The sequence below is a fragment of the Mobula hypostoma genome, chromosome 15 (genome assembly GCF_963921235.1).
Source record: "Mobula hypostoma chromosome 15, sMobHyp1.1, whole genome shotgun sequence".
NCBI classification, from domain to species: Eukaryota; Metazoa; Chordata; class Chondrichthyes; order Myliobatiformes; family Myliobatidae; genus Mobula; species Mobula hypostoma.
In genome coordinates this window covers 76,995,692-77,067,780 of record NC_086111.1, presented here as the reverse complement: position 1 = coordinate 77,067,780, position 72,089 = coordinate 76,995,692, and the positions used below count along the sequence as shown (strand labels likewise).

Genomic DNA, 72,089 nt, shown 5'->3' with positions numbered 1-72,089 from the left:
ACATCGACTGAGTTGGGGATGCTGGCGTAGACGTGACCGTAGAACAGCAAACCGGAGGAATCTTGACAAGGAGACGGCAACTACAGGGACTATCTTGAAACTAGAGCAGAACTTGGAACTAAACTTAGAACTAACGGTTCTAAGCGGACGAGACAACGAAGTATCACACAAGAATAGACCAACAAACTGGCAACCTGTTTAGTGAGGCCATCGTACTTATTTCATAGTCTCTGATGCAAACGAGGTGTACCGTAATTAAGTAAACTAGCAGCAATTGGAAATCTAATGGCTGAAATTAGGGCATAATCAGGGAGAAAGGAGCATTAAAGGGGAACAGCCAAACAGAACCATGACAGATACAACTGTAGCTGATGAGAAGGCAAAGCCAACATAAAAACCAAAGAGAGGGCATATAACAGATCAAACAATGGTGGGAAGTTAGGGGATTAGGAACCTTTTAAAAAGCAACAAAAGGGAACAAAGGAAGTAATTAAGAGAATACGAAGTTAAAGTAGCTAGTAACATTAACGAGGATACCAAATGTTTCTTCCGATACATAAAGTGTAAAAGAGAGGCGAGAATGGATATCGGACCACTGGAAAACGAGGCTGGAGGTGTGTTAATGAGAGACAAGGAGCTGGAGGATGAACTGAATAAGTATTCTGCACCAGTCTTCACTATAGATGACACTAGCAATGGAAGTCCAGGTGTCAGTGGTCAGAAGTGTGTAAAGTTACATCACTTGGGAGAAGGTTCTTGGGAAACAGAAAGGTCTGAAGGTAAATAAGTCACCTGGACCAGATGGTGTACACCCCTGAGGTCTGAAATGGGTGGCTGAAGAGATTGTAGAGGGGTTAGTAATGATGTTTCAAGAATCAAGAGACTCTGGTATGGTTCTGGAAGTCTGGAAATTTGGAAATATCACGCCACTCTTCAAGAAGGGAAAGAAGTGGAAGAACAGAAATTTTAGGCCAGTTTGTCTGACCCCACTGATTGGGAAGATATCGGAGTCGGCATTTGGGGATGTGTTTTCAGGATATTTCGAGGCACATGATAAAATTAGCCTGTCACAATGGGGCATTGGGAACGCACCCAAATGCAAGACACAGACACTGAAGTACAAGGAACAGGACTAGACTAGAGTAGGGACGTGACAGGATTCAGGCAAGGAGCAGGGACAAGAACGCAGACTTGGGCTAGGGAAAGCAGGACCAGGACCAGAAACCATGGACTAGGAGACAAGGCATCGACTCTGAGCCCAAGACTGGACAAGGACCCAGAACGTGGGTCTTGCCTCGGGCTCGGACCCCAAAACCAGGCAAGGGCATGACATGGCTTCAGGACAGGACGTGGCTGGGGCCTAGAGGCCTGAGCTTGGAGGCCGGCTGGGGCCTTGGGCAGGAGCGGCGCTAAGGGGGTGCTAGCTACAGCCCCAGCAGAAATTGCAATAGCACCAGCGTAGCACCACCAAGAAATTAACTGCAGCTGCTTTGCTTTCTCTGTATAGTTTTGAATACAGCTTATTTCTCCAGTTGATCTAGTGAAACAGCGTCCCCAATTACCATATCACCCACGCAGCAATAAAGTTATAAACTCTGTCAGATCCACTCTACACTTCAGCTTATTCGTTCGTTGTCAATGACTTGCCGTTGCTGTCCTCAGATCTGTTAAACTGATCTAAGATCACTTAAGGTAGTGACGTCACTCACTCTCACTCACGCGGGAGATTGACAGTATACATCCGGGCGCCGATCCGTGGTCTCGCGAGACTAACGGATGCCCTGCACGCACGTTGTGCTTTTACAAGCGAGCGTGGGCCTGGCACGTGTATTATTTTGGCTGGAGTGAAAAACGGATCGATTTTTAGTCAGAAAATGACCTCATCCAGAGGAATCAGTGGTGTCTCGGCCTGAGCCTGTCTTAATTGAAAGTGACATGCAGAAAGTAGTAAGTGGGGATGAGGACGACGGCGGTTTATCGAAGGAGTGTGAGGGCGAAGTAGAGGAACAAGAAATGGAGCGGGATTCGGAAGAGGACGTGGATGAAGCTGCTCTTAGTGCGAGTGGGAATACACCTAGCGATGATAGCTAGCAGCCTGAGGAAGGACCCCATCGGCCAGCATTGAAAAAGTTCCCTTCGCAACAGTTTGGCAATCAGCAAAGGAGTTTTATTCGTGGCTGGTTTGACCTGTACTCCTGCCTGGATGCTACATTCTGCTTCACATGCAGGCATTTCCTGTGTGGAGGACATGGGTTCCATTTGGAGTCTACCGTCACTGTCACCGGTTACCGCAACTGGCGGAAAGCTACAACAGCTTTCAAAACCCACCATGTAAGTGCAGCTCATAAGTTTGCGATGGAGGCGCGGGCCGAATTCAGATTGAGAAAACAAGACGGTTCAAGATTGGGAAATATGCTTGATAAAAGACATGCAAAGATTGTCCAAGAAAATCGTGGGTATATGAGAGCAGTGGTTGAGTCTCTACGTTATACTGCGTGCCGAGGCATTGCCCAGCGAGGACACCGGGAGAATGATGGATCTGGCAATACGGGAAACTTTGTTGAGTTGCTCAGTGTAATTGGGAAGTTTCATAAGACTAGCTAAAAAAAAAAGAGGACAATCCTGGAAATGCAAAAAACACCCATCTTGATATCCAAAATGAAATTGTGGGTATTATGGCAGATATGGTCAGACGTCGAATAAGTGCAGAAATCAAGGAGGATGGATATTTTGCCATCAAGGTGGGTGAAAGTAAAGACTGAGTAAAAAGGAACAAATATTAGTGGTGGTGCGGTATTTGAATAACGAAACAGTGCTTGAGGAATTCTTGCACTTCAATCTAGCAAAAGAGTTGGACGCAGAGTCGCTTCTTAAAAGCATTGAACATACACTCGCCCAGTGTGTTATTGATACGAACGCGTGTATAGGTCAGTGTTATGACGGGGCGGCAGTGATGCCCGGGTGCAATAACGGGATACAAGAGAGGTTCAGGAAAGAGGTCCCGCAGGCATTATATATACACTGCCATGCTCACAGGCTAAACCTTGTTTTAGTGGATGTTGTGAGCAATGTACCACAAGCGGGTGAGTTTTTTGAAACTGTGCAGCTGCTTTACAACTTCTTTTCAAACTCTGTTGCCCACGATCTTTTCATGAAGAAACAGAGATGTCACGGACCCCATGACGGGGATAAAGGAACCAACAGAGATGGAAAACACTTTGGATTCTCGTATTGCTATAAACTACTAATGTTTATTAGTAACTACGCAATACGGTAATATAAATGTAGATAAACAGGTTAGCAATGATTATATATAAAACTACGTAAATCAATGTGGATATATATGTATGAAAAATCAAGCTTCTTTAAGTCTAGGGGTAAAAAGATAGTCTTACGATGTTGAGTAAAGTTCAGTTCGTGGTATTTAGTTGAGTAGTGATGGAGAGAGAGATAGAGAGGGAGAGTGAGTTGAGTCTTCAAGTGAGCTGATGCCGTCGATCTTCTCGTCGTCCTCCGAAATCCTTTACAAGTCACCGACTGTGACTTTAACCAGGGGGACCGGTCTTCCTGTGGTGGAGCTATCATCCCGGCAAGGGTGGACACATAGACAACTCCCCACCAGTCAACCCCTTCTTCACCGCTGGAATAGCAATTTGGATCGATCCGCTTGATCGATCCTCCAAAACCCACTTTCCCTGCGGGCACAACAATGCTCATTTAGTGTCCAGATCATGTGTCTGAGGTCTGTATCATCTGACCTCCCATTTATTTCACCAGGCTGAGCATCACTTGTCATTCAAGGAGTCCCTCCTTCCTTTGTCTGCAAAGAAATGCTAGCAGGCAACAAGTCCTTGAAAGTAACATCAATAATGGCCTGTTGGTCACCATAGCAACCTTAGAGCTGCTCAGTTTTTATCTCCAAAGTAAAACTCCAGAGTTAACTCCCATGTCAGTCCAACCGTCAATCTTGGTCTCTCTCCTTTCCAAACAAACCATCAATGATAAATGTCTCTCTCTCTGTCTCTCTTCAACCAGTTAATAGGGGCACTCCTGGATCCCCTCACAGAGAGAACTGGAATCAACTGCACAACCCGTGGAGTTGAAGAAATTGTCAGATACACGCTGGGCATAGCAGTATATAGCTTTGTGGACTATAAGGAAATCACTCCCTGCCATTCTAGCTACACTACAGGATATTATGGGTCAACCAAATGCACGGAGGAAAACGGAGGCAAGAGCTGTAAATGGACCGATTGACGAGCAGTTTGCTTTACTTCTCATTCTGTTTGAAGATTTATTCCCGGTCACCAAGTTCATGTCAGACCAGCTACAATCTCCCAGTTTGGAGCTTTCATCCGCTGTGGACTTGGCTCAGTCTGTTATCTTTGCACTCTCAGCAAAACGGGGAGAAGAATCATGGAGTGAAATTCAGACAAGAGCTAGGGACCTGTGCGTCAAGGCCGGTATACAGAGCAGACCACATGAAAGGAGACAGGCCCAACCACCTCGCTGCCTACATGATTTTGTTGTTGAGGCCCAAACTGAACGCACACCTGTCACATCCTCTGATGACCTTCGCAACCAGTACTTCTATCCAGTTATAGACAGACTTCTGACTGAAATGAGAAGACGGTTCTCAGTTGAGACTGGGGGTGTTCTGACTGGAGTCTCAGCATTGAGTCCCAAACACAAGTTCTTCCTAGTCAAGAGCTGTCTTTGGCCAATGGCCCAATACTATGGAGTGACTGAAGTGAACCTGACTGCAGAGCTACATCAGGTTCGGCGTCTGCTGGAAACAAAACAGAAGCAAGGACAGACAGTGAATGACACAGTGGAATTTCTAGCTCTAATGAGACCCTACCGCAATGCATTTATAGATTTATACAAACTAATCTGCATGTCGCTGACTCTGCCTGTTACATGTGCCTCATGCGAACGGAGTTTCTCTTGCCTCAGACGCGTCAGAAACTACTTAAGGAATAGCAGTGGCGATGCTCGGACAGCAACTTGGCTCTGTTGACCACAAACAGCCGGAAGACCAAAGCACTTGACATCCAGAAAATCATTGATGCTTTCGCCACCAATCACAACAACAGACGGATTGTGCTTTTCTGAAAACATCAATGGTGAGTGCAGTTGATTTTTTAAAAATTTGGGCCAAGACTAATGCTGATTATTATTATTTTGTGGCGGATACCCCATAGTCCTTATGTTTCCTGCAAATCCTAAAATATTACATGTACTGCTATTAAGCCTACTGGTTCTTGCTTAGACTTCCAAGCGGTGATCCTGTGATTTTTGTTTTAAATTCAATAGCCAAATTAATTGAGGTATTGCGTGGTCAGAGTACGATTTGTCCAACTCCTGGTAAGTCCTTGCATCAGTCGTTTGCCTTATTTGACTTTAATAACGGTGTATCTTTTGGCATTGCTGTCTATGTAATGCGAATAGCACGTGGGTTCGTGTTGTGTTTTTCAGTTGAAAAGCACGCATTTGACGCTGATTGCGGGATTGGTGCGTGATTCACGTTGTCCGCTGTTGCTTGGATGCTCTGTTTGTTTTTTTTTGTTTATGCTCCGTGTAGCCCAGGTTGTATCCGATGCCGTTGATACTGCAACAGTTCACTTCTATATTAGATCTATCAATTGCTGTTGCTTATGAATCAACAGAGGCATTTATAGTAGGCACATAATGCTTGAAACTGACTTTTTAACGCCTCGCGTCTGGCCTTGCGAATACATATTACCATGCAGTGCATTCCTCAGCACCATCACTGAATAATTCACCCCCTCCGTAGCGCCAGCAAGAAAAAATCTCTGGCGCCGCCACTGGTCTTGGGTCTTGGGTCCTGAGCTTGGCCGCGGGATCCTCGAGGCTTGGGTTCGTCGAGCTCGGCCGCGGGACCTTCATCTAGAAATGCGGAGGCTGATAACTCGGAGGCTGGAGCTGAGAGACCGACTGGGAACTGAACATCAACATAGAGCCGGGACTTATCCTTCGACAAGCCGGGACTCATCTTTAACACGACACTAACGTGAGATAGGACAGAACATAGACATAGAGCCGGAACTTACCCGAAGACAAGCCGGGACTCAACTTCATCTCCACACCAAGGTGGGACAGGTCCCTCCGTCAGGTAACGGCAGAACGGCCGGAATTACCCAACAGAGGCGAGGACAAGACAAGACAGCTACCCCCGCAGAGCAACGGCGGAACGGCCTGACTTACCCCATGGAGGCGAGAACAAGACAAGACTGATCCCCCCGCAGGGCAACGGCAAAACAGCTTGACTCACCACACGGAGGCGAGGACAAGAAGAGACAAACACCAAAGAATGACAAACAGCTCCATCTCTGCTCCGGGGTAGCTACGATTCTCAGTTCGGCCAGCAACCTCAGCTGGTTATGGAAACAGCCGGAGTGGCTGGCAGCCACTCAGCTGGCCCGGGAAACAGCCGAATCCATACCACAATGACTACTCCGATGAGTGGCAACAAGGCTCCATGAAGCGGTGGTCCTCCAACCAGGCCTAAAAATCACAAATGGTTTCACTAGCCTTCCATCAGCAGTTTGCTCCAAGGGAGACTAATAAGACAAACCAGCAGCCCACACTCGACCCCAAAGCCACTTACATTCCAAGCCCCAAGATGGGAATCAGGTGCCTATGATTAACTCAACCAAACGAGGGACAGCTGGAAGACCCGGAGTCCTGAGGCCACGGACCGGACCGTGAACCAGAATGCGGACTTCACAGACCGGACCGTGACACAGCCATTCTCAGCATGTAGTCTTCAAGGGAAAATCCTGTCTGACAAGTATGTTGAAATTCTTTGAATTCATTGAAGTAGTAAGAAGTAAGATAGACAAAGGAGAATAGGTTGATGATGTGCTTTCAAAACTGGATTTTCAGAAGGTCCTTGACAAGGTGCCTCCCATGGGTCTGCTTTACAAGTTATGACAGGAAATGACAGGAAAGATTCTTGCATGGATAATGAAGTGCCTGATTGGCACGAGGCAAAGAATAATAATAAGGGGAACCTTTCCTGGTTGGCTGCCAGTGACTTGTGGTGTTCCACAGGGATCTGTGTTGGAACCGATTCTTTTTATGTTATATGGTAATGAGTTAGATGACAGAATTGATAGCCCTGTTGCAAAGTTTGCCAATGATACCAAGATAGGTCAAGGGGCAGATAGTTTTAAGGAAGAAGAGAGGCTACCAAAGGACTTCGACAGACTACAGGAATGGGCAAAGAGATAGTAGATGGAATACAGTGTAGAGAACTGTATAGTCACGCACTTTGGGAAAAGAAATAAAAGTGGTAGATGAAATACAGTGTAGGGACTGCGGGTCTACAGTCAAGTACTTGGGTTCCCTCAACATAATATTACACGAACATTATTAGCAAAGCTCTCCGATACAACACGGGTTTCATTTTGTTGCAGACAAAAATGCCATTTTGTAACTGGAAGTAAAGTACATTCCCACAGTGGTAGGGAAACGGTCAAACACCCCTCACCATCTCTGAAAACCCTTCGGAGCCCTATAGCAGTCTCCATTTCTGTAAACCCCTCTGACCACTACAACACTCGCCATCTCTGCAAAACCCTCCACCATCTACTCTGGTACATTCAGCTGGCCCGAGAAAGACCCTGCCTGTGAATGATGGCAGGGTTTATATAATACCCTTATGCTTTAAAGAAAACCTACCGATTTGCATGGCTATATTGACTAAACCTCTTCCCACCTTTGTCATGGTCTGGTCCATGAAGTCTGCATTCCGGTTCACGGTCCGGTCCGTGGCCTCATGACTCCGGGTCTTCCAGCTGTCCCTTGTTTTGTTTCAGTTAATCATAGGCACCTAATTCCTATCTTGTGGCTTGGAATATAAGTAGCCTTGGGGTTGAGTGTGAGCTGCTGGTTTGTCTTGTCAAGATCCCCTGGGAGCAACCTGCCGGTGGAAGGCTAGTGTGGCCACTTGCCATCTTTAGGCCGCGTTGGAGAACCATTGCTGTCGGTAGTCAGCTGTCTTTGCGGTATGGATTCGGTTGTTTCCCGGGTCTGAGAGCTAGGTAGGGATCCGACTGTTTCCGTAGCCAGCAGAGGTTGCTGGCTGTAACTGCGACTCGGAGCAACCCCGAAGCAGAGATGGAACTGTCTGTTGTTCTTTGGTGTTTGTCTCTTCTTACCCTCACCCCGTGGGGTAAGTCAGGCCGTTCTGGCGTTGCCCTGCGGGGGAATCTGTCTTGTCTTGTCCTCGCCTCCGTGGGGTAAGTCAGGCCGTTCTGCCATTGCCCTGCGGGGGGACTGGTCTTGTCTTTGCCTCTGTTAGGTAGTCCAGCTGTTCTGCCATTACTCAACAGGTGGACCTGTCCCACCTTGGTGTGGAGATAAAGTTGAATACCGGCTCTTTGTCTATGTACTGTTCTGTCTCATGTTGGTGTTGTGATGAGTCCCGGCTTTTCGAAGGATAAGTCCGGGATCTTTGTTGATGTACGGTTCCCACTCTGTCTCCGAGCTCCAGCCTCCGAGTTATCAGCTTCCGCATTCCAAGAGCCGAGACCCCAGCCTGTCTCCAAGCTCAAGAGCCTAGACCCCAGCCATGTCCAGTCCTGTAGTCATGTCATGTCCTTGCCTGGTTCTGGGGCCCGAGCCCGAGGCAAGACGCAGGTTCTGGGTCCTTGTCCAGTCTCTGGCTCGGAGCTCAAGCTCAGGCTCCTAGTTCATAGTTCCTAGTCCGGGTTCGCTGTCTAGTCCATGTCCTGGCCCGGGTCTGTGTTCTTCTCCCTGCTCCTCGTCTGTATCTTTTCACGTCCCTACTCTAGTCAAGTCCCATTCCTTGTACTTCAGGGTCTGTGTCTTGCATTTGGGTCCGCCACCAACACCCCCTTTGTGACAGCCTTGTCTCCTGTAAAAAAAGAAAAGCTGTTTCTTTTTCTCAGTTCCTTCCTCTCCTCCACATTTCTTGACAGGATGAGATTTTCTTTTCCAGATCGTCAGAGATGTCCTCCTTCTTCAAAGAATGCAGTTTCCTTTCCACCACCATTGATGCCGATCTCACAGCCAATTGCTCTATTTCCTGAAAATCCACATTCACTCCATATTCCAGTCACTTACACAACTTCTTTTATCTCCAACCATCAAACACATCTTCTTCTACACCCCGCCAAAACTCTCTGCTTTCCATAGGGATTTCCTTGTCCTTTCGTCTCCCCCCACTGATCTATTTCCAGGAATGTATCCTTGAAAAGCGAGGGAAGTGCTACACATTCCGATTTACCTCCTCCCTCGGCTCCATTCATGATTACAAACAGTCTGTCCGGGTAAGGCAACACTTCACCTGCGGGTCTGCCAGCTTCATCTACTGTATCCAGCGCTCCCAGTGCGGCCTTCTGTACCTCAGTGAGACCCGATGTAGATTGGAAAACCTCCTTGGCAAGCACACTTGTTCCGTCTGCAATAAAACGTATTTCCCAGTGGCCAATCCACTCTCCGTTCCCATTGCAACATGCCGGATGATTGTTGGACTAACGCGATGACAGCACTCCCAGGTTAGAGGAACAGCACCTCGTAATACATCCGTGTAACTTCCAACCTGACGGCATGAACATCGATATGTTTAACTTCTACCTGCACTTTCTTTCCCACTCACACTCCGCCCTCTCGCTTCTCTCTCCCCTCTTACTTTCTCTATTGCCCACTGCCGATCATCTCCCTCTGATGCCTCTTTTCCATCATTTTCTCCCAAGGTCCGCTCTCGTCTCCTCTCAGATTCCTTATTTTCAGACCTTTGCATTTTCCGCCTACCACCTCACTCCTTCTCTCTTCATCTCCCCCTCCCCTACTCACTCACCTTCACTCTTATCTGGCTTCACCTATCATCTGCCTGCTTGTACTCCTTCTCTTCCGCCCACCATCTTATTCCGCACACCCCCACCCACTTCTATTTCCGAGGAAGTGTCTTAGGAAGAAATGGCTGTTATTCTTCCCTCCTCCCTCTATAGATGCTGCCTGACCTCCTGAGTTCCTTCAAGATTTTTGCGTATGCTTCTCTGCATCTGAAACATCTGTAGAATCTCATCGGGACAGAGTGCAGAATGCAGAGACTACATCCGGTCTCATTAATGTAGAGGAGGCCACACCTGGAAAACTGGAAACAGTAGATGACTCCAACAGGCACTGAAGAGTTACCCTCCATACCGCTGTGAATCTCTCCCTATTGTGGACAATACTTCCACTTGGTGGTGATTTGCCACGATAACAGGTATCCGTTAGTCTTGAGAGACCATGGATCTGCACCTGGAAAGTCTTCACTCTCTAGGACGCAGGCCTGGGCAAGGTTGCATGGAAGACCAGCAGTTGCCCATGCTGCAAGTCTCCCTTCTCCACGACACCAATATTGTCCAAGGGAAGGGCATTAGGACCCATACAGCTTGGCACCAGTGTCGTCGCAGAGCAATGTGTGATTAAGTGCCTTGCTCAAGGACACAACACACGTTGCCTCGGCTGGGACTCGAACTCACGACCTTCAGGTCGCTGGTCCAATGCCTTAACCACTTGTCCACGTGCCCACAATAACAGGACCCCCTGATTAATCGTGAGAGGGAGAAATGTGATCCTGCAGCCTGCTAGTTATGTTTATTCAAGGTTGTTTAATGTCATTGCCAGCAAACAAGTGTAAATGAGATGAAAATAATTATTACTCCGGCTCCGGAGCAGGAAAATAAAACACAATAATAACAATGTATATCCACGGTTTATACCCTGCACATGGATTCTGTCCATAAAGCGACACAAGGCACAGCATGTCTGTCCATAAGATGACCGACAGGAAATGATAAACGAGCTGTGCTTAGCGATGTGGAAGAGTGTGTTAGTGGGTGGAGTTGTTGATCAGCCTTATCGCTTGGGGAAATGAGCTGTTTCGGATTTGGTAATCCTTGTGTGCATGCTATGTAGTCTCCTCCCTGATGGTCGTGGGCCAAGCTGTCCATGAGCTGGGAGGGTGGACGGAGATTGTGAAAATCTGGCTGGTGCTTGTTCTCAAGAGAGGGAATTTGGAGAATACCAATTAGATGGCTTTTTAGAACAGCTTGTGGTTGTGCCACTATGGAAAATATAATTCTGGATTGGGTGTTGTGCAAAGTAATCAAATTTGATTTGGAAGGTCAAGGGGAGGGAATGCTGAGGAGTCAGTAATCATGATATGATAGAATTCACTCTGCAGTTTGAGAGGCAAAGCTGCAAAAAGATTCATCATGATTAGTGGAGTGAGATGAACTGCAGGTTCACGAGAGGGGAGCTCACCAAAGTTGATTCGAAGGAGACACTAGCAGGGATGGTGGTAGAACAGCAATGGCTTCCTTACGCCAACACTTCCCTTTTCCCTCCCCACTCTGGCCTTTCACCTTTAAGGTTATGTAAATGTGATGTTAGCATTCATTACGAGAGGACTAGAAGGCAGGATGTAATACTAAGGCTTAAAAAGGCATTGGTTAGACCACACTTGGTGTTTATGAGTTTGGTGATGTGGTCCCTTTATCTCAGAAAAGATGTGCTGGAATTGAAGAGAGTCCAGAGGGCGTTCATGAGAATGATTCCAGGACTGACAGGGTTAAAGCACGAGGAGCATCTGATGTCTCTGGGCCGCTTCCTGCTGGAGTTTAATGAGGCGGGGTGGGTGGGTGTGTTTTCGAATACTGAAAAGCCGAGATATAATGGATGTGGAGAGGGTGGTTCCTATGGTGGGGGAGTCTAGGACCAGAGGACACAGATAGAGTGGATGTGAAGAGAATGTTTCCTATAGTTGGGGAGCCTAGGACCAGAGGACTCAGATAGAGTGTACGTGGAGAGGATGTTTCCTATCGTGCAGAGTCCAGGATCAGGGGGACCACCTTCAGAATAGAGGGACTTCAATTTGGGACAAAAATGAGGAGGAATTCTCCTGTTGTATCTTATGATCGTGGCTGTTCTATTCTCCAGTGCCCATTCCCCTTGCTACCTTAAATGATTATCTATCTCCCCCTCAAATATATCCAGCCAACCGGCCTTCACACCCAGGGCAACGAACCTCAAAGAGTGTACACTCATTAGATAGATAGATCGACAAGTTATAAGTTATATGGATGATGTACAATTCCTGTAATTTCCATCCATCTCCAGTTAAAATGAGCGGCCCTTATTGATTCCTGGGGTGGCTCTCTTCCCAGGAGACATATCAAACCTCTTTCCCTCGTTTGTCTCCCCTGTCCCCATCCCGGGTTTCTATCGCAGTTTAACTCCCCCGTCTCTCTCCCTCCACTATTCCTTCCCCCTTCGCTCCTCCGTTACTCTCTTTCTCCCATGCCTCTTTTTCCCCGTCTCTTGCTCCCCGTTCATTTCTCACTCACGTCCATCTCATTTCCCGCTATTCTCTTCCCTCCCTGTCGCCGTGCCTCTCTCCTATCCCTGTTTCTCGCCTCAGCCTCTCCACTCCCATCTCTCCTCAGTCTGTGCCACTGACCTAGTCGCTCTCTCCCTCTTTTTTGCTCTCTCTCCAAGTCTCTCTCTCCCTCCCCAGTCTCCCAATCTTTCTCTACCACCACTCATCCTGTCTCTCTGTGTTCCGCTGTCATCTCTCTATACTCCTCTCTCCCCCTCCCTAAGGATATATTTTCATCAACGAAAACGGCAATCAACACTCAGTGTGGCCATGTAGTACTCTGTTGAGAAATACACACCACTGAACAGAAATGAAAGTTCAGTCCTGAAATATGAAAAAAAAAATCACCATTAAGCAGTGATTCGCATCGTGAGCGGTTACGTGTCACAAGGGGGCTTTAGGGGCAAATAAGAGTGGTCGGGGGCGTTCAAGATTCTTTACAGGAAGAATGTGGTTACAATAGAGAGAGTATAGAGGAGACTTACAAGGTTGTTGCCTTGATTGGAGAGCGTGCCTAATAAAACTAGTTTTAGTGAACTTGGCCTTTTCTCTTTGGAGCGGCAGAGGATGAGAGGTGACCTGGTAGAGGTGTATAAGATGATGAGAGGTATTGACCGCGTGGATAGTCAGAGGCATTTTCCCAGGGCTGAAATGGCTAACCTGCGGGGGCATAGTTGTAAGGTACTTGAAAATAGGTATCGAGGGGTTGTCAGGGGTATGTTTGTCATGCAGAGAGTGGTGGGTGCGTGTACTACACTACCGGCGACGGTGGTGGACGCCGATACGATAGGGTCTTTAAGAGCCTCTTAGATAGGTGCATACAACTTAGAAAAATAGAGGGCTGTGCTCCAGGGAAATTCCAGGCAGTTTCTAGAGTAAGCCACATGGGCGGCACAACATTGTTAGCCGAAGGGCCTGTAATATGGTGTAAATTTCAATGTTCTATAACCTGAGGCACCAGACCTTACCGACCGTTAGTAGAGCAGGCCCTGGAACACAGAAAGAACCATAGCTCCGCAGGCAGCGAGCGCTCGTCGTCACAACAATCTGAAACTCGGCAACCTCTTCCCAACTTACCAGCCTAACAGACAATATTGGGGAAGCATAAATTAGCAACCACAGTGCTCAACAATTCCCCTTGACTCGCGGCACGGAACGAGTTAATGCAATTTAACAGCCTAGCCACGATAATGATGGATTAATACGTACGGCAGGATCTCTGTGACTCTGAACGCGATGAGGACTTCAATTCTAATTCTGCTAAGAATCAGAAACTACAAAAAAATGCGTCTTTATGTACCTGGAGTATGGTTTTATTCTATTTCCGTCAGATCTGCGACGGCCCATATGTCTTATTCGTAATATTGTACTGTCTGATGAAACACTGAAACCATCAAGATTGCAGGGACAATTCCGTAGAACACACTCTGAAAAGGCTACCTGTGGTATTACTCAGTTCCAGAAGATGAAAGCAGCATTTGAAAGGCGTTGCACACTCGAGTCATTTGCCAGGAAAGTTTAAAACGACTTTGATCGTGGCCTTATTGCTTCTCATAACATTTCCAAATTGATAACAAAGTGTGAAAATTCTCATACAGTTAGTGAAAGATTATTAATGCCTGTTGTATCAGAAGAGCTCACCACTGTTCTGTAAATAGATACCAGTATTTTAAAATCAATTCCCCTGAGTAATAACTCTGTATCTCGCCGTATTCATGATATGAGTACCACATTAAGTATCACTATGCACAGTACTACAAAAAAAACATAATTTTGGAGCCAACTGAATGAGTCAACTGTGCGAGACAATGAAGCATTGCTAATGGCACATGTACGGTTGATCAAAAATGGAAAGTTGATGAAGAGATTCTCTACTGTAAAAAGCTGAAAACAGATATTAACGGGGAATCAATCTACGAGACCTCAAAATGTATAATGATGACGGAATTATTCTGATTAGGAACATGATTTCTTGTGCAATGGATGGAGAACCAGATAGGGCAGGTCGCCGTGCTGGTTTAGTGGAATTTATGAAAATTAAATTGCAAGTCTGTGCTGTCATTCATTGTCAACATCCCGCAGCTACTGTGTAGGGCACAGGTACTGTGAAAACGAGGTTTAAAGATAAATCAAACGTTAAAGCAGAATATTTTTTTTTCATTTTAGTAATTGGTAGCCATGCTTTTACACTATGGGAGCGCTGGAAAGTATATTCGGTCTAAGAGGGGCGAGTATGGCTAGTATGAAGGGCTTCAGGAGGGCGTTGTCAAGTACGTGGGCGTTGGGTTGGTAAACACTGCTATGGAAGAAAGAGTTTGCCAATGGATGAGCATAACCGTCCATGGATGAGATCGCCAGGATCTGAGCAGACTAGGTGTCAACGAGAACGTGTCCGACGACAGGCTCAAAGCTGGAGACGTCTTCCCAGAAACTGCATGTTTCCTTGTGGCAATACGGGTCCAGGTGGTTAAAACAAAAACATCAAAAATGCACGTTAAAAAGGCTAACAAGTTCAAGATGATAAAAGCAGAATATGCTATGTGAAACTAGAAAATATCCCACACATTACAGTATCCTGCAACAGTTTAGTTCAATCTGATTACTCACACAGGCACCATCAAGTAACAAACGTCTTTCACCAAACTATTGCTTTAAGGTACAAAATCATGAAACATACCATACATTATTATAAATACCATCCTGGTCCAATTTTAGAGTCAGGACCCTACAATTATATTACGACCGATCCATTATTAGAGATGGGATAATACCTGGTACCCGCCCGAATATAACATTACAGGATAAATATGCAATAACAATTTATGTAATGGGTATGGTCATTCTGAACACACACAACGCACGGAAATCAGTAAGTGTAAAACACCAGAAATATGCTGATGAAAGAGGAAAATGAAAGACTATAGTACATGAAGAGGATATACATGTCATGGTCCGGTCCGAGAAGTCTGTATTCCGGTTCACGGTCTGGTCCATCGATCCTTGCTGCAGGTTTTCCTGTCTACCCTGTTTCTGTTCTTGTTGAGCTAATTGAGGCAGCTGATGCTCGGTGGGGCTGGCTGCATAAATACCTTCAGAGACCCAGGCGTGGTTGCTGGATTGTTCTTGTCCTTACTCCTTGTATCCCTTCCTCTGCCTTCTGTTTCCTCCCCTGAAGCCTTGCCTTGTCTTGCCGGTAACTCTCGCCTCACCTGAAGTTCTCGTCTTCGCCTTGCATTGCCTGAAGTCTTGCCTTGTCTTGCCGGTAACTCTCGCCTCGTCTCGTCTGCAGTCTTATCCTGGAGCCACCCTGAACCTAGCTCCCTTCCTGTCCTTTGCCTCCGCCCAGGTAAGCCAGGCCGTTTTGCCGTTACCTGGGATTGGTTCTGCCCCTTCCTGTCCCTTGCCTCCGCCCAGGTAAGCCAGGCCGTCTTGCCGTTACCTGCGGTTGGTTCTGTCCCTTCCTGTCCCATGCCTCCATCGGGTAGTGATCCGCGCTCTGCCCAGGAGGAGCCTGCCTAGCCTCAAGCCTGAAGACTCCAGCCTCCTGCCCAGCCTCAAGCCTGAAGACTCCAGCCTCCTGCCCAGCCTCAAGCCACAAGCCTGAAGAAACCAGCCTCCTGCCTTGCTTCTAGCCTCAAGCCTGAAGACTCCAGCCTCCTGCCTCCCGCCAAGCCTCGCCTCTAAGTCTCTAGCCTGAAGACTCCAGCCTCCTGCCAAGCCTCAAGCCTGAAGACTCCAGCCTCCTGCCAAGCCTCAAGCCTAAAGACTCCAGCCTCCTGCCTCCTGCCAAGCCTCGCCTCAAGTCTCTAGCTTTCTGCCTCGTCTCAAGTCTCCTGCCAAGCCTCGTCTCAAGTCTCCTGCCTCCTACCAAGCCTCGCCTCAAGTCTCTAAGACTCCAGCCTCGTCCTGCCTGCCAGCCAAGCCTCGTCCTTGCCTAGTTCTGGGGTCAGAGCCAGAGGCAAGACCTAGGTACTGGGTCCTTGTCCTGTCTCTGGCTCGGAGTCCAAGCCCGGGCTCCTAGCTCTCTTGTCCAGTCCTGTTCCAGGTTCCTGGTTTCTTCCTGTCCATGTCCTTGCCCTCAGCCTATATCCTAGTCGTGTCCCTAGTACTTCAGTGTCTGTGTCTTGCACTTGACTCCGTTCCCAGCCACCGCCTTATGACAATACATTGTCCCATTTGTAATATATACGACTGGTATCATCCCAAAATCACTACACAATAGCACTAAACATTTCGACCTGCACGTTATGCAAATCTCCAGAAAGGTACAACACTAAAAAGCACTGCAATAGTCCAAAAGTTCCAAGCGATTTAGAAATAAGTGTGCTTGTCTGTGTCCATAACGCAATTTTTATCAGTTTTACCTGAGATAAAAAATAAAAATAATAATAAACAAGCGATTCTACTGGAGTGAATGTAAAGGAGCGTGAACACGTAATTTGATGGGATGGATATTTATTAGAAATCAGGAAATGAGATGATATTATTTTCCTTGAAGCAGAGTAGGCACCGGAGGTTTCTGTAAAAATTTGCGCAATTATGCATGAGTTCTGTATCGTTAAACATTCTTCCGTAACGTTTTTGTCTAATGCGACGGACAAGTGCAAGGGTTGCTCTTGTAGACTGTGACTTTTTTTTTCATTTCATTCTTCTGCAAAAGACTAAAGCAACAAATGAGTTGCATTTTTTGCCGATTTGGTCTTGAATGTCCCCGGAACCTTTTCTTTTTCTCAGACCGAAATCGGTCTGGCGGTGACGAGCGTGGGAATATGGTGGAAAACTGAAAATAAAAGGTAGGATGAGTTTAATGATCGGTAGGAGTGGAGGTCGCGGGGTGCGGGTGTCGGAGAGTCTGTTCCTGTGCTGTGTTTCTCTCAGGTTCTAAACCAGATTTACTCTCCCCGCTGCCACGTTCTCCGATGATCGCCGGTTCTGTAGAGTCAAGATCGAGAACATTGCGACCGCCTCCGAGAAGAGCTTAGATATGTTGTTTATTAAACACAAAACAATCTGCAGATGCTGGGGTCAAAGCAACACTCAAAACAAGCTGGAGGAACTCAGCAGGTCGGGCAGCATCCGTGGAAACGATCAGTCAACGTTTTGGGCCGGAACCCTTCGTCAGTCTGAACGCCGGTTGTTGTCAGAACCACAGCCGCAGTTTTCCCGGTGCAATACTTTGCTTTCCACTTCTGGCAACAAATTGCGACAACCCGACCAAAGGTTAAAAAGGTTAAAGGTTACTGATATCAAAGATAAGTGACAGTGAACCAGACAGAAGTTTCTGTGGCTGTCTCTCCAGGGGCAGAGATCACACTGCACACGGGGGTGATGTCCAGGAAAGTCCCGGGGAAGTAACAATAACTGAGCCGCCACAATATCACCGCAAACACGATGGTCAGTAGATCCGCCGCTGCCGTAGCCACCAGGTAGCGTGTGGTGCGAGTGGAGAGGCCGCACTTTCCCCGGGACAGGATCACCATCGCCACTGAATTCACTGGGAAACAACAGAAAGAGCGAGTGAGTTACTGTCTGTCCGCTCGGTGGGTCTCAGGGCAGAGAGATGCTGGAAATGGAGAACAGCTCATTTCCTGAGGTTTAAACCGGGGAAGGCGGGACGCCGGGAGAAACGTTACGGTCGGGGGCGCTGCACGGGGAGCAGGGTTCGGGAAGGAGGCCGGGAATGCTTTGGAAAATCAATGTAAATCTCTGTGCATCAGGTTTCTGACTGATATACAAAGCCGGGAAAGCCTCGGCAACTTTCTCAGCGATAGTGATTCCCGCGATCCGGTCACATCTGTTCACACTGTCCGGTACCGCTCAGCCGCGCTGTCTCCGACTTTGTCCGTGGACAGTTTCCAAAGCTCGTTACAGATTTACTTCCCCGGTTCGCAGGCATCGATCTCCTCCTCGGCTTCCGCCCACACGGGCCCTGCTCGGCTCGCTTATTTTAAATTCCGCAACTACTCTTGGCCGCGGCTCCTTCACACTCTGTCGGGATCGGATCAGAAAGTTCGCATGTTGGTTTTATTTAATATTCTCTCTGACCCGCTCCGAATTACTGCGGCGTTATTCTAAATGCTCCGGCCCTGAATGACCCGGAGCGGAGTGTCGCCTGTAACTTGCCCCGTCTGACCTGTATCGGACCCCGCTGTATCGGCTCTGAACTCCATGAATATCAGGGCTCCGGGCACAGGTCCCTACAACACCGACTGGGACATCCTACAGGCCCGGGAAAGGTCTGGTTATTCCTTGTATTTAAACACACTGACGCCAGGAACAGGAGCAGGCCACTCGGCCCCTCTAGCACGTCCTGTCATTCAATAAGGCCCGTGTCCCCAACACCACTCCAGTCCCCACTTTGCCCGGACCATTGGCCCCGCTTGCAGGGCAACAGTCTGCCGGTGTTTGCCGCCCAATGTGGTGAATCCCTCTGCTCGCCACCACCGTGGGCTCAGACATTTCCACAGATGAGCCCCTCCTATCCCCACCGGGACAAACATCCTGTCCGCCCCCTCTCTCACCATCTTCATCCTTTCAATAAAATATCACTCCTCCCACCCCGGGGAACCGGCATCAAACCGACTGGCCAAGTGGTCTCCTCCTACCTCTCAGCGATACATCAGACTCCGGTCGCAGGAGACGTTTCACAAACACCCCCAACTTCCCTCGGAGGGAAATGGAAATAAATCAGAAAGCGGAGCATTTACTTTGGGGTTTGTTCCGCTTTGTCGGGGCTTTAATGGGAGGAGTCATCGGGGTAACGCCCTCTCGGCTGGTCCGCCTCCGCTATTGGGCGTAATCAGTGATTGACTTCGCCTCGGACCAATGACTATAGCGTAGCGGAGGTGGGCGGGGTGGAGGGGTCTCGTGCTCGGTAGCTCAGCCGTTAAACTGTCTCAGCTCGAGCACAGCAGCCCGTGTGTGACGTCAGGTACGCGCGAGGGGAAACCATGTGTGACGTCAGGCGCTTGGGGGAGCGCTTGTATTTAAAAACAGCTTGATGGACGTTTCTTATGATTTGGGTGAGAGTGTGAGTGAGTGTTTGTACCGAGCCCTGCTGCTCGCCCATCAGCCCCGGCAGGAGTCGGGGAAAAGGGGGCCGAATCGAATGAGTGTGAGGTGGAGAATATTTTGATAGAAAAACGAAGTGTCAGAAATACTCTAGACGTCTGGTCAGTTTGTGCTCCTCTCTGTCGAAGAGGGAGTAGCTTCTTAGCTTGTGTCGACAGTCATAGTCATACTTTATTGATCCCGGGGGAAATTGGTTTTCGTTACAGTTGCACCCTAAATAATTACATAGTAATAATAAAACCATAAATAGTTAAATAGTAATATGTAGATTATGCCAGTAAATTATGAAATAAGTCCAGGACCAGCCTATTGGCTCAGGGTGTCTGACCCTCCAACGGAGGAGTTGTGAGGTTTGATGGCCACAGGTAGGAATGACTTCCTAAGACGCTCTGTGTTGCATCTCGGTGGAATGAGTCTCTGGCTGAATGTACTCCTGTGCCCAACCAGTACATTATGCAGTGGATGGGAGACATTGCCCAAGATGGTATGCAACTTGGACAGCATTCTCTTTTCAGACACCACCGTCAGAGAGTCCAGTATTGTTTGAACGGGGGGGGGCGGTTTGAAAGTCTGCTGTGTTGGGAACCAAAAAGGAAAAGAGAGTGGGGAGGGAGCGGGAATTGCTAGTAGGGGGTCGCTGGCGTGGGTCCGGTAATGGCGGACAAGGTGAAGGGAGGGGTGTTGAGGGAAAGGGAGCGGAGAAGGAGCGGTATAGGGATTTGGGATCAGAGGTAGGCAGCTGGGGAGAAGTGAATTACTGTGAAGGGAGAAATAAAGGAAATGAGGAGATAGTGAGGGGACAGATGAATGAAAACCAAGACAAAGGGAATAAAAGAATAAGAAATGACAGAGGAAAGAGTTCTGAAAGTGAGGAAGATGAACAAGTTCAGAGACAAAGTGTTGTCATAATTAGGTTCAATGAGAAGGCTCAAGGAAACAGTGAGAGTAGGAATGTGATGAGGTGGAGGATAAATGCGTGGCTGAGGGATTGGAGCAGGGGGCAGGGATTCAAGTTTTTGGATCATTGGGACCTCTTTTGGTGCAGGCGTGACCTGTACAAAAAGGACGGGTTACACTTGAATCCTAGGGGGACCAATATCCTGGCAGGGAGATTAGCGGGGGCTACTGAGGTGACTTTAAACTAGAATGGTTGGGGGGTGGGAATCAAATTAAAGAGGCTAGGCGTGAGGAGGTTAGTTCACAACAGAGGGATGGGAACCAGTGCAGAGAGACAGAGGGGTGTAAAGTGAGCGTAGAAGCAAAAAGTACAAAGGAGAAAAGTAAAAGTGGCAGGCTGACAAATCCAGGGCAAACATTAAAAAGGGCCACTTTTCAACATAATTGTACAAGGGCTAAGAGAGTTGTAAAAGAGCGCCTGAAGGCTTTATGTGTCAATGCAAGGAGCATTCATAATAAGGTGGATGAATTGAAAGTGCAGATTGTTATTAATGATTATGATATAGTTGGGATCACAGAGACATGGCTCCAGGGTGACCAGGGATGGGAGCTCAACGTTCAGGGATATTCAATATTCAGGAGGGATAGACATGAAGGAAGGGGAGGTGGGGTGGCATTGCTGGTTAAAAAAGAGATTAACGCAATAGAAAGAAAGGACATAAGCCGGGAAGATGTGGAATCGATATGGGTAGAGCTGCGTAACACTAAGGGGCAGAAGACGCTGGTGGGAGTTGTGTACAGGCCACCTAACAGTAGTAGTGAGGTCGGAGATGGCAGAGAACATAAAAACGGACTGTAAAAGCTTTTATAGATATGTAAAAAGGAAAAGACTGGTAAAGACAAATGTAGGTCCCCTGCAGACAGAAACAAGTGAATCGATTATGGGGAGCAAGGACATGGCAGACCAATTGAATAATTACTTTGGTTCTGTCTTCACTAAGGAGGACATAAATAATCTTCCAGAAATAGTAAGGGACAGAGGGTCCAGTGAGATGGAGGAACTGAGTGAAATACATGTTAGTAGGGAAGGGGTGTTAGGTAAATTGAAGGGATTGAAGGCAGATAAATCCCCAGGGCCAGATGGTCTGCGTCCTAGAGTGCTTAAGGAAGTAGCCCAAGAAATAGTGGATGCATTAGTGATAATTTTTCAAAACTCGTTAGATTCTGGACTAGTTCCTGAGGATTGGAAGGTGGCTAATGTAACCCCACTTTTTAAAAAAGGAGGGAGAGAGAAACCGGGGAATTATAGGCCGGTTAGCCTAACGTCGGTGGTGGGGAAACTGCTGGGTCAGTTATCAAGGATGTGATAACAGCACATCTGGAAAGCGGTGAAATGATCGGACAAAGTCAGCATGGATTTGTGAAAGGAAAATCATGTCTGACGAATCTCATAGAATTTTTTGAGGATGTAACTAGTAGAGTGGATAGGGGAGGACCAGTGGATGTGGTATATTTGGATTTTCAAAAGGCTTTTGACAAGGTCCCACACAGGAGATCAGTGTGCAAACTTAAAGCACATGGTATTGGGGGTAAGGTATTGGTGTGGGTGGAGAATTGGTTAGCAGACAGGAAGCAAAGAGTGGGAATAAACGGGACCTTTTCAGAATGGCAGGCGGTAACTAGTGGGGTACCGCAAGGCTCAGTGCTGGGACCCCAGTTGTTTACAATATATATTAATGACTTGGATGAGGGAATTAAATGCAGCATCTCCAAGTTTGCGGATGACACGAAGCTGGGTGGCAGTGTTAGCAGTGAGGAGGATGCTAAGAGGATGCAGGGTGACTTGGATAGGTTGGGTGAGTGGGCAAACTCATGGCAGATGCAATTTAATGTGGATAAATGTGAAGTTATCCACTTTGGTGGCAAAAATAGGAAAACAGATTATTATCTGAATGGTGGCCGATTAGGAAAAGGGGAGGTGCAACGAGACCTGGGTGTCATTATACACCAGTCATTGAAAGTGGGCATGCAGGTACAGCAGGCGGTGAAAAAGGCGAACGGTATGCTGGCATTTATAGCGAGAGGATTTGAGTACAGGAGCAGGGAGGTACTACTGCAGTTGTACAAGGCCTTGGTGAGACCACACCTGGAGTATTGTGTGCAGTTTTGGTCCCCTAATCTGAGGAAAGACATCTTTGCCATAGAGGGAGTACAAAGAAGGTTCACCAGATTGATTCCTGGGATGGCAGGTCTTTCATATGAAGAAAGACTGGATGAACTGGGCTTGTACTCGTTGGAATTTAGAAGATTGAGGGGGGATCTGATTGAAACGTGTAAGATCCAAGGGATTGGACAGGCTAGATGCGGGAAGATTGTTCCCGATGTTGGGGAGGTCCGGAACGAGGGGTCACAGTTTGAGGATAGAGGGGAAGCCTTTTAGGACCGAGATTAGGAAAAACTTCTTCACACAGAGAGTGGTGAATCTGTGGAATTCTCTGCCACAGCAAACTGTTGAGGCCAGTTCATTGGCTATGTTTAAGAGGGAGTTAGATATGGCCCTTGTGGCTACAGGGGTCAGGGGGTATGGAGGGAAGGCTGGGGCGGGGTTCTGAGTTGGATGATCAGCCATGATCATAATAAATGGCAGTGCAGGCTCGAAGGGCCGAATGGCCTACTCCTGCACCTATTTTCTATGTTTCTATGTTTCTATGAAACATGAAGAAAATTAACCCGTTTGTGCTAACAACAACTCTGGCAAATAAGATAGGGGAAATAATATTTGCAGAAGTCCTTAATGATGGCAACCTATTGGTAAAATGTGCGAATGAGGAACAACTTGAGAAAGCACTCAAGCTAAAAGAGATAGGAAAATGCAAGGTGGAATACTCAAGGAGGGTGGGGGCAGAAAATGGCGGTGGATGTAAAGGAGTGATTACGGGGGTACCAATAAGTACAAATATGGAGGAGTTAAAGAGGAATATCAAAGGAGGAAAAGTAATGAATGTTCAAAGACTGAAAACAACAAAGGAGGGAATGAAAAAGGAAATTGAAACGGTATGGATTGAATTTGAAGAAGAAAGAGTGCCAAGAAAAGTGTTCCTGGGTTTCATGAGTTACCCAGTAAGGGTGTATGTGCCAAAGCCATTGAGATGCTATAATTGTCAAAGGTTTGAACACATTGCTAAAAACTGTAAACGGCAGAGGAGATGCGCTAGATGTGGGGGTGATCATGAATATGGAAAGTGCGGAACAGGAGTGCAAGCAAAATGCTGCAATTATGGAGGAGCTCATAATGTGGCATAGAATGGGTGTGAGGTTATGAGACAGGAGAATAAAATTCAAAAAATAAATGTGAAAAGAAAGATCACTTATGCAGAAGCTGTAAAAATGTCAAGAGGACAGAATAATGCTCCTACTGAACAGGGAGCAATAGGGATGCGAGAGTTGCAACAAAGAGCAAATGACGGGATCAGTCTAGTAATTCTAAAACTAAGTCTAAGTCTAAAACTCTAGTAACATTCATTGCAGGAGTGATTAATAGTACGGCTGAGGTAAAGTCAACAAGTGATATAATTCAGCTGGTGGTCAAAGCAGCAGTGAACCATTTAGGGTTAGTTTAACTGACGTGGGAAGAAACGAGGGAGAACCTCACTAATCAGTCAAGCCAGGAAGTGTCATGTGTTGGTTAATACTAATTATGGTGATTCTTTTGCAATGGAATGCAAGGAGCTTACTGGCCAATAGCCAGAAATTCAAGCACTTTATTAAAGAAATGGTTGTAAAACCAGATGTAGTATGTATTCAGGAAACTTGGTTGAAACCAACTTTAGACTTTGTGGTGTATGGGTATACAATGATAAGGAAAGATAGAAATCTAGGGGGAGGAGGGGGTTGTGCTATGTTAATCAAACAAGGGATACCATATAGGATATTGGAAAAAGGAGATGATCAGGAATACATAGTGGTGGAAGTGTGGGAGAGAGGGGAGGGAGTGGTTATAATTAACTACTACAATCCATGTAAAAGGTTGGATTTGGACAGCCTATTAAGGATACAAGGACAAAACAGTATTGTGTGCAGATCTCAATGCTCATAGCACAATATGGGGGGGATCCAATTACAGATTCAAATGGAATGGTAATTGAAGATTTGATGGAAGAAAGGGATTTGGTGTGTATGAATGATGGTAGAGGAACAAGGATAAATTTAACAACAGGAACTGAGTCAGTATTAGATAATACATTAGTGTCTAATACGTTGGCTGGCGGTAGTAACTGGGGAGTTTGGACTGCTTCAACAGTGGCAGTGATCACTACCCAGTTTTATGTTCAGTGGGTGAAATAATTGAAGTAAGACCAGGTGGTGGAATCCCAAAGTGGGTGTTTGGAAAAGCAGATTGGGATAGGTTCCAGAAGTTGAGTGAAGGGGCATTGACAAAGATTGACATTTCTGGAAATAGAGATGAATTAAACAGTCAGGTGACTTCAGCAATTATTATGGCAGCAGAAGGATCTATACCCAGGGGTAAAAATAGGATGAATAGAAAACTGGTACCATGGTGGACAGATGAATGTTGTCAGGCTGTAAAAAAACAGAAATAGAGCTTTCAGGCTAGTTAAAAGAACCCATAATATGCAGCATTTGGTTCAATATAAGAAAGCACAGGCAGTGGTGAAAAGAACTATACGTCAAGCTAAAAGGGCAAGTTGGAGGAGTTTTTGCAACAAAATAGGAAGAACAACACCTGTGAGAGAGGTATGGGGAATGATTAAGAGGATGGGAGGAGATAGAAGGGAATGGGAATATCCAGTAATGATATCTGAGGAGGAAACAGCAGTCTCCAGTAAGGATAAGGCTGAGATCATGGCTAAGTCATTTGTACAGATACACAGTTTAGAAAATTTGTCTGAAGAAGGGAGAAGGAGAAGGGAAAGAACAATGAGTCAACACCCAGGTGTGTTAAACAGGAGGGAAGAAAAAGATGATACAATTGATGATCCATTTACCATATAACAACCATATAACCATATAACAATTACAGCACAGAAACAGGCCATCTCGGTCCTTCTAGCCCATGCTGAACGCTTACTCTCACCTAGTCCTACCAACCTGCACTCAGCCCATAACCCTCCATTCCTTTCCTGTCCATATAGCTATCCAATTTTACTTTAAATGACGATATCGAACCTGCCTCTTACATTGGCAGAAATGGTGAGAGCAATAAAGAGGTCGAGACCAACCTCCCCAGGGAAAGACCTGATATGCTATGCTATGCTAAAAAATCTAGGAGAAGGAGTGCTCTTGAAGTTGCTGCATTTTTATAACAGAGTGTACTAGGAGGGCAGATTACCAAGAGCATGGAAAGAAGCTGTAGTAGTTCCAATAAGGAAACATGGCAAGGATCCATCAAAACCCACTAGCTACAGACCAATAGCATTAACATCAAATATATGCAAGATAATGGAAAGGATGATAACGGAAAGGTTGTTGTATGAGCTTGAGAAGAGGGGAATGTTGGCAAGTTATCAGAGTGATTTTAGGAAGGGAAGGAATTCCATGGACTCAGTGATGTTAGAGACCAAAATAAGGAAGGCCCAGGCAAATAAAGAGTCAGTAGTTGCAGTGTTTTTTGACATTGAAAAAGCCTGTGATATGATGTGGAAGGAAGGATTGTTAATTAAACTGCACAAGATGGGGGTTGGTGGGAGAGTTTTTAATTGGATTAAAGATTTTTTGTTTGGTAGAAAAATTCAGGTTCAGATTGGATCAGAATTATCAAAACAGTACATAGTGGGAAATGGCACACTTCAAGGTAGTGTGATTAGCCCGTTAGTTCTCATCATTATGATCAATGATATCTTCACAAAGGTACCAATAGATATAGGTAGGTCACTGTTTGCGGATGATGGGGCCTTGTGGAAAAGAGGCAGGAACATGGAGCATATAGTCAGGAAACTACAAGGAGCAATTGATGAAGTGATGGAGTGGGTTATGATTGGGGATGTAGATTTTCAGTAGAAAAAACTCAAAAACTGTATTTTTCACCAGGAAAAGAATTCAGATAGGGAAGAGGTTAAGGATGTATGGGATTGAATTAGGAAGGGTTGGATCATTTAAATTTCTGGGAGTTATATTTGATACACGATTAACATAGGCAGAACATATCAGAAAAGTTGAGGAGAAATGTAAAAAAGAAATAAATATGATGACATGTTTGACTGGTAGGGAATGGGGAGAAAGTTGTTCAACGTTGAAGAGAGTGTATGTGGCTTTAGTGAGATCTGTGTTGGACTATGGAAATATAGCATATGGATCAGTAGCTAGGTCTCTTATAAAGAAACTGGATGTGATTCAGTCTCAGGCTTTGAGAGTGTGCAATGGGGCTTTTAAAACATCACCAGTATCAGCCCTACAGGTAGAAATGGGAGTAATGCCTTTGGAACTAGGAAAGATGCTATTGATGGCAAACTACTGGGCTAATTTGCAGGGACACAATGATTCTCACCCTGCAAAAGGAGTGTTCCACAAGCGCTGGGAAAATGGGAGGTTTCAGAAGGATAACTTTAGTCAGGTAGGGAATGATATTGCTAAAGAATGTGGAGTGTTTGATCTAAGGATAAGTCCTTCAGTAGTTTAACCGATTGTACCTCCATGGAAGCTTGTATGGCCTGAAATAGACTGGCATTTGTTACAGGTAAAAGGAAAGGAAAATATAAAACTGATTTGGTAAGTTCATTTAACTGTCATGTGATGGAAAAATATAGTGATTATATTCAGATTTATACGGATGGTGCTAAGGAACCTGAAACAGGAGTGACATGGTTTGGGCAACACACATCAAAGTTGCTGGTGAACGCAGCAGGCCAAAAACGTTGATGTGTGTTGCTTGAATTTCCAGCATCTGCAGAATTCCTCGTGTTTGTGTGACAGGGTTTGGGGTGGCTACACTAGCAAAAGAAATTGGAATTAGCAGAAGAACATCTAATAAATTAGGGGTGTATACAGTGGAGATGCCGGCAGTGTTATTTGCGTTGCAATGGGTGGAGAAAGCTAGACTCGTCAAAGTGTTGATATGCTCAGATTCGTCCTCAGTTCTAGCAAGTTTAAGGTCTTTTCACTCAAACAGTCAGCAAAATGTACTTTATGAAGTCCTTCAGTCAGTCAGAAGAATTGCAAATCAGAGAGACCAGTGTTACGTACCCCGTAACTGGGTTGCCAAACCAGCAGAAATGGATCACTCAGTTGGAGTCTGGAGTACTAGAACTAAGAAAGTTTTATTAAAGAAACAAGCAACACAGTAATCGAAAGGATAATAAATGCAACAGTTCAGTGATGATAAACACACGTGCACAGAATTAAGATAACAGCATCAATCAAGCTCTATCGTTGTCTAGGGGTAAGTGACCAAATTTCAAAGTGACTCAAAGTTCAGTCCAGTTTAGTAGTTCAGTTCGCAGTAATCGTTGCCATGGCGATGGACAACGTGGGGGAAGAGAGAGAGAGAACAGGAACAACTGATCATTCAGACACGGCTTCACTCACAGACCGGCGATTTTGGGCGGGTCCTTGGTGATGTCACCTGAGGTCACCAACTGTGACCCCTCCTCCAGATGTGGTCGATCCTCTGCAGTGAACCCGGCACCCAGGCAAGGGCGGACACACACCGGGTTCCCGCTGGTCGTACCTTTCCACCCTGGCCGTTGTCTGGTACTTCCCACCGACTCGTGAGAAGCGTACCGCTTCCAGGGTCTCGTTACCTCGGGTGGCGTGTGTCCTGCCTTAGCGAACCGGTCCCTTTTTATCCCCCTGCTGGGGTATCGCCTGTCCATCACTTCAAACAGTTCAAGGTTCAAAGGGGGAGCCGCTCCAGACAGCTCTCTCTCCCACGTCCCTTCATTACACATCTCCAGACGCTGCTCCATTGTTCCTTATCTCTCCTTCCCCTGAGGGCAGGTGGCAGACCACTTGCTGATGTCACTGATGCTAACACAGGCCAGCAAATATCTTAATTTTATGTGTATTCTCGTCACACTTCCCCCCTTTAAGGATTTTTATCGGGAGGTAAAAATTACAAACATGAATACATTATTTGATACATACACAAATATACATCTTTATCAGCTATTTGGCTAACACAGCGAGTTTGAAGCTGTCAACACCTTGACAGACAGTCATCACATTTTCTGTTCCTTTTACACGTGTTATTAATAATCCCTTAGACCAGGCTCCAACTCAGCAAACTTCATAGTGGCCAAAAACACTGATGAATTGCGATCAATGTAACCTCTCATTTGGCTTTGTCCCGGACCACAATAACAAGGGTCGTCCCATTCTGACTCAGTTTTCTCTCGCAAGGACTTAGTAGGAGGGGGACGGGTATTGACCGCAGAGTTATTGCAAAACTTCCTGCAGTACCCCACCATCTCCAAGAGCCTTCAGAGGGCCCTCTTGTCTGTCGGGGTTGGGATGTCAGAGATAGCCCGCACCTTAGCTTGCATCGCTGCCAGCTGCCCCTGTGTCACCACAATTCCCAGGTAAGTGACCCTCGTGTGGCCGAATTCATTTTTTTCAAGGTTCACTATCAAGCTGGCTTCAGACAGCCGTATTAAATTGCCAATACACACCTCTGTGTTCATCATCCCTTTAGTCACTGAATTACTCATTATATATGAGTGTTCTTTACTAGGCTGCCCTATTGTAACAGACATCACCCAACGTCCCAGTTCTTTGCATTTCCTCGGGACAATCAAACACACGGGTGCGAGTTGTTTAATTACTTCTTCTAAAGATTCGCTTTGTTCGGGGATTAAGGGAGAGACCTTATCAGTAGACCTGGCCAAAATAATAGCCTTCTCCCATCTGATCGATCCCATACTAATCTTTTCAAAATGGTTTTTTCCTCTTATCAGGGGGCCCCTAGCTTCATTGATTTCCACGCTAACACCGACTAGGTTTGTTAGCATATCAAAAGCCGGTGACCGTCTCAGTTCGCGTCGGTCATGATCAATAACATTTTTCCCCCTGGGCAGCCGGTAAATCTCTTTCATGATTCCACCAACTGTTTCCTCCAGCACCGCAAAATGTCCACCGGGGGGTACCTCGTGGGCCATGTTAAAAACCTCATCCCCATAACTCTTTTGCACCACCCCCCACTCCTCATCTGCGGATACTGTACTTGATTTCCCTTTTAGCACTTCCTCCTCCGCACAATAGCCTACTAGTTCCCTTGTCAAGGCTGTGTCAGAGAGAGCGGTCTCTGCCAAAACCATCAGCCCCTCGTCTCGCTCCTGCGTCTGCACAAATTCTTTCCTGGCTACTGCTACGTCCGTCCCAGCTCCCTCACTACCACTTGTCTCACTACACCCCGTCTCTTACAAGGTTGGCAGAAATGTTTCAGCTAAATTCACTATCGCGGGCCCGTGATGAACCTGTGAGTCCATGGGCGGGGCCTCAGTGCTGGCAGGCTGACCTGTCAATCTCACGACTGGGAACACGATTCCTCCGGCGATGTCATTACCGAGCAAGACTTCCATGTCTTTCATCGGTAATTCGGACCTCACCCCGATCGTGACTAGTCCAGAGACCAGGTTGCTCTGTAAGTGTATCTGGTGCAAAGGGACTGACTTTGTCCCTTCCCCAACACCTTTGACCTTGACCTCCCCAGTCTGGGTCTCTGAGCTAAACTCTAATACACTCTTCAGTATTAATGACTGACACGCTCCCGTGTCTCTCCAGATCCGCACTGGAACTGGTTTTAACCTCTCCTTCACTGACACCAATCCGGCCGAGATAAACCTCTCGCGCCCTTCCTGGACTTTTTCAGACCTGTCCTTCCCTAGCGGTTCGCTTAACAGCTCGATACAGCCATTCAAAATTTCCGCTTTTCCTTTCCCCGTCTCCTTCCTTGGGGCAAAGCACCTGGACGCAAAGTGTCCGGCTTTCCCACAATTATAACAGACGACCCCAGGAGACTTCCTACCAGACTGCTCCCGGTCTACCTTATCCTTTTCACTAGTCCCCGGCTTACTTTCTGACTTTTCCGGCGGACTCTCCCCGCCGTCCTGACTACCCTTCTGGTAGCCTTTACTCTGGGCAAACTTCATTTTATGCGTCAACGCATACTCATCCGCTAACTTAGCAGTTGCGGCTAACGTGGCTGCCTCTTTCTCATCGAGGTAGGGTCTCATACCCTCAGGGACACAACCTTTAAACTGCTCAATCAGGATCAGTTGTAGCAGTCTGTCATAATCCCCCTCTACCCCCTTCGAGGCGCACCAACGCTCACAATATGTCTGCATCTCACGGGCAAACTCCAAATACGTGCGGTCCCACTGCTTCCTCGCATTCCGGAACCTCTGCCGGTATGCCTCCGGGACCAACTCATAAATCCTAAGGATGGCCTCTTTCACCACCTCATACCTCTGGGCATCTTCCGCGGACAAAGCTGAGTAAGCTTCTTGGGCCTTCCCTTTCAGTACACTCTGAAGTAAAACAACCCACTTATCCCTCGGCCAGTCCTGACTTATAGCCACTTTTTCGAAATGGAGAAAGTACCGATCCACGTCGGTATCGTCAAATGGGGGAACCAGCCTAACCTCCTGGGTCGCCCGGAACCCTCCACCTTGGTTCGGCACGAGCCCCTGCTCGGCCCTTATCTTTAACTTCTCCAGCTCAAATTCCCTTTCCCTCTGTTTCTCCTCTCTCTCCAACTGTCTGTCCCTCTCTCTCTGTTCTCTCTCCAACTGTCTGTCCCTCTCTTTCTCTTCTCTCTCCAACTGTCTTTCTCTCTCTTGCCTTTCTACCTCTTTCTCTTTCTCCCGCCTTTCTAACTGCTTCTCTTCGTGTTCTAACTGCCGTACCCGGAACTCGTGCTCGAGTCTCAGTTTTTCAAGCTGTACCTGTACCGCATCTCCAGCAGGTTTTTCAATAGACACCACCCCCAGCTCACCTTGGGGAAACACACCTTTAGATACATAGTGCTCTACAATAGCTCTGTGTATCTCCTCTCTCCTCATTGTCGACTTCACCTTAGCAAGATTCAACCGTTTGGCCACAGCTATCAATTCCGATTTCCTGGCATCCTCTAATGCCTCCAAGGTCGGCGCCTTTATAAATTCCTCAGCCTCCATTTCTGCTCTTTGTCTTTTCTTTCTTTCGGGAATTTTAACCCAATCAATTTACTCCGTCCCAAATTTAGCGTTCAAAATCCCGGACGAGAACCCCACTTATGTTACGTACCCCGTAACTGGGTTGCCAAACCAGCAGAAATGGATCACTCAGTTGGAGTCTGGAGTACTAGAACTAAGAAAGTTTTATTAAAGAAACAAGCAACACAGTAATCGAAAGAATAATAAATGCAACAGTTCAGCGATGATAAACACACATGTGCACAGAATTAAGATAACAGCATCAATCAAGCTCTATCGTTGTCTAGGGGTAAATGACCAAATTTCAAAGTGACTCAAAGTTCAGTCCAGTTTAGTAGTTCAGTTCGCAGTAATCGTTGCCATGGCGATGGACAACGTGGGATAGTAATCGTTGCCATGGCGATGGACAACGTGGGGGAAGAGAGAGAGAGAACAGGAACAACTGATCATTCAGACACGGCTTCACTCACAGACCGGCGATTTTGGGCGGGTCCTTGGTGATGTCACCTGAGGTCACCGACTGTGACCCCTCCTCCAGATGCGGTCGATCCTCTGCAGTGAACCCGGCACCCAGGCAAGGGCGGACACACACCGGGTTCCCGCTGGTCGTACCTTTCCACCCTGGCCGTTGTCTGGTACTTCCCACCGACTCGTGAGAAGCGTACCGCTTCCAGGGTCTCGTTACCTCGGGTGGCATGTGTCCTGCCTTAGCGAACCGGTCCCTTTTTATCCCCCTGCTGGGGTATCACCTGTCCATCACTTCAAACAGTTCAAGGTTCAAAGGGGGAGCCGCTCCAGACAGCTCTCTCTCCCACATCCCTTCATTACACATCTCCAGACGCTGCTCCATTGTTCCTTATCTCTCCTTCCCCTGAGGGCAGGTGGCAGACCACTTGCTGATGTCACTGATGCTAACACAGGCCAGCAAACATCTTAATTTTATGTGTATTCTCGTCACACCAGGTAAAATTTTTATTGGTTCCAGCACATGTAGGGGTGAAGGGGAATGAGAAGGTGAATGAGTTGGCAAAGAGGGTGTTAAAGAAAGAAAATATAGAAATACACATTAGTATCAGTAAAGCAGAGGTTAAGTGTGTAATCTGGGAAAAAATCAAGCATATATGGCAAGAAAGATGGGACAGGGAAGGGAAAGGGAGGCATTAATATCAAATACAACAGAGTATTGCAGGTACTAGGGTAGGTAGTGGATACAGAAGAGAGGAAACTGTGTGGACTAGGTTAAGGCTGGGGCACTGTACGTTAAACAAAACATTGAAAATGATAGGGAAACACCAGACAGGATTGTGTAAGGAATGTCAGGAAGAGGAGTCAGTAGAACATGCAGTTTTGAGCTGCAGGAAGTATGGGATACAGAGAGAGATGATGATAATCAATCTAAGGGAATTGGGGGTGCAGGAATTCACACTAAGAGGGTTGCTGGAGATGGGTGAGAGAGCACAATTCAGGGTATTTTTAGCTTTCTTAAGGAGTACAGCGTTTTTTTTTTAGGATATGATGAATAATCAGGAATAGGGTACTAGGATGGCCAAAGATGGGAGGATAAAATATAGGTTAGGGTATATATGTGTGTATGATTCGATGAAGGAATTTGGAATGTAAGTCTATTGCACACTCCGGAGCAGAAGATGGTGGTAATGCACCATTATGCTGGGTGCCAACCACCTAAAACAAGAAGAAGAAGAACAGTTTTCTTATGATTTCAGTGGGACAACAACATTAATCACGGGTTTCATCACTGAATCCAGTGTTGTGAGATGTAAAGTGCCCTGTTATGTGTCCGGCTGTGCCGTGTTGTTGGTGAAGTGGGCAGCGTAATGTTTGTCTCGACTTGGGTCACAACACGAGAATTGCCAGTGGGGTCCACACACAGTGTATTAGTCAACAGAAACCCTCTCGTCCCTGCAGTCTTTGTCTCCTAGTAAACTCAACACCCTGACAATGTAGATCATAGATACCCCGTCCTCTCAAAGTCAGGGAATCATTCTGATAGCTGATCGCTGAGAGGAATTATATTCACTGGTCATTAAAGTTCACCTCCAGTTTAAATTCCAGGCGGAATATTTTGGAGGATCAAGAACCAACCAAGAACCAAGATTCCTTTGGATGGATTTGATGTGCAGTTCGGGGGTGTCACAGTGAAAGGGCGGCAAGACTGAACTCTCTCCGTTGTCCAAACAGTCTTTCCAGCTGAGGCAGCAATTCACAATTTACTTCCCCTGACCTTTCATTCCTCTCACCTGCTTTTCACTTCTCCCTGGGTCCACTCCTCCATCCCTTTCTCCTATTGTCTGATCTCCTCTCCTATTAGATTTTTTCCCCCGCTCTTGAGATTTCCTACCGACCTGGCTTCAACTATCGTCTTCAAGCGAGCCTTTTCCTCACCCGCCCCGTTTTTATTCAGATATTTCCCCTTCTTTCTCAGTCCTGAAGAAGGATCTCAACCGGAAACGGCGACTCTTTTCGATAGATGATATCTGACCTGCTGGGTACCTTCAGCATTTTGCGAGGGTTGTTTTGGATCTCCAGCATCTCGGGTTTGTGATTTATTCTCCGTCGTCACTCCGGCCACCGGAGGCGCTGCGGAGACCTCCAACAACCGGTGGCGACGTGCAGACCTCCGGCCGTCAGTGGCGCTGCGGAGACCTCCGACAGCCGGTGGTGATGTGCAGACCTCCGGCCACCAGTGGCGCTACGGAGACCTCCGAAACCGGTGGCGATGTGCAGACCTCCGGTCGCCCGTGGCGCTGCGGAGACCTCCAACAACCGGTGGCGATGTGCAGACCTCCGGCCGTCAGTTGCGCTACGGAGACCTCCAACAACCGGTGGCGATGTGCAGACCTCCGGCCACCGGAGGCGCTGCGGAGACCTCCGACAACCGGTGACGATGTTCAGACCTCCGGCCGTCAGTGGCGCTGCGGAGACCTCCGAAACCGGTGGCGATCTGCAGACCTCCGGTCACCGGAGGTGCTGCGGAGACCTCCGACAACTGGTGGCGATGTGCAGACCTCCGGCCGCCAGGGGCGCTGTGGCAACCTCCCAGCTTCCTGCTGGACGCAGGCGCAGTGCCGACCCCAGGTGTCACCGTGGTTCTCCGGTGAGTGGGCGTCTGATGTCGAGTTCGTGTAAACCGGGGGCTGGTTGCGGTTGGAAAGAGTCAGGACCGAGCTCGGTCGAACGACTAGAGGCTTCGCCCTCTCCGGTATCGTAGCCGCGGTTTCAGCTCTGCTCTCGAGTCCGGGCTGTGGGATCAATTAGTTGTGGCTCCCAGAGCGGGGAAGGGGTTTGGGGTTTGGGGATCTCTTTGTGTGTGTGTGGGGGGGGGGGGAGAGGTGGACGTGTGGGTGCGGGGTGAGTGATCGGAAAGGTGTGGGACGGTAGGCACTTGAGGGTGAGGGGAGGGTGGTGATGTGAGAAAGTGGGATGATCGGACGTTCCGTGACCCAGGTCACATGAAGTAGGAGACAAGGGAGGATCTGGTCCATTGTATCGGACGCTCGCGTGTCCTTTCAGGGAGCAACAATTCTTCTCTTTATATCAATCACTGACTTGTTTTGCTGTTAACGTTGTGTTTGTTACAAAGCCCCAGAGTGGGAAACAGTTGTCACCGTCCTGAGCTGCGAGTGCAGATCAGGAAGTGGGTGGCGAGTTGGGGGTGTCTGTGACTTCTGCGTCAAAGAAAGACACGGGTTTGTACAGCGGATTCGGATCTGTTGGCATATCTGCAGTTACAATGGGAAAGGGAGAAAGGAAGGGGCTGAGAAGGGAGAGATTTAACCAGCGAAGCATGGTCAGGGGTGAAGGGGTACAGGAGCTGTCTGATAGATCGTTTTAATTGTTTTTGTTTTATATGATCTCACAGATGGTGACTGAGGAAGAGGCTTGTTGAGGGATGAGTGTTGCAGAAAGAGAGGGAAAATACTGAGAAAGTATTTGTGAGTTTATTGTTCATTCAGAAATCGGACAGTGGAGGAGAAGAAGCTGTTACCGAATTATTGAATGTGTATCTTCAGGCTCCTGTACCTCCTTCCTGATGGTGGCAATGAGAAGAGGGCATGTCCTGGGCGATGGGGACAATGAGGAGAGGGCATGTCCTGGGCAATGGGGGCAATGAGGAGAGGGTCAGACACGGTATCAGGAGAGTGACAGTGAAGTGATTTCCTGTGTCACCGATATAGACATTAGTCTCATGTGAGCAGTTGGGGAAGGTGCAATTGTCAGTTGTTTAGCAGACCTCGTTTGGTGTTTGTATGGTCCAGGTGATCTAAGGCCATGTGAAGAGTCATTGCGATCACATCTGCCGTAGACCTATTGTGGTGATGGGCAGATTGCAGTGGGTCCAGGTCTTTGCTGAGGCATGAGTTCATTCTCACTATGACAAACCCTGCAACATTTCATCACCAGAGATGTGAGAGCCACTGGATGATAGTCATTAAGACAGCTCACACTGCTCTTCGTGTTACTTGTCATCTGTAATAAGTAATTTGGTTGAGAATGTACAGGGTATTTGTTAGTAAGTTTGTAGCAAGTAAGTTCAAACAATCATGTTTTTGAAAAATAGTAAGTATAAACACTCCCCTCTGTTTCCTTGTCCCTAATCAGCCTCGCCCCCTCCTTACTGCCTTCCCTCTCTACCCCGTCTTCCCTCTTACCCCCACATTGGACATAAGTTCAGGGTGAGAGGTGAAATATTTCAGAAGAATCTGAAGGGGAATTCTTCACTCAGAGTTTGGTGAGAGTGTGGACTGAACTGCCAATGGAAGTGGAGGATGTGGGTTCGATTTAGACACTAAAGAGAAATTTGGGTGATGACATGGATGGGAGGTGTATGGAGGCTATGGTGCAGGTAGTTGGAAATAGGCAGTAAAAACAAAAACAAGGTCGGCATTGACTAGAAGGGCCGAAGGGCCTGTTTCAGTGCTGCTGGGCTCTGTGACTCTAATAATATTCTGATTTTTAATTTCCACAGTCAGTGCTTTGCTGCTAATGACTGAACCCAGAAATTTACAGTGTGGGTCGAGAGGCTGTCCAGTGACTGTCTCTGTGCTCAAAGTCACTGGGACGTCCCATCCCTGAGCAGATATTGTCTTCTCCATTCGCTTTCACTCAGTCTGTCACTCAACAAGTTCATTGTCTACAGGAAATCACAGAACTCACAGAGAAGGGAACCCCGACAGAGGATTCCCCACTCTTCCTCAGCCTGGTGATGGGGAAAGGCTCCCACTCCCCGGGAATGATGAGGGGATCCTTCGTGGACATGAGGAATGGGTTGGCAAAGTTGGTCAAAATGCTGAAAGAAGTTCTGGAGCTCGGTATGGTAAAACAACACATTGAACTGAAAATCACATTGAAACATTGTAGACTGAACAATGTTATAGAACATAGACCTGGAACGTAGATCAGTACAGCACAGGAACAGGCTCCCTAAAAGTGGCCAAGTAAATTAATCATCAAATGGCCAACTAAACTAATCCATTTTGCAGACACAATATCCATATCCTTCGATTTTCCTCACATTAATGTGCCTATCTAACAATCTCTTAAAAGTCCCTACTATATCTGCCTCTACCAAACCCCAGGTGTTCATTCCAGGCACTAACAAATCTGTGTAAAGAACCTGCCTTTCACACAGAGGTTGCTTTTCTCCTTTGAGCTTACCCCCTCTCCCCCTCTGGTATTGGACATTTCAACCCCTAGAAGCAGAAGTAGGCCATTCAGCCCTTCGAGCTTGTTCTACCATTCAATAATGGGCTGATCCACTTCATCCAGTCATCCCCGCTCCCCCTGCTTTCACCCCATATCCTTTAATTCCCTGGCTAATCAAGAGCCTATCTATCTCTGTCTTAAACACAGCCAATGACTTGGCCTCCACAGTCGCTCATGGCAACAGATTCCACACATTTACCACCCTCTGACAAAAGTAATTTCTCTGCATCTCAGTTCTAAAAGGATGCTCTTCAATCAAAGGGCTGAATGGCCTACTCCTGCACCTATTGTCTATTGAAGTCGTGCCCTCTTGTCCTAGAATCCCCTATCATGGGAAATAACTCTGTTCAGGACTTTTAACATTTGGAATGTTTCTATGAGATCCCCCCTCATTCTCCTGAACTCCAGGGAATACAGCCCAAGAGCTGCCAGATGTTCCTTATACTCTCTCATTCCTGTTATATTTCTCGTGAATCTTCTCTCAGCCCTCTCCTATGTCAGTTTATCCTTTATAAAACAAGCCCAAAACTGCACACAATACTCCAAGTGTGGTTTCACGAGTGCCTTATAGAGCCTCAATTCACATCCCTGCTCTTATATTCTATACTTCTAGAAATGAAGACCGTCTTTGCATTAAATTCTTTTCCCATCTAATTAACGGTCTGCCTGTTTATTTCTTTCACCAAAGTGCATGACGATACACTTTCCAACATTGTATTTCACTTGCCACTTCTTTGCCCATTACCCTAAACTATCTAAGTCTCTCTGCCAGCTCTCTGTTTGCTCAACACTACCTGCTCCTCCACCTATCTTTGTATCATCGGCAAATTTTGCCACAAACCCATGAATACCGGAGTCCAAATCTTAGACATACATCATAAAAAGTAACGGTCCCAACACAGACTCCTGTGGAACTCCACTGGTGTAACCGGCAGCCAGCCAGAATAGGATCCCCTTATTCCCACTCTCTGTTTTCTGCCAACCAGCCAATGGTCCACCCACGCTAGTAACTTCCCTGTAATTCCATGGGCTCTTATCTTGCTAAGCAGCCTCATGTGTGGCACCTTGTTAAAGGCCTTCTGAAAATCCAAGTACACCACGTTTACTGCATCTCCTTTCTCTACCCTAGTTGTAATTTCCTCAAAGAATTGCAGTTGGTTTGTCAGGAAGGATTTTCCTTTCAGGAACCATGCTGGTTTTGGCCTATCTTGTCATGTGCCTCCAGGTACTACATAATCTCATCCTTAGCGATCGATTCCAACAACTTCCCAACCACTGATGTCAGGTTAACAGGTCTATAGTTTCCTTTCTGCTGTCTCCCACACTTCTTAAATAGTGGGGTAACATTTCCAATTTTCCAGTCATCCGGTACAATCCTAGAATCTATTGTCACATACCCCGTGACGGGTTAACAAAGCAGCAGAAGTGGAAAACGCTTTGGAGTCCAGTATTGCTATTAACTAATGATATTTATTAGTAACTACGCAATACAATAATATAAAATGCAAATAAATCAAACAGGTTAGCAATGATTATATATAAGTAAGTGTGCAATATATATGAAAACCAAGCTTCTTCAAGACAAGGGGTAAATAGATAGTCTTACGACAATGAGTAAAGTTCAGTTCAGTTTGTGGTGTTGAGTTGAGTAGTGATGGAGTGAGAGGGAGAGATTTGAGTCTTCAGGAGAGCTGATGCCATCAATCTACCCGTTGTCCTCCGAAATCCTTTAAAAGTCACCGACTGTGACTTCAACAAAGGGGACCGTTCTTCTGTGGTGGAATCATCAACCCAGGCAAAGGTTGGACACGTGGACAACTCCCACCGGTCAATCCTCTCCCACTCAGCAAAAATCCAAAAGTTAGTGTTCGTCTCTCTCTCTCTTTTCAAAACAAGATGTCAGTGTTAAATAAATCTCTCTCTCTCTCTTTTCAAAAGCACAGTTCACAGGGGTAATCGAGCACAGTTTATAGGGGTAATTTAGGACCACGTCACACTATTGATTCTTGAAAGATCATCGTTAACGCCTCCGCAATCTCTCCAGCTACTTCCTTCAGAACCAGAGGGTGCATTCCATCAGGTCCAGAAGACTTATCCAACTTCAGACCATTAAGCTTCCTGAGCACCTTCTCAGTCATAATTTTTACTGCACACACTTCACTTCGTTGACACTCTTGAATGTCCGGTATACTGCAGGTGTCTTCCACTGTGAAGACTGATGCAAAATACACATTCAGTTCCTCTGCCATCTCTGCATCTCTCATTACAATATCTCCAGCGTCATTTTGTATTCGTCCTATATCTACCCTTGACTCTCTTTTACCCTTTATACTGTATACTTAAAAAAGCTTTTAGTATCTCCTTTGATATTAGTGGCCTTCTTCCTCTCGTAATTCATCTTTTCCTTCTGAATGACATTCCTAGATTTCTTCTGCAAGTTTTTAAAAGCTCCCCAATCCTCTATCTTCCCACTAACTCTGGCTTCCTTGTACGCCCTCCCTTTTGCTTTTACTTTGGCTCTGACTTCACTTGTCAGTCACAGTAGTGTCCTTCTCCCTTCGAAAATTTCTCCTTATTTGGAAAAAAATCTGTCTTGCACTTCCCTCATTTTCGCAGAAACTTCAGCCTTTGCTGTACTGTAGTCCTTCCTGCAAATGTCGCTTTCCAGTCAACTTCGGCCAGTTCCCGTCTTATACCATTGAAATTTCCTTTATTCCACTGAAATACCGACAGATTGGATTTTATTTTGCCCTCTCAAATTTCAATGTTAACTTGGTCATATTGTGATCACTGTTCCCTACGGGTCCCTTAACCTTAAGCTCCCTTATCACCTCCAGATCATTGCACAACACCCAAGTCAGCAAAGCCGATCTCCTAGTCAGCTTAACAACAAGCTGTTCTAAAAAGCCATCCCCTAGACATTTTACAAATTCTCTCTCTTGAGGTCCAGTACCAACATGGTTTTCCCAATCCACTTTCCTGTTAAAATCCCCAACGATTATCATGACATTGCCTTTCTGAGACGCCTTTTCTATCTCTTGCTAAATTTGTAATCCACATCCCGGCTGCTGTTTTTAGGCCTGTATACAAATGTCATTAGGGTTCTTTTACCCTTGCCATTTCTTAATTCAACCCATAGAGACTCTACACCTTCCAATCGTATGTCATCTCTTTCCAATGATTTAGTATTATTTCTTGTACACAGGGCCAACCATTTCATTTGCCTACTAACCTATCTTTCTGATACACCTTATGTCCTTGGACGTTCAGCTCCCAATGGCAGCCATTCTTTAGCCAAGTTTCACAGATTTGCCAATCTGTAGCTGAATTTCAAGATCGTCCATTTTATTCCTTATGCTGCGTGCATTCAAATACAACACTCTCAGTCTGTATTTGTTGCTTTCTGTTTTAATTGCAGCACGCCTCCATTGCCCTGTAACTCATGCCACTGGCTTTGATTAAGCTTTTATCTCCTGCCTGTTCTTTCTTTCATTTCTGTTGCACGCTATCATTGATTTATTTCTGTTTTCCCCTTCCTCAGCCCAATCACTCCGGTTCCCATCTCTCTGCCAAATTTGTTTAAACCCTCACTAACAGTTCTATTAAATGTGCCCGCTAGGATATTGAACCCCTTTGGGTTCAGGTGTAACTCGTCCTTTTTTTACCAGTCGTACATTCCCCGGAAGAGGCCCCAGTGATCCAGGAATCTGAACCCCTGCCCCCTACACAGGTCTCTCAGCCACACATTAATACGCCTGATCATGCTATTCCTTCATCGCTAGCACGTGGCGCAGGCAGCAATCCTGAGATTACTACCCCAGAGGTCCACAGGGGTCTGTGTTGGCAACGTTTCTGTTCACGCTCTATGTCAATGCATCGGATGACAGTGTTGATGGCCCTGTGGCCAAATTTACGAATGAAGTCTAATATTGAAAGGACTGGATAGAGAGGTCGTGGAGGGCGATAGTATCTGGTTATCACAATGCCATAAATACAACTTAAATATACAAATGATAGGCTTGCTCCCCGGCTTGAGATTCTAAATTAGAGAATGGCACTTTATTCACATAATCCTCATAGCCCACAGTGACTCTACACTGATCCCAGCAATGGATCCCGCCACTGCAGCCCCACAGTGCACTATGTACTGATTGAAAAGCTACGAAATTGCATGTGAATTGCCTCTCCTCCCCGAACTCCACTCTCTCTGCGTCAACAGCAGACTGGGACATCTCACATCTCGCTGCCTCCGACAGGCCATTAAACTGTGAACAACTGTGGTCAGGGACTGATCTCTGGGGAAATCCAAACGCTGCCTCCTTCCAGTCTGAAAACGACCCACACATCCAGCCACACACTACCGGCAGTTTATCAATCTCCAACAAAAAAGCCTAATCACCTACTCCTGAGGTTCAATACCATTGCTGACTCTGAGTTTACCACCGTCAAATGCCAGAAGGGACATAATAATCAGAAAGTCTGTCGTCGCAGCCGTGTAAATAAAATGTGATCTTAGTAGGTGTGTGGCACATGTTCAGAATGCGAAGGAGACGGACAAACTGAGCCAAGTCACAGACTGATGAGGGGTAGGAATGATTCATTCTGATACAGAGAGGGAAGGAGAGAGTTTGATATTGTTCCTGATGTCGGAACTGTAGCCAGTTAGAAGGTGAAGTCTTGTTCCTCCAAATTGTTTTGAGCTATGACAGTGTTTTTATCAGAAGGCACCATGGAGACTAAAATTATCTGAGTTGAAATGTTGTCCTTCACCCACTGACATGCTTTGCAAACTTTTAGCAGTGTAGAAAAGTCGAGGAATTGTGTATGGGAGTCACAAACACAACAGCACATTAGTTCCACTGTACCTTTCAGTTCACCAGCGCTTGAATGCCACCGATGTTGAATGTGGAAGTGGAGATGCTGGGGAAGACGGCACCCCTCTCGCTACAAGGAAAGACCGAACATGTGTCCATTTATGGGATCTGATTGGATACGTTACCATGGCGTTGATGGTAGTGAGATGTCATCCACCGTCTCTCATTTTGGAAGGGATTCAGTTGGCCATCGCAGATACATCAACAGCTTCGCACTGGGAAGCGGCCGTTCACCTGCTCCATGTGTGCGAAGAGACTCATTCAGTTCATACAGCTTGTGATGTTCCAGTCAGTTCACAATAAATAGAAGCCACATTTCTGTCAGAGTGAGTAAAGAGTTTTACTCAATCATCCCAGCTGCTGCAACACCAGCAACTTCACATCAGGGAGGAAGTTCAAATCAGCTCTGTGTCAAATGTTTAACCATCACGGTGACTGAAGGCAGCTGCAGGTTCATGAGGGACCGTTACTGTCAGATTCTGCAGTTCTTGCGGCTGCTTATCCCACCCAGGACTGAACCCTGGTCACTGAGCATTGGAGGAGGCTGCTCTGCTGATGTTAGCCTTAACTAGACTGGGGTTTAATATTGTGGATCTGTGAAAGATAAATCAGTTCTGTATCAAATCCCGTGTCTCAGGTACTTACTATCTCTACCACACTCACAATGTGCACTGGAGAGGTCACTCGGCCCATCTGGTCCCTGCCCATGTTTCTGTTCCATATCAGTATATGAAAATCTGTCCCTGCCGTTCCCCTCTCACTCTCCCTGTGATGACAGGTTGCAACTAGTCACCACTCCGTGGGATAGGAGATTTCCCTTGAATTCCATAGAACCATAGAAATCTAGAGCACATTACAGGCCCTTCGGCCCACAATGATATGCCAACCATGTGACCTACTCTAGAAACTGCCTCGAATTTCCCTACCACATAGCCCTCTAATTTTCTAAGTTCCATGTACCTACCTAAGAGTCTCTTAAAAGACCATATAGTATACGCCTCTACCACCATCGATGGCAGTGCATTCCACATACCCACCACTCTCTATGTAAAAAAAATTACCTCTGATATCTCCCTTGAACTACTTCCAAGCACCATAAAGCTATGCCCCCTCGTGTTAGCCATCTCAGGCCCTTGGAAAAAGCCTCTGACTATTCACACGATCAATGCCTTTCATCATCTTATACAACTGTATGAATTTCCTGCGTGATTTTCTCCAGGCTGAATAACACAATGAGCTTACTGTGGTTTTGACATTCCCCAGGGCTCTGGACTAAGGTGGGTAAACTACTTCTTCCCTGCTCTTTTCAAAGTTTTGTGTCATTTTTACTAATTTCAAAGGACTGAAAGGACTGGGTTGCTGCAATGCACCTCTAAAGTCTGGCAACAGACCAGCGAGTGAATCTTCAATGGAGCAGAGTCAGACACCAAAGAGTTGCCAGCACCAATCGGGGCTTTGGGGCTCTGGAAAGAGATGGGGTCTAGAGTTTACGAGGAGGAGGAGGAATCAGACCAGCAGGATGTGGCTACAAATGAAAGATCAAAAACATTTGGAAACTGATTGATTGAAAAAAAAAGTGGTTAATTTCTGCAAAATACTGGATGAAATTAGCAGATCAGGCAGCAAATGTGAAGAGGAATAAATAGACAATGTTTAGGCCAAGCTCCTTCAGAAAGCCTAGACTGAATGCCTCTACTTAGTTGCTGCCTGAACTGCAGAGTTCCTCCAGCATTTTGTGTGTGTGCGTCTCTGTATTTCCAGCAACAGCAGAATCTCTTGTGTTTTATATCTGCATTTGTAAGAGGATTGTACTTTGGCATTAGATACACGGAATACCTGTTGATATTGAGTAAATTGTTTATGGGAGCCGCTTTCTGCATTAAAACGGCCACTGAGTTTTCCATACACGGAAGAAAAATCTGAGGTATGGACGGTAAACCGGTGCTTGCAAAAATAGTCATAGCCATAGTCATACTTTATTGATCCCGGGGGAAATTGGTACCATGGCACCATGATTACCCATAAACCGCTGCGTTAAAAATACCACCGTCACTGAAGCACCGATCGAACGCGCAGGCGTCAGGGTTGCTGATGTTCCCGAGGGCACTATCATGCCTTCGCGCGGTACTCAGAAGTCCTTCGCTAAAGTGCCTGCAGGTAAACTCGCTCTCGGCGAAGATTTAAAACACCGACTGAGGGGCAATTACTGTGAACCCCAGACACCTTGACCTGCAATCCCAGGGGAGTCCTGCTCTCTTCCCTCTCTTTCAGCCCCACGATCCGTACACGGGCCCCGGGGAGCTTCCGGCTGATGAGGGAATGGGAACCGATGGATCTCAGACAGAGCTGAGCTCCAGCTGTCTAAATGCAAGGATTAGGAACTCGGAACAGGACAGCAAAATCTTTCAATCAGCAGTTGAGAAAATCACCTTTGTTCTACCTCCAGTCACAAACAAGAGAAAATCTGCAGATGCTGGAAATCCAAGCAACACACACAAAATGCTGCAGGGACTCAGCATTAGTACTCTTTAACATAGATGCTGCCTGGCCTGCTGAGTTCCTCCAGCATTTTGTGTGTGTTGCTTGTTCTACCTCCTCTTGTTCTGGATTTTCTACCCGTGAGAGCATGTTGTGACCCATTGTCTCTAGGTATACAAGTAGTTTTCACATCACAAATGTGCCAGACTCCAGTGAGACAGATTACTGCCCTTCCCTTCATATTCATTGGCATTGTCATCAATGAGTTCACCACCGTCAGTCACTTGGGGGAGGGTCCAGGGGAAATATTTATGTCCAATACAGAAACTGTGTGTATTGTGGCGATGCAAAAGTTGCTGGAGAATTTGCAAGTAGGAAGAACTGGAGTGATATTTGGAAATCTGACTTTTTTAAGTGTCATTTAGCAAGCAAGTCACATATGGACGGTGTGCAAATGCTCTGGCGAGAAAATACGTCATTACCCGCTACAGGCCTGCTATATAGATTGTGTGAGAGTGCAGATGAACTTGATGAAACACAGAAGACATTAAAGTTCTTATTGACAGTGATTTGCTAGCTGTTAAAATGGCTACCTCTATATAAAATTCCCTGTGCACATGTTGTCACTGGGTAAACAAATGCACAGTCGAAGATTTATGTGCACACTGGTCATTGCAAATTAAAGAGGACTTTGGTGGGAAGGTGGGGAGACCTCCAGTTTCCCTGATGCCCTCACCTACAAGACGTGCATCCAGCTGCAGCTTGTAACCCTGCAATTTAAGAAGTTGGAAGTTGAAATAGATGAGTTCCGGATCATCCAGTAGTTGGAGGGGGTGATAGATATGACATAAAGAGAGGTGAGTTACACCCAAGCTGCAGGACACAGGAAACTGGGTGAGAGTCAGGAAGGGGAATGAGGTTAAATAGCCATTGCAGAGTACTCTTGTGGCCATCCCACACAACAGCAGGTGGACTTTACTACATGCATCCTTCATATACATGAGTGTTGGCACGTGGCCAGTGGTAAAGGCGTTGGTCTAGTGATCTGAAGGTCGCTAGTTCAAGCCTCAGCTGAGGCAGCGTGTTGTGTCCTTGAGCAAGGCACTTAACCACACGTTGCTCTGCGACGACACCTGTGCCAAGCTGTATCGGCCCTAGTGCCCTTCCCTTGGACAACATCGGTGGCGTGGAGAGGGGAGACTTGCAGCATGGGCAACTGCTGGTCTTCCATACAACCTTGCCCAGGCCTGCACCCTGGAAACCTTCCAAGGCACAAATCCATGGTCTCACGAGACTAACGGATGCCTATTATTATACATGAGGAGAAGAAATCTTTACATTACGTCTTAAACTAAAGGAAAGGTACGTCACATCAGGAGTAAATCCGGTTAATGGACGATTTCCCTCCATGCCCCTCTGACATAGGGCGGAACCATGTACGAGGCAAGTTACAGCAGTGGTTTGCCATTGCCATTGCTTTCTGCCGGGTGGAATTCCAAAGAGATCACCAGCTCGTAACCCAGCACGGATGGAATGCGTGCAGAGGAGCCAGCTGGATTTGAACTCGGGACCTCCCGCCCCGAAATCCAGCGCTGATGTCACTACGCCACCAGCCAGCTTATAGTAATTTATAATAGATAGTTTGTTCATAGAACAGTCAATATAACATAGAAATCAATTAATCAGTCTGATAGCCTGGTGGAAGATGATGTCCCGGAACCCGTTGGTCCTTTTGCAGTGGTCCCGTTTCCCGGATGGTAGCAGCAGGAACAGTTTGTGGTTGGGGTGACTCAGATCCCCAATGATCCTTTAGGCCCTTTTTACACATCTGTCACTGTAAATGTCCTGAATAGTGGAAAGTTCACATCTGCAGATGCGCTGGGCTGTCCGCACCACTCTCTAGTTTCCTGCGATTAAGGGAAGTACAGGTCCCATACCAGGCAGTGATGCAGCCGGTCAGGATGCTCTCAATTGTGTCCCTGTAGAAAGTCCTTAAGATTTCGGGCCCCATCCCCAACTTCTTCAACCATCTGAGGTGAAAGAGGTGCTGCTGTGCTCTTTTCACAACACAGCAGGTATGTACAGACCATGTGAGGTTCTTGGTGATGGTTATGCCGAGGAACTTAAAGCTGTTCACCCTCTCAACCCCAGATCCATTGATGTCAATAGGGGTTAGCCTGTCTCCATTCCTCCTGTTGACCGCAATCAGCTCCTTTGTTTTTGTAACAATCAGGGAGAATTTGTTTTCTTGACACCAGTCAGATGTTGTTCAGACCTCAGATAGAGTCAGCAATCAATGGTTAAGCATGGTGCGATGAATGTCCTGAGTTGTGTATATCATAATGCAGAATCATCGTAGGATAGCCAGATGAGCTCAGGACAGGGAACTATGATATTGTAGCCATTATTGGGACCTGGTTGCAACCAACAGACGGAGGGATTTAGAGGAACAAATTTGTCGAGAGATTACAGACCATGCCAAGAAACAAAGGTTGATTCAGTAAGTGATTTTCACTTTCCATATATTGAGCCGGTGGGTGGCGTAGTGGACTTCGGGGCGAGTGGTCCCAAGTTCGAATCCAGCCAGCTCCCTTGCACACTCTCCATCCATGCTGGGTTAAAGAGCTGTTGATCTCTTAAAAATAAAAACTCATCTGGCAGAAGGTGTGGAGGGAAATCATCAACTGGAAATTCCATCATTTGTAATCCATCATCCATATTGACTGAGTCCCATACTGTAAAAGGACTAGATGGGGTAGAGTTTGTCAAATGTGCCCTTAATCAGTACGTAGAATTGCTGACGTAGAAGTGTGCAGTAAGCTGTTAGGAAATGATCCAGGGCTGGTGACAGAAATTAGTGATCATAATGCCATGAGATTCAAAGTAAATATGGAAAAAGAGAGGTCTGGACCATGGGTTGAGATTCTAAATTGGAGAAAGGTTTTTTGATGGTACCTGAAAAGATCTGACAAGTGTGGTTTGGGACAGGCTGTTTTCTGGCAAAGGCGTACTTGGTAAGTGGGAGGCCTTCAGAAGTGAAATTTTGAGGGTGTCTAGTTCTTATGTGCCTTCCAAAATAAAAGTTGAAAGGTAACTGGTGCCGGGTACCTTGGTTTTCAAGAGATATTGAGGCCCCGGATATTTTGTTCCTCTAAATGCCTTAGACTGTTGGGTGCTACCAAGACTCATTAATGACTACAATATCATAATTCCACGCCCTGAGCTCACCTGACTTTTTTTGGTTTCTCTTCCGTTGGTTTCTCAAAGCTTCCCAATAGTTTTTGGTCATTTGTTTGCCCACTCTTTGGCTTTTATGTTGGCTTTGGCTTCTCATTTCAGCCACAGTTGTGTCCTCCTGCCTTTCCAATGCTTCCACTTCTTTGGAATGTATCTATCACTCAGCTCCCAAATTGCTCCCAGAACTCCAGCCATTGCTGCTCTGTTGTCATTCCTCTCTTTTTGCTTCCAAACAAGTTTGGCCCACTTCTCTGTCATAGAAACATGGAGAAGTTCAGTACAGAAACAAGCTATTTGGCCCATCTAGTTAATGCCGAAAAAACACTTAAGCTGTCTAATGCAACTACCTGCACCGGGACCATCTCCCTCCATACACCTACCATCCAGGCTCCCATCCAAACTTCTTTGAAATGGTGAAACCGAGCTCATATTCACCACCTGTGCTGGCATCTTATTCCACACTCTCACGAGCATTTCAGTAACCATATAACAATTACAGCACAGAAACAGTCCATCTTGGCCCTTCTAGTCTGTGCCGAATGCTTACTCACACCTAGTCCCGGCGACCTGCACTCAGCCCATAACCCTCCATTCCTTTCCTGTCCATATAGCTATCCAATTTTACTTTAAATAACAATATCGAGCCTGCCTCTACACTTCTGCTGGAAGCTCGTTCCACATAGCTACCACTCTCTGAGTAAAGAAGTTCCCCCTTGTGTTACCCCTAAACTTTTGCTCCCTAACTCTCAACTCATGTCCTCTTGTTTGAATCTCTACTCTCAATGGAAAAAGCCTATCCATGTCAACACTATCTATCCCCCTCATAATTTTAAATACCTCCATCAAGTCCCCCCTTAACCTTCTATGCTCCAAAGAATAAACACCCAACTTGTTCAACCTTTCTCTGTAACTTAGGTGCTGAAACCCAGGTGACATTGTAGTAAATCTTCTCTGTACTCTCTCTATTTTGTTGACATCTTTCCTATAATTCGGTGACCAAAACTGTACACAATACTCCAAATTTGGCCTCACCAATGCCTTGTACAATTTCAACATTACATCCCAACTCCTATACTCAATGCACTGATTTATAAAGGCCAGCATACTAAAAGCTTTCTTCACCACCCTATCCACATGAGATTCCACTTTCAGGGAACTATGCACCATTATTCCTAGATCCCTCTGTTCTACAGCATTCTTCAATGCCCTACCATTTACCATGTATGTCCTATTTTAATTAGTCCTACCAAATTGTAGCACCTCACATTTATCGGCATTAAACTCCATCTGCCATCTTTCAGCCCACTCTTCTAACTGGCCTAAATCTCTCTGCAAGCTTTGAAAACCTAATTCATTATCCACAACGCCACCTATCTTAGTATCATCTGCACACTTACTCATCCAATTTACCACCCCATCATCCAGATCATTAATGTATATGACAAACAACATTGGACCCAGTACAGATCCCTGAGACACACCACTAGTCATCAGCCTCCAACCTAACAAACAGTTATCCACCACTACTCTCTGGTGTCTCCCATCCAGCCACTGCTGAATCCATTTTACTACTTCAATATTAATGCCTAATGATTGAACCTTCCTAACTAACCTTCTATATGGAACCTTGTCAAAAGCCTTACTGAAGTCCATATAGACAACATCCACTGCTTTACCCTCGTCAACTTTCCTAGTAACCTCTTCAAAAAATTCAATAAGATTTGTCAAACATGACCTTCCACGCACAAATCCATGTTGACTGTTCCTAATCAGACCCTGTCTATCCAGATAATTATATACACCATCTCTAAGAAAACTTTCCATTAATTTACCCACCACTGACATCAAACTTACAGACCGATAATTGCTAAGTTTACTCTTAGAACCCTTTTTAAACAATGGAATAACATGAGCAATATGCCAATCCTCTGGCACCATCCCCTTTTAATGACATTTGAAATATTTCTGTCAGAGCCCCTGCTATTTCTACACTAACTTCCCTCAAGGTCTAGGGAATATCCTGTCAGGACCCAGAGACTTATCCATATTTATATTCCTTAAAAGTGCCAATACTTATTCATCATAGTTTCCATAACTTTCCTACCTGTTTCAATTACCTTACACAATTCAATATCCTTCTCCTTAGTGAATACCGAAGAAAAGAAATTGTTCAAAATGTCCCTCATCTCTTTTGGTTCCACACATAGCTGTCCACTCTGATTCTCTAAGGGACCAATTTTATCCCTCACCATCCCTTTACTATTAATATAACTGTAGAAACCCTTTGGATTTATTTTCACCTTACTTGCCAAAGCAATCTGAAAATAAATCCAAGGTGTTTCTACAGAGCTTTTCAAAATGTTCCCGTTAAATTTTCACCTTCACCACTTACCCATGACCTCTGGTTGTCATCCCACCCAACCTCAGTGGAAAAAGGTGCTTACATTTACCCTATTTGTACCCTCCTAATTTTGTATACTTCTAACAAATCCTCAAAGCAATGTATAATTTCCTTGTTTATGCTTAGAGCCTTTTTGAAGTGTGTAAGATGATGAGGGGCATTGATCATGTGTATAGCCAGAGGTTATTTCCTAGTGCTGAAATGGTTAACAGAAGGGGGCATAGTTTTAAGGTGCTTGGAAATATATACCGAGGGGATATCAGGGGTAAGTTTTTTACACTGAGAGTGGTGCATACGTGGAATGCACTGCTGGCTATTTGTGTGAGAGTGTTTCAGTTACTGGGGCCAGGAACCCATGCAGCTCAGTGGGAACAGGGAATAATACCAATGCAGAGAGTCAGACTGAGCCAGGTCACAGATTGGAGATGGCAGAAATGCCCCATTCTTATAAAGACAGGAAGAGCATCAGAGAATTTGATGGTCATCCCAGATACCAGCACTGTGCCCAGTTGGAAGATGATTTCTCTCTCCAACTTGGGTTGAACTTCACTGTAACAGTGTGCTGCCAGATCACACCTTGACAACTCAAGAGATCTCATCTGAAATGTTGTCCTACACCCATTGATGACTTTTGTAAATCTTTTTACAGGTTAAAAATGACAAGAAATTTGTATGCGGGGATCTTGAACACAACACACCAGTTTTGCTGTCTCTGTCCAGATATTTAAGAAGTGGAGCAAGGGATTCACTCGATCATCCTTCCTGCTCAGACTGTGGGGAGGGATTCACTCGCTCATCTGACCGACAGGCACGCCTGTCATTTTACACAGTGGGGAACCCATTGGTCTGCTCAGACAGTGGGAATGAATTCAGTCAGTCATTTCAACTGAAGGTACATCAGCAAGTTCACACTGGGCAAGGTCATTCACTTGTTCTGTGTGTGAGAAGGGATTCAGTCTGTCTTCCCACCTGTGGACACACCAGTCAGTTCACGTTGGCCAGAGGCTGGTCATCTGCCGAATTTATGGGGAAGGATTCACTCAGTCATCTGACCTAATGGCTCACCAGCGAGTTCAAACCGGGGAACGGCCGTTCACCTGCTCGGACTGCGGGAAGGGATTCACTTGCTCATCGAAACTGAAGGTACATCAGCGAGTTCACACTGGAGAGAGGCCATTCACATGCTCAGACTGCGGGAAGGGATTCACTCAGTCATGCAACCTACTGGCACACAGGTCAGTTCACACTGGAGAGAGGCCATTCACCTGCTCAGACTGTGGGAAGGGATTCACTTGCTCATCTAAACTGAAGTTACATCAGCGAGTTCATACCGGGGAGAGGCCGTTCTGCTGCTCAGACTGTGGGAAGGGATTCACTCGGTCATCCACCCTAATGGCACATCAGCGAGTTCACACTGGAGAGAGGCCGTTCACCTGCTCAGAGTGTGGGAAGGGATTCACTTGCTCATTCCAACGGAAGGTACATCAGCGAGTTCATACTGGGGAGAGGCCATTCACCTGCTCAGACTGTGGGAAAGGATTCACCCAGTCATCTCAACTACTCACACACCAGTCAGTTCACACTGGGGAGAGGCCATTCACTTGCTCAGACTGTGGGAAGGGATTCACTCAGGCATCTCACCTACTGAGACACCAGTCAGTTCACACTGGGGAGAGGCCATTCACCTGCTTATACTGTGGGAAGGGATTCACTCAGTCATCTGAACTACTGTCACACCAGTCAGTTCACACTGGGGAGTGGCCATTCACCTGCTCAGAGTGCGGGAAGGGATTCACTCGGTCATTTCATCTCCTGATACACCAGCGAGTTCACACCAGGGAGAGGCCATTCACCTGCTCAGTGTGTGGGAAAGGATTCATGTGGTCATCTCATCTACAGAGACACCAGCGAGTTCACACTGGGTAGAGGCAGATCACCTGCTCAGACATTGGGAAGAGATTCTCTCAGTCATCTCCACCAAATGTGCATCATTAAGTTTACACTGGGGAGAGGTTGTTCATGTGCTGTGAATGTGGGAAGCGATTCACTCAGTAATCTAACCTTGTGACACACTACTGGGTTCACACTGGGAAAAGGTTTCAATAAGCTGCAAGCTGGATATTTGTCCATCACTGTTGCTGAATGCAATTTTGAGAGTGACTGTCGGTGCTGAACTCTGCAATTATTGCTGCTGCTCACCACACCCAGTTCTGCACCCTAGTCCCTGGGCATGGGGGGAGTTTCTTCTACTGTATATTCACCTTTAATGGAACTGGTGTTTAATATTCTGGATCTGAGACAATAAATCAGTTTTATTTTAAATTCTTTCTCTGGTGCTTAGTGAATTTATAACACAACTAGTGTACAGTAGAGAGTCATCTCAGGCTGGCTGGACCCTGCCAGTGATTCAGATCCACGACAGTCCTGTTAAATCCTCCCCTGTTGTTCACCTCTTGCTCTCCCTGTGGTGACGGGTTCCAAACAGTCACCACTCTGCGGGTGAAGAGGTTTCCCTTCAATGCTCTGCAGACTGAAGAAGTCGAGCTGACTGCAGTTCTGTCTGAGATGTTCTTGGCCCCTCAAATCTCTGGGCTGAAGAAGAATGACATTGGTAGTTAACCTCCTTATTCAGGGCTCATTTTCACATTATGGGTCTTTTTCCCTGCTTCTCTAAAGACTGAACGCAGAATGGGAAACCATCAGTTGGATGTTCAACAGAGCAGTATCAGAAACCAGAGGCAGGTCTGCACAGGGCAGAGTTTGGGACTCTGGACGATGGTCAGGGTAAGAACGAATGATGAGGAGAAGGGAATCAGCAGTGGGGTGTGGCAACGGATGTCAGAGTAACAACATTTGGAAGCTGATTGACAGAGGAAACAATTGGGTTGTCTGACTGATGACACAAACAATGCCTGTAGTGAGGTGCTCCATTGGTCAAGGAACATATGTATGTTGGAAATGGTTTTATCTGTTGAGGGAGTTGTTCCTGCTTGTTTATCCTGTAATATTATATCTGGATGGTTATTATGGATTGTCCTATCTGTAATAATCTATTGATTATCTATAATTTGTAAGATTTTGACTCTAAAACTGGATCAGGCTTGAATTTATGGTGCCTTTATGAAGTTACAGTGATCATTCATGAGTTTAAAGCAAGATGTTGATGAATGATATTTGCCACTTGATTGTATCTTTGTAAGTAATCAGATTGAGTTAAACTGCTGCAGGATCCCAGAATGTATTGGACTGTGTCTGGTTTTTCTCACCATTTTCTGCATTTATCACCTTGTTTGTTAATCTTTTATGTATTTTTGATCATTTTTATGTTAACCACCCTGTTCGGTATTTCCACAAGGAATCTCCCTTTCTGCGAAGACATCTCCAACTTTGAGTCGGGTGTTCGATGCTTCCTTGACAAATGTCTAGTCTGCTCAGATCATTGGGATGTCTCCCATGGAGGGTCATACTCATTCCACTGGTTAATATTTTCTTCAAGTGATGATTCACTTTTCTGAGTTGGCCCCTGGTGTGTACTTCATATTACAATTGCACATGCTCACAAGAGCTGCTGAATCCTTCTTACTTTTGAAGAAAATATATATTTAGGAGTTTCATCTGACTGTTGTGTCAGTTTTCATCCTTCTGTCCTAGGTAGTGTTGATCTAAGTGTGTTTCAGTGTAAATACTGTTTTCTAAATTTGTCATTTCAGTTGTTTTTATTCTTTGTAAGTTTTCCAGATCAGAATGGGACCAAGGTATTTTTCCTAAAGAAGACATCAATATGGGTATAGTGAAAGTGTTTATTCCCGTTGTTGTATTTTTTACACTATTGAGCTCTGCTGGGCAGATTTTCTCAAGGCTTGCAGTAAATTTTGTCAAAAGTTTTCACTATTTTTTACTGTTCTCTAATTTCTTGCTTGTTGATATCCAGATATCTGGGTATCAAGTGTCCTGATGTGTGGTCTTGGCCTGAAACATTTATTCCCAACCAAGCCTGACTTGCTGAGCTCCTCCAGCACATTTTGTGTATTCCTTCAGACTTCCAGCATCTGCAGTATCTCTTGTGTCCCATATATTTGTATGTTTCTCAAAAGAATAGAGTTTGATAAATTCTTCATTGGTCAGGGCATGAAAGGATACATGGAGAAAGGAGGAGATTGGGGCTGAGAAGAAAATTAGATTAGCCATGATGAAATGGTGGAGCAGACTTGATGGGCCAAATAACCTAATTCTGCTCCTACATCTTATGTTCTTATGTTTCATATTCATCTCACCTCTCTTTTTCCTCTGCTGTCCCCCTACATTTCTCACTCTGACATCGCCTCTCCCCTCCAAAAAAACATGCCAATAATTCAAGAGTGTTTGGAAAAGTGAGTATAGATGGTATTACTAAGGAAATAATATGCTTTGGAAGCTGAAAGGCCAAAAGGTAGGTAAGACTCCTGGACCAGCTGTGAGCACCCCTGTGTTCAGAGAGTGGTGGTTGAAGAGTTTGTGAAGGCATTAGAGTCATAGAACACTCTGCAGCCTTATCCCTCTATACCCCTTGCATCCATGTACCCATCCAAACTACTCTTCAATGTCGAAATCGACCCCGCCAGTTGCTCTGGCATCTCATTCCATATTCTCATTGCCTCTGAGTGAAGAATTTCCCTCCTCCCCGCCCCCGCCCCCCATGTTTCTCTTAAAGAATGGGTAATGACCTTTCAAAAATCACTAGATTTGGGTATGGTTCTGGTGGACTAAAAAGTTGAAAATGTCACTCCGTTCTTTAGGAAGGGAAGGAGGCAGAAGAAAGGAAATGATAGGACAGTTAGTCTGACCTCAGTGGTTGGAGTCCATTCAGAATGATTTTTTGGGGTACTTGGTGTGGTATGATAAAATAGGCCTCAGTCAGCATGGTTTCTGGTTCCTGAGGATTGGAGGGTGGCTAATATAACCCCACTTTTTAAAAAAGGAGGGAGAGAGAACCCGGGGAATTATAGACTGGTTAGCCTAACATCAGTGGTGGGGAAAAAGCTAGAGTCAGTTATCAAAGATGTGATAACAGCACATTTGGAAAGCAGTGAAATCATCAGACAAAGTCAGCATGGATTTGTGAAACGAAAATCATGTCTGACAAATCTCATAGAATTTTTTGAGGATGTAACTAGTAGAGTGGATAGGGGAGAACCAGTGGATGCAGTATATTTGGATTTTCAAAAGGCTTTTGACAAGGTCCCACACAGGAGATTAGTGTGCAAACTTAAAGCACACGCTATTGGGGGTAAGGTATTGATGTGGATAGAGAATTGGTTGGCAGACAGGAAGCAAAGAATGGGAATAAACGGGACCTTTTCAGAATGGCAGGCAGTGACTAGTGGGGTACCGCAAGGCTCAGTGCTAGGACCCCAGTTGTTTACAATATATATTAATAACTTAGGTGAGGGAATTAAATGCAGCATCTCCAAGTTTGTGGATGACACGAAGCTGGGCAGCAGTGTTAGCTGTGAGGAGGATGCTAAGAGGATGCAGGGTGACTTGGATAGGTTAGGTGAGTGGGCAAATTCATGGCAGATGCAATTTAATGTGGATAAATGTGAAGTTATCCACTTTGGTGGCAAAAACAGGAAAACAGATTATTATCTGAATGGTGGCCGATTAGGAAAAGGGGAGGTGCAACGAGACCTGGGTGTCATTATACACCAGTCATTGAAAGTGGGCATGCAGGTACAGCAGGCGGTGAAAAAGGCGAATGGTATGCTGGCATTCATAGCAAGAGGATTCGAGTACAGGAGCAGGGAGGCACTACTGCAGTTGTACAAGGCCTTGGTGAGACCACAGCTGGAGTATTGTGTGCAGTTTTGGTCCCCTAATCTGAGGAAAGACATCCTTGCCATAGAGGGAGTACAAAGAAGGTTCACCAGATTGATTCCTGGGATGGCAGGACTTTCATATGATGAAAGACTGGATGAACTAGGCTTATACTCGTTGGAATTTAGAAGATTGAGGGGGGATCTTATTGAAACGTATAAAATCCTAAAGGGATTGGACAGGCTAGATGCGGGAAGATTGTTCCCAATGTTGGGGAAGTCCAGAACGAGGGGTCACAGTTTGAGGATAAAGGGGAAGCCTTTTAGGACCGAGATGAGGAAAAACTTCTTCACACAGAGAGTGGTGAATCTGTGGAATTCTCTGCCACATGAAACAGTTGAGGCCAGTTCATTGGCTATATTTAAGAGGGAGTTAGATATGGCCCTTGCGGCTAAAGGGATCGGGGGTATGGAGGGAAGGCTTGTACAGGGTTCTGAGTTGGATGATCAGCCATGATCATACTGAATGGCGGTGCAGGCTCGAAGGGCCGAATGGCCTACTCCTGCACCTATTTTCTATGTTTCTATGTTTCCTTCAGGGGAAATCTTGTTTGAGAAATCCATTGGAATTCTTTGATGAAATAACAGGCGGGATTGGCAAAGGAGAGACGGTGGATGTTGTTTGCTTGGATTTTCAGATGGTCTTTTAACAAGATCTTGCACATGAAGTTGCTGAACAAGATCACAGCTCATGGCCCTACAGGAAAGATACTAACATCGATCAAAGATTGGTTTACTGATAGAAGGCAAAGAGTCAGGACAATGCCAGCCTATTCTGTTTGCTGCCAGTAAATAATGGCATTCCGCTGGGGTCATTATTGAGATTGCTTCTTTTCATGTTAGATATTGATGATTGGATGAGAGAATTGATGGCCTGTTGACCAACTTTGCAGTTGAAATGAGGGTAGCTACTGGGCAGGTAGATTAGAGTAAAGCGGGTTTCTGCAGAAGGACTCAGACAGGTTTGGAGAACAGGCAGTGAACTGGCAGATGAAATACAGCGTAGAGACTGTGGTCTACAGTCTGGGATTCAGGTTCACTCAGCATAATGTTGCACGAACATTATTAGCAAAACATTCTGATACAATACGAGTTTGCTTTTGTTACAGACAACATTACCATTTTGGTACTACAAGTAAAGTACATTTCCACAGTGGTGGAGAAGTGTCCCACCACCCCTCGTTATCTCTAAGAACCCTTCCAACCCCTACATCACTCCCATTTCTGTAAAACCCTCTGACACCTACAGCACTCGCCATCTGAGAAAACCCTTCCAACCCCTACATCACTCACATTTCGGTAAACCCCTCTGACCCTGCAGCACTGACTGTCTCTGCAAAACCCTCCGCCATCCACCCTGGTGCATTCAGGTGACAGCTGACCCGAGAAAGACACTGCTCGTGGCAGATGGCAGGGTTCATAAAACAGCCTCACACTTTCTGTTTGTAAACCTACCGATTTGCTTGGTTATCTTAACTAAACCTCTTCCCACCTTGACTCCTGTAAAAAACAGTATTCCCTTTTCTCAGTTCATTTGTCTCCATCATATCTGTTCACAGGTGAGGTTTTCCTTTCTGGGACACCAGAGATGGTCTCCTCCTGAACAGAATGGGTTTCCCTTCCTCCAGCAATGATGCTGATCTCAGTCCAATCGGTTCTATTTCCTGAAAATCCGCCTTCACTCCATCTTACAGTCACCTTAATATTGGCAGAGTCCCTCTTGTCCTCACCTGCAGCCCCATGAGCCTCCACATACAAGGCATCATCCTCCACAACTTCTCTCATCTCCAACAACCAAACACACCTTTATCCCACTGCCCCCCCCCCACCAACTTTCTGCTTTCCACAGAGATTTCCCTGTCCATTCGCCCCTCCCCAGTAATCCCTTTCTTGGAACATTCCTTCCAAGCGAGGGAAGTGCTACACGTTCCTATTTACTTCCTCCCTGAGTTCCATTCAGGATCACCATCAGCCCTTCCAGGTGAGGCCACACTTCACCTGCAGGTCTGTTGGGTTCATCTACTGTATCCAGCGCTCCCTTACATCAGTGATGTAGATTGGGAGACGGCTTTATCAATCAAGCGCATTCCACAACCGTATTTCCCGATGACCAACCATTTAAAATCCACTCTTCATCCCAATTTTGACATGCTGGTTCATTGTTCTACTAACAAGATGAGGTCACTCTCTGGTTGGAGGATCAACACCTTATATTGCATCTGAGTCACCGCCAACTTGACGTCATGAGCATGGGTCTCTTTAACTTCCACCTCAACCTTCTCTTTTCCCTCTCCCATTCTGTCCTCGCTCCTCGCTTCTCCTCCACTGCCTCATATTTCTCTCTGGTGCCTCCTCTCCTGCCTTTTGCAAGCAATTGAGAAATGAATGTGCTTGTCAGTGTCCATAATGGAATTTTTATCAGTTTTAGTCATAGTCATAGTCATACTTTATTGATTCCGGGGGAAATTGGTTTTCGTTACAGTTGCACCATAAATAATTAAATAGTAATAAAACCATAAATAGTTAAATAGTAATATGAAAATTATGCCAGTAAATTATGAAATAAATCCAGGACCAGCCTATTGGCTCAGGGTGTCTGACCCTCTGAGGAAGGAGTTGTAAAGTTTGATGGCCACAGGCAGGAATGACTTCCTATGATGCTCTGTGTTGCATCTCGGTGGAATGAGTCTCTGGCTGAAGGTACTCCTGTGCCCAACCAGTACATTATGTAGTGGATGGGAGACATTGTCCAAGATGGCATGCAACTTGGACAGCATCCTCTTTTCAGACACCACCGTCAGAGAGTCCAGTTCCATCCCCACAACATCACTGGCCTTACGAATGAGTTTGTTGATTCTGTTGGTGTCTGCTACCCTCAGCCTGCTGCCCCAGCACACAACAGCAAACATGATTGCACTGGCCACCACAGACTCGTAGAACATCCTCAGCACCGTCTGGCAGATGATAAAGGACCTCAGTCTCCTCAGGAAATAGAGACGGCTCTGACCCTTCTTGTAGACAGCCTCAGTGTTCTTTGACCAGTCCAGTTTATTGTCAATTCGTATCCCCAGGTATCTGTAATCCTCCACCATGTCCACACTGAACCCCTTAGCTGAGATAAAAAATAAAAATAATAAATATGCGATTCTACTGGAGTGAATGTAGAGGAGAGTCAACACGCAATTTGATCCGATGGAAATTCATTAGAACCATAGAACATTACAGCACAGAAACAGGCCTTTTGGCCCTTCTAGGCTGTGCCGAACTATTTTTCGGCCTAGTCCCACTGACCTGCACCTGGACCATATCCCCCCATACACCTCCCATCCATGTACCTGTCCAAGTTTTTCTTAAATGTTGAAAGTGGGAAATCAGGAAGTGAGATGTCATTAATTTCCTCCCATGCTGTCAGATTCCTACTTTCACAGGACGATATATAAAGTCGAAGGGCACATTATTAAAACAGAGCAGAACACCGGTTGTTGTCAGAACCACAGCCGCAGTTTTCCCGGTGCAATAGTTTGCTTTCCACTTCTGGCAACAAATGGCGACAAACCGATCAAGGGTAAAAGTGACAGTGAACCAGACAGAAGTTTCTGTGGCTGTCTCTCCAGGGGCAGAGATCACACTGCACACGGGGGTGATGTCCAGGAAAGTCCCGGGGAAGTAACAATAACTGAGCCGCCACAATATCACCGCAAACACGATGGTCAGTAGATCCGCCGCTGCGGTAGCCACCAGGTAGCGTGTGGTGCGAGTGGAGAGGCCGCACTTTCCCCGGGACAGGATCACCATCGCCACTGAATTCACTGGGAAACAACAGAAAGAGCGAGTGAGTTACTGTCTGTCCGCTCGGTGGGTCTCAGGGCAGAGAGATGCTGGAAATGGAGAACAGCTCATTTCCGGAGGTTTAAACCGCGGAAGGCGGGACGCCGGGAGAAACGTTACGGTCGGGGGCGCTGCACGGGGAGCAGGGTTCGGGAAGGAGGCCGGGAATGCTTTGGAAAATCAATGTAAATCTCTGTGCATCAGGTTTCTGACTGATATACAAAGCCGGGAAAGCCTCGGCAACTTTCTCAGCGACAGTGATTCCCGCGATCCGGTCACATCTGTTCACACTGTCCGGTACCGCTCAGCCGCGCTGTCTCCGACTTTGTCCGTGGACAGTTTCCAAAGCTCGTTACAGATTTACTTCCCCCGTTCGCAGGCATCGATCTTCTCCTCCGCTTCCGCCCACACGGGCCCTGCTCGGCTCGCTTATTTTAAATTCCGCAACTACTCTTGGCCGCGGCTCCTTCACACTCTGTCGGGATCGGATCAGAAAGTTCGCATGTTGGTTTTATTTAATATTCTCCCTGACCCGCTCCGAATTACTGCGGCGTTATTCTAAATGCTCCGGTCCTGAGTGACCCGGAGCGGAGTGTCGCCTGTAACTTACCCCGTCTGACCTGTATCGGACCCCGCTGTGTCGGCTCTGAATTCCATCGATATCAGAGCGTGGAAACAAACCCCGGAAACAAAAACGCACAGACACCCTTATTTAATTTTTCCAAACTCCCGAAACTCTCGGGATCTAATATGCATTTGCTGTCATTTTCAGGATATAAACGTACATTTTATGTCAATAACAGACTTGGGAATGTTGATTTGGTCTCTCAGCCAAATTGTTGACACAGTTTGGGCTCCGAGCACAGGTCCCTACAACACCAACTGGAACATCTTACAGGCCCGGGAAGGGTCTGGTTATTCCTTGTATTTAAACGCACAGACACCAGGAACAGGAGCAGGCTACCCGGCCCTTCTAGCACGTCCTGTCATTCAATAAGGCCCGGGCCCCCAACACCACTCCCATCCCCACTTTTCCCGGACTATAGGCCCCGCTTGCAGGGCAACAGTCTGCCGGTGTTTGCCCCCCCCCCCCCCAATGTGGTGAATCCCTCTGCTCGCCACCACTGTGGGCTCAGACATTTCCACAGATGAGCCCCTCCTATCCCCACCGGGTCAAACATCCTGTCCGCCCCCTTTCTCACCATCTTCATCCTTTCAATAAAATATCACTCCTCCCACCCCGGGGAACCGGCATCAACCCGACGGGCCGAGTGGTCTCCTACCTCTCAGCGATACATTTTTTTCCAAAAATATACTTTATTCAGAAATATTACAAAATAGTTAATTACATAAAAAACATTCGTTGACTCTGGGTCCTTATTCAATAAATAAAGTTATTAACAATAAATCATGCGTTGACTCTTAGTCCTCATTCAAATTAAAGATGTTTACAATAAAGCATTCGTTGATTCTCAAGCCTTAGTCAAGAATAAAAACTTATTTACAATAAAATCTTCAATAAAAGGCCAGGCGTTCACTCTCCTTTCTTAACCGAAGTTCCTTTACCTTACTACATTTCCAGCCACTCCTGTGGCACCATGTAGATTCATCTATCCACACCGCTGGCGAGGGGTATACTCCTCCCTACCCGACCCCTCCCACTCCCGCGGGTGACGAGCCAAAAACTGTGGTCCTTCCCCAACGGGCCTTCGCGGTGGCCTCACCAAGCTTGAGTGCATCCCTCAGCACGTACTCCTGCAGGCGAGAATGAGCCCGTCGGCAGCATTCAGTCACCGACATCTCCATGTGCTGGTAGACCACCAAGTTTCGGGCTGACCAAAGAGCGTCTTCCACCGAATTGATGATCTGCCAGCAGCACCGGATGTTTGTCTCCGTGTGTGTCCCCGGGAACAGCCCATAGATCGCGGAGTCCTCGGTAACGCAGCTGCTGGGTATGAATCTTCACACCGTTCCTTCCATCCTCATCCACATCTTCGCGAACCCACAGTGTGCAAAGAGGTGAGTCACTGACTCCAACCCATTACAGTCCTCCCGCGGGCAACGGGGTGTGGAAGCGACGTTCCGGGCGTACAGGAGGGATCTGACTGGGAGGGCCCCTCTCACCGCCAGCCAGACGAGGTCTTTGTGCCTGTTGGTGAGGTCTGGCGATGAGGCAATTTGCCAGATATACTGGACAGTCTGCTCAGGGAACCACCCCTCTGAGTCCATCTCGTCCTTCTCCTGCAGGACATTACGTGCCGACCACTGCCTGACAGCCTTGTGGTCAAAGGCGTTGGCCTTGAAGAACTTTTCTGCGAAGGACAGGTATGGAGGCAACGACCAGCTGACAGGGGTGTTGCGCGGGAAAGGGGCCAGACCCATCCTTCGTAGCCAGGGCGACAGGTAGAACCCGGGCACATAGTGGTACTTTGTGATCACGTATCTGGGATCCACGCACAACCTGATGCAGCCACACACGAAGCTGGCTATCAGAGTGAGGGGGACATTGTGGACGTTCTTGCCCCCACTGTCCAGGGACTTGTGCATGATGGTCCGTCTGACCCGCTCCATCTTGGATCCCCAGACGAATCTGAAGACAGCTCGGGTGATTTCCGAGCTGCAGGAGCGGGGGACGGGCCACACCTGCGCCAAGTACAGCAGCCCTGAGAGCACCTCGCACCTGATGACCAGATTCTTGCCTGTTATCGATAGGCAGCGCCCTCCCCAAAGTCCCAGTTTCTGTTTCACCTTGGCAGTCCGCTCCTGCCAATTCTTCCTGCACGCCTCGGCCCCTCCGAACCAGATCCCCAACACCTTCACGTGGTCAGACTTGTTGATGAAGGGGACGCCAATCGGTCATGCCAATTGCCGAAGAGCATGGCTTCGCTCTTCGTGCGGTTGACCCTGGCCCCCGACGCTAGCTCAAACTGTTCGCAGATGCAAATCAACCTGCGAACTGACCTCGGATCAGAGCAGAAGACGGTGACGTCGTCCATGTACAGGGAGGTTTTCGCTTGGGTCCCTCCACTGCCTGGCAGCGTCACCCCTCTTATGCCCTCATCCCTCCTGATGGCTTGGGCAAGGGGTTCAATGCAGCACACAAACAAGACAGGGGAGAGAGGACAGCCCTGCCTGACTCCAGACCTGATGGGGAAGCTGTCTGTTTCCCACCCGTTGACCTGGACTGCATTACAGATGTCTGTGTAGAGCAGTCTGATCCAATTCCGGATTCCTTCCCCAAATCCCATTTTGGAAAGCACGTCCGCCATGTACGCGTGCGATATCCTGTCGAAGGCTTTCTCCTGGTCCAAGCTGACCAGGCAGGCGTTCATCCTCCTGTCCTGCACGTAGGCGATGGTGTCCCTCAGCAGCGCGAGGCTATCTAAGATCTTCCTGCCCGGTACAGCACAGGTTTGGCCCGGGTGGATCACCTGTCCCAGAGCCGACCTGACCCTGTTGGCGATAGCCTTGGACAGGATCCTGTAGTCCACATTCAGGAGAGAGATGGGCCTCCAATTCCTGATGTCCTCCATTTCCCCCTTCCGCTTGTAGATGAGGGTGATGATGCCCTTCCTCGTGGACTCTGACATACTGCCGGCCAGAAGCATAGCGTTGTACACTTCCAGCAGGTCAGGGCCCATCCAGTTCCACAGAGCCGAATACAACTCAGCCGGTAGGCCGTCGCCTCCGGGAGTCCCATTCGACCCAAAGGAACGGACGGAGCCTGTCAGCTCGTCCAGGGTCAGTGGCTGTTCCAGACTCTCCCGCTTGCCGTCGTCTAAGACCTGCGTGATAGACGACAGGAAGTTGCGGGAGGCTGTGGATTCTGTGTCCTTTTCGTCGTACAAACCAGCAGAGAAGGACTTGCAGATCCTCAGTATGTCTGTCTACGAGGACGCGACTAAGCCGCCCTCTTCCTTAAGGTTGTGGATCACAGAGCTCTGGAAGAAGAAGCGTGAGCACGTCTCGTCCTGCTCCACGGTTTGGACCCTTGATCGGAAGATGATCTTGGAGGATTCGGCGGCGAAGTGTCGGGCAGTTTGTTCTTTGGCCTACATAACCCGTGTTGGTACGGGGAGCGGGATTTTACACCATATTCCAGGTGCAATCTCAACAAATCCCAAATAATTGTCACTTTGCCCGGACCATTGGCCCCGCTTGCAGGGCAACAGTCTGCCGGTGTTTGCCCCCCAATGTGGTGAATCCCTCTGCTCGCCACCTCCGTGGGCTCAGACATTTCCACAGATGAGCCCCTCCTGTCCCCACCGGGACAAACATCCTGTCCGCCCCCTCTCTCACCATCTTCATCCTTTCAATAAAATATCACTCCTCCCACCCCGGGGAACCGGCATCAAACCGACTGGCCAAGTGGTCTCCTCCTACCTCTCAGCGATACATCAGACTCCGGTCGCAGGAGACGCTTCACAAACGCTCCCAACTTCCCTCGGAGGGAAATGGAAATAAATCAAAATGCGGGACATTTACTTTGGGATTTGTTCCGCTTTGACAGGGACTTTAGCGGGCTGTCAGCGGGTAACGCCCACTCGGCTGTTCCGCTTCCGCTATTGGGCGTAAACAGTGATTGACTTCGCCTCGGGCCAATGACTATAGGGCAGCGGAGGTGGGGGCGTGGTGGAGGGGTCTTGTGGTCGGTAGCACAGCGTTAAACTAACACTAACAACGCGCTGGAGGAACTCAGCAGGTCAGTCAGCATCAGTTGAAAAGATTAGTCGACGTTTCGGGCCGAAACCCTTCGGCAGGACTGAAGGAAGAACTTTGGGGAGGGGTTGAAGAAAGGGTTTGTGTTTACAGCCGTTAAACTGTTTCTGCGCGAGCACAGCAGCGCCTGTGTGACGTCAGATACGCGCGGGGGGGAACCATGTGTACGTCAGGCGCGTGGGGGAGCGCTTGTATTTAAAAACACCTTCATGGCCGTTTCTTATGATTTCAGTGGGACAACAACATTAATCACGGGTTTCATCACTGAATCCAGTGTTGTGAGATGTAAAGTGCCCTGTCATGTGTCCGGCTGTGCCGTGTTGTTGGTGGAGTGGGCAGCGTGGTGTTTGTCTCGATTCTGGTCACAACAGGAGAATTGCCAGCGGGGTCCACACACAGTGTATTAGTCAACAGAAACCCTCTCGTCCCTGCAGACTGTCTCCTGGTAAACTCAACACCCTGACAAATGTGGACCATGAATACTCTTCCTTTTTAAAGTCAGTTATAATTCAGACCGCTGATAGCTGAGCGCTATTATATTTGTTGATCATTAACGTTCGCCCAGATTCGTTTGGATGGATTTGATGTGCAGTTCGGGGGTGTCACAGTGAAAGGGCGGCAAGACTGAACTCTCTCTGTTGTCCAAACAGTCTTTCCAGCTGAGGCAGCAATTCACAATTTACTTGTAGGGTTTGGCCGTGCGCGCGGCCGACTTATGAATGCCGCTAACCCAAACCCTACTTGACCTTCCTTGGGGGGGTCAAAGATCAAGGTCCACGGTCGAGGAGCAGGTCAGTCCAAGGTCTGCGAGTTTAAAGGTCAAGGTCACACGAGGATCTTTCAAATTCCAAATTTGGAAAACCGCCAAACCCTAATTTTTTGATGATGTCACTGCGCAAACTCCACGCCCGTGGTGGTGGGAAAAGGAGATAACACTTCATGCTTCGAGTGAGACATCGAGTGTCGAGTGTGCCATCGTGTGGTGAGATAAATAATGACAGTCAGTCTGCGCAGTCAATCAAATTTAATTAAGTAATCAGTCTCTTGATTTTCTTTTACAGAGAGGTGTTGCTGGTGGATCAGTGCCAGCATTTTGAGGTTCAATTTCAGTGTCAAACAATTCCAGAGTACAAATTAGATCTTCAGGTTGTTTAATTTCAGTTTGCTTGATGCGTGCTGTAGACCTGAGGAGAGCTAAGGTACCGGTGACCCCTGTTTCCATCCAGGGGGTCAGTGTGGACATGGTGGAGGATTACATATACCTGAGGATACGAATTGACAATAAACTGGACTGGTCAAAGAACACTTAGGCTGTCTACAAGGAGGGTCAGAGCCGTCTCTATTTCCTGAGGAGACTGGGGTCCTTTAACATCTGCCGGACGATGCTGAGGATGTTCTACGAGTCTGTGGTGCCCAGTGCGATCATGTTTGCTGTTGTGTGCTGGGGTGGCAGGCTGAGGGTAGCAGACACCAGCAGAATCAACAAACTCATTCGTAAGGCCAGTGATGTTGTGGGGATGGAATTGGACTCTCTGACGGTGGTGTCTGAAAAGAGGATGCTGTCTAAATTGCATGCCATCTTGGTCAATGTCTCCCATCCACTACATAATGTACTGGGTGGACATAGGAGTACATTTAGCCAGAGACTCATTCCACCCAGATGCAGCGCAGAGCATCATAGGAAGTCATTCCTGCCTGTGGCCATCAAACTTTACAACTCCTCCCTTGGAAGGTCTGACACCCTGTGCCAATAGGCTGGTCCTGGACTTATTTCATAATTTACTGGCATAATTTTACATATTACTTTTTAACTATTTGTGGTTCTATTACTATTTTTTATTTATGGTGCAACTGTAACAAAAACCAATTTCCCCCTGGGATCAATAAAGTATGGCTATGAGTATAACTGTACATTCTGCATAGGGGAAAATGGTCTTAACTTTGTCTGTCTGGAAAGTCTCAGGGCTAACACCTGGAAGTTGTTCTAAGTTCCATTGTGACATAGGATATTTAGGTTTAAATTCTATGTCTATAGCAATCCTGATATATCCCTCAAATGATTTGACAATGCTAACATCTGTTGAGTAGCCAGGGTCAGATTTAATTAAAATCTGAGGAGCTGAAGATGAGAAAGCCACATTCATTAGTAGGCCATAAGGAAATCTGACATGGTCTGGTGACCTTAAAATAATTCTGTCTGTTGATTTCCATGCAGGTGTCAGTTTAAATCTTCCTGCATTAGGGTCTAGCTTCTTCTTCTTCTCAACATGGACAGTGTCTCTACCTACAACCTCTGTTTGTGTGGAATCTGTGACACTGGAATCATACAGTGCTGTGACACCATCAACAGGCTGTGTGACCTTGTCAACTATCCATGGTCTTTCAACTCTGAGGTCAGTGTTGTTGAGGGGATTACAACCAAATTTCAGATTATTGAAGCGGCTTTGCTCATTGCTTTGCCAAGGGCCATTGACATTGACAGTGTAAGTAGTTGATTCCCCTTCATCTAGTACAATGCAGTTTTCTTGCACTGGGTCTTGTGTTAGTTCCTCATTCCAGTATGCAAAGTTAGGAGGTTTATAGAGAGTTAAAGGGTCAGTAGGAAAGCTGTTAGGATTGAGGCCAGAGCAATAAGGAAGTTTGCCAGTGTCAAACATGAGGCTGACTCTGTTTGGTGCTGGATACCAGCAATCTCTGTCAGAGTCAGGTTCTCTCATTTGAAATTCACGAATGGTGTAGTAGATAGTCTTGCATCTGAATTCTGAAGAGTTAGCTAAAAGGTACTGTTCTGCGCCAGGTGTCATGAAGTTGTTCCATTGATTGATGTCAATGTGTTGCCAGTCAGTGATGGTGTATGCAAAGCCTGCACTATGTTTATATTGTGCTCTGTGAATCTCATGACTTTTAAAAACAATCTTTCTAGTCTGATAACATTTCAAAAAAATTTGCAGCTACGTGCCATCTGGAGTTACATGGAACCTTGCTCCTCATGACTGGGGGTTCTCCGAGAGGATAGTTGGACATCTCTGCATCTCCTGCTTGTTTTCTTTCCTCTGATCCATTTTTGGAGGACATGTTGTACCTGTAAAAGTGATGCAGTCTATGATTATGCCTGCATAGAAGGTTGTCTACATGCTTTGGTGAGGAAGGATTAAATGAAATCATTGTATATATTAATGACTTAGATGAGGGAATTAAATGCAACATCTCCAAGTTTGCGGATGACACGAAGCTGGGCAGCAGTGTTAGCTGTGAAAAGGATGCAAGGTGACTTGGATAGGTTAGGTGAGTGGGCAAATTCATGGCAGATGCAATTTAATGTGGATAAATGTGAGGTTATCCACTTTGGTGGCAAAAACAGGAAAACAGATTATTATCTGAATGGTGGCCAATTAGGAAAAGGGGAGGTGCAATGAGACCTGGGTGTCATTATACACCAGTCATTGAAAGTGGGCATGCAGGTACAGCAGGTGGTGAAAAAGGTGAATGGTATGCTGGCACTCATAGCAAGAGGATTCAAGTACAGGAGCAGGGAGGTACTACTGCAGTTGTACAAGGCCTTGGTGAGACCACACCTGGAGTATTGTGTGCAGTTTTGGTCCCCTAATCTGAGGAAAGACATCCTTGCCATAGAGGGAGTACAAAGAAGGATCACCAGATTGATTCCTGGGATGGCAGGACTTTCATATGAAGAAAGACTGGATCAACTGGGCTTATATTGGCTGGATTTAGAAGATTGAGCGGGGATCTTATTGAAACGTATAAAATCCTAAAGGGATTGATCAGGCTAGATGCAGGAAGATTGTTCCCGATGTTGGGGAAGTTCAGAACGAGGGGTCACAGTTTGAGGATAAAGGGGAAGCTTTTTAGGACCGAGATGAGGAAAAACTTCTTCACACAGAGAGTGGTGAATCTGTGGAATTCTCTGCCACAGGAAACAGTTAAGCCCAGTTCGTTGGCTATATTTAAGAGGGAGTTACATATGGCCCTTGTGGCTAAAGGGATCGGGGGTATGGAGGGAAGGCTGGTACAGGGTTCTGAGTTGGATGATCAGCCATGATCATACTGAATGGTGGTGCAGGCTCGAAGGGCTGAATGGCCTACTCCTGCACCTATTTTCTATGTTTCTATGCTTCATAGCCGCTGTCATGTTTTAAAACAGAAATAGTCTGCTCAGCGTCAGCATCAGTTGGTTGTTTAATACTGTCATGTAGTTTATGATATGCTTTATATAAGTCTAGTCTTGAAAGTTTTGTGTTGGCCAAACCCCATCTTATATATGCTGCTAATGTCCATTTTGGATCAATCAGGGGGTCCTGTTATTGCGGCAAATCACCACCAAGTGGAAGTGTTGTCCACAAAAGGAAGAGGTTTACAGCGATAAGGAGGGGTGTAGGGAGTTGGAAGCCAACTCTGCCCCAAACCACTCTCCTCACCACTAGTCAGGGTCCCAAATTGTCCTTCCATATGAGGCAACTTTTCAACATCGTGACTGTTGGGCTCATCTACTGTTTCCAGTTTTCCAGGTGTGGCCTCCTCGACATTAGTGAAACCCGATGTCGTCTCTGCATTCTGCACTCTGTCCCGATGAGATTCTGCAGATGTTGGAGATGCAGAGAAACATATACAAAATGTTGGAGGAAGTCGGAAGGTCAGGTAGCTTCGATAGAGGTGTATAAAGGAAAACAGATTTCCTGCCGAGACTCTTCATCAGGACTGGAAGTGGGGAGAAGCAGGAAGAAGATGGTGCGGGGAGTGGAAAGAGTCCAAGCTGGTAGATGATCGGTGAAGCCAGATAAGAGTGAAGGTGAGTGGATGGGGGAGGTGGGAGATGAAGTGAGACACTGCGAGGTGGTAGGTGGAAAATGCAAAGGGCTGAAAAGAAGGAATCTGATAGGATAGGAGAGTGGACAACAGGAAAAAAGGAGGTAAAAGAGGAACCAGAGGGAGACGATCCGCAGTGGAGAAGAGAGAAGTGGGGAGACAGAATGGAGGAGACGGGTGTGTGGGTTGATGAAAAGAAGAGGTGGAGGTAGAAGTTAAAGATCTCGATGTTCATGCCATCGGGTTGTAAACTACCCAGATGTAATATGAGGTGTTGCTCCTCCAACCTGAGAGTGCACTTATCGAGTTAGTTAAGCAATGAACCGGAAGGGAGAGTGGATTACTAATTTTCTCCCGGGATCCCTATAAAATCAATCTTCTCTCGCTGTGGCATCTGGTCCCAGACTCTCACAGTATAGGGTTCATCTTCTTCATAGCCACTCTGTCGGGGCCTTTCAATATTTATTAGGTTTCAATAAGATTCCCTCTCTTTCTTCTAGACCAGCAAGTACAGGGTCAAAGCCATCTAGCGCTCCTCATACATTAACCCTTTCATTCCTGGAATCATTCCCGTGAACCTTCTCCGGACCCGCTCCAATACGAACACGTCTTTTTCTCAGATAGGAGGTCAGAAACTGCTCACAATACACCAAGAGCGATCTGACCAATGCCTTCTAAAGCTACAGTTTCACATCCTTGCTCTTATATGCGAATATTATAGTTGTCATCCTTAATCAACTCAATCTGCAAGCAAACCTTTAGAGACTTCTGCCCAAGGACTCCCAGGTACCTATGTACCTCTTTTTCTATGTCCTTATTCCTTCTGCCAAATGTACATGACCGTACGCTTGCATACACTGTATTTCATCTGCTACTTCATTGCCTGTTCTCCAAACCTGTCTTAAGTCCTTCCGCAGACTCCCGATTTGCTCTAAACTACCTATCTCGTACCTATCATTGTATGAACTGCAAATTTCATCACCAAGGTATCATTTCTGTCATCCATATCATTCAGATTTAACATGAAAAGATGCGGTCTCAATACCGACCCCTATGGAACACCATTAGTTACCAACAGCAAAACAGATTTGCCTATATTGTTCTGACTCTTTCTCCCTTGTCAGTCAGCCAATCTTCTATCCATACTAGTATCTTTCCTGTAATTCCATGAGCTGTGACCTTGTTAAGCAGCCTCACGTGCAGCACCTTAAAAACATGGAAAACCTGCAACACAATACAGGCCCTTTGGCCCACAAAGCCGAACATGTCCTTACCCTAGAACTACCAAGGCTTACCCATAGTCCCCTATTTTTCTAAGCTCCATCTACCCATCCAGGAGACTCTGAAAAGCCTCTGTCGTTTCCGCCTCCACCACCGCTGGCAGCCCATTCCATGCACTCATTACTCTCTGTGTAAAAAAACTTACCCCGATATATCCCCTGTACCTACTTCTGAGCACCTTAAAACTGTGCTCTCTTGTGTTAGCCATTTCAGTCCAGGGAAAAAGCCTCTGACTATCCACATGATCAATGCCTCTCATCACCTTATGCACCTGTATCAGGTCACCTCTCATCCTCCATCACTCCAAGGAGAAAAGACCAAGTTCACTCAACCTATTCTCATACGGCATGCTCCCCAATCCAGGCAACATCCTTGTATATCTACTCTGCACCCTTTCTAAGGTTTCAACATCCTATCTGTAGTGAGGCGACTAGAATTTAGCAAATTACTCCAAGTGGGGTCTGACCAAGATCCTATATAGTTGCAACATTACCTCTGGGCTCTTCAACTCAATCCCATGGTTGATGAAGGCCAATGCACCGTATGCCTTCTTAACCACAGAGTCAATCTGCTTAGCAGCTTTGAGTGTCCTATAGACTCGGACCCCAAGATCCTTCTGATCCTCCACACTGCCAAGTCTTACTTCTGCCATCATATTTGACCTAACAAAATGAGCCACCTCACACTTATCAGGCTTGAACTCCATTTGCCACTTCTCAGCCCAGTTTCGCATCCTATCAATATCCCGTTGTAGCCTCTGACAGCCCTCCGGACTGTCCACAATGCCCCCAACATTTACATCCTCAGCAACTTTACTAATCTATCCCTCCACTTCCTCATCCAGGTCCTTTATAAAAATCACGAAGAGCAGGGGTCCCAGAACAGATCCCTAGGGTGAACCACTGGTCACCGACCTCCATGCAGAATATGACCCATCTACAACCACTCTTTGCCTTCTGTGGGCAAGCCAGTTCTGGATCCACAAAGCAAGGTCCCCTTGGATCCCATGCCTCCTTACATTCTTAATAAGCCTTGCGTGGGATACCTTGTTAAAGATCATCTGAACATCCAAGCAGACATAGAAACATAGAAAATAGGTGCAGGAGTAGGCCATTCAGCCCTTTGAGCCTGCACCGCCATTCAGTGTGATCATGGCTGATCATCCAACTCAGAACCCTGTATCAGCCTACCCTCCATACCCCCTGATCCCTTTAGCCACAAGGGCCATATATAACTCCCTCTTAAATATAGCTAATGAACTGGCCTCAACTGTTTCCTGTGGCAGAGAATTCCACAGATTCACCACTCTCTGTGTGAAGAAGTTTTTCCTGACCTCGG

At 46.6% G+C, this 72,089-nt stretch overlaps 1 protein-coding gene across 4 annotated transcripts; it reads left to right on the top strand.

Moving 5' to 3' along the window:
- Nucleotides 1–17,806: 17,806 nt before the first annotated feature.
- On the top strand, nt 17,807–52,539 carry LOC134357017 (zinc finger protein 239-like). 4 transcript variants are annotated; one of them, XM_063068328.1, is made up of 2 exons: nt 17,807–17,935; nt 50,897–52,539. In XM_063068328.1, exon 2 carries the CDS (start codon nt 51,304–51,306, stop codon nt 52,171–52,173), a length of 870 nt encoding a protein of 289 aa, XP_062924398.1. In that variant the 5' UTR covers nt 17,807–17,935; nt 50,897–51,303; the 3' UTR covers nt 52,174–52,539. The 4 variants fall into 4 exon arrangements, 3 of the variants coding, with proteins under 3 accessions (XP_062924398.1, XP_062924397.1, XP_062924399.1); XM_063068327.1 differs by lacking the exon at nt 17,807–17,935 and adding an exon at nt 34,594–34,648; XR_010020483.1 differs by lacking the exons at nt 17,807–17,935; nt 50,897–52,539 and adding exons at nt 34,622–34,753; nt 42,130–42,780.
- The last annotated feature ends 19,550 nt before the right edge of the window (nt 52,540–72,089 follow it).

Coding starts and splice junctions, on each gene's coding strand:
- LOC134357017 (XM_063068328.1), top strand. CDS start 51,304: ATGGCTCACCAGCGAGTTCAAACCGGGGAACGGCCGTTCACCTGCTCG.